Source organism: Spea bombifrons, chromosome 8 (genome assembly GCF_027358695.1).
Source record: "Spea bombifrons isolate aSpeBom1 chromosome 8, aSpeBom1.2.pri, whole genome shotgun sequence".
NCBI classification, from domain to species: domain Eukaryota; kingdom Metazoa; phylum Chordata; class Amphibia; order Anura; family Pelobatidae; genus Spea; species Spea bombifrons.
This window is the reverse complement of record NC_071094.1, coordinates 12,547,331-12,619,419: the sequence shown is the minus strand read 5'-3', so window position 1 is coordinate 12,619,419 and position 72,089 is coordinate 12,547,331. Positions and strand designations below refer to the sequence as shown.

General features: G+C 40.8%; 1 protein-coding gene and 1 long non-coding RNA gene across 3 annotated transcripts; one reads left to right on the top strand and one right to left on the bottom strand.

Annotated features, from left to right (window-relative positions):
- Positions 1-34,746: 34,746 nt before the first annotated feature.
- LOC128502921 (LON peptidase N-terminal domain and RING finger protein 2-like) lies at positions 34,747-42,632 on the bottom strand. 2 transcript variants are annotated; one of them, XR_008355183.1, is made up of 2 exons: positions 38,818-38,972; positions 34,747-34,934 (listed from the first exon to the last, which is right to left on the bottom strand). XR_008355183.1 is itself a non-coding variant. In XM_053472889.1 (2 exons), exons 1-2 carry the CDS (start codon positions 42,618-42,620, stop codon positions 34,891-34,893), a joined length of 351 nt encoding a protein of 116 aa, XP_053328864.1. In that variant the 5' UTR covers positions 42,621-42,632; the 3' UTR covers positions 34,747-34,890. The 2 variants fall into 2 exon arrangements, 1 of the variants encoding a protein (XP_053328864.1); XM_053472889.1 differs by lacking the exon at positions 38,818-38,972 and adding an exon at positions 42,314-42,632.
- A 20,228-nt stretch (positions 42,633-62,860) lies between these two features.
- On the top strand, positions 62,861-63,290 carry LOC128503743 (uncharacterized). Its single transcript, XR_008355293.1, has 2 exons — positions 62,861-62,999; positions 63,235-63,290. It is a non-coding gene; the product is annotated as an uncharacterized LOC128503743 (long non-coding RNA).
- The last annotated feature ends 8,799 nt before the right edge of the window (positions 63,291-72,089 follow it).

Below are 72,089 nucleotides of genomic sequence, written 5' to 3'. Positions count from 1 at the left end.
GTTTGTTTGTAATGGCATGTTTGTTCCAAATGGTGTAAAATTCAATATGAACCAGTCCAGGACTTTGTTTTGTGTGAAACTGTTTGTTTTCAGCCTATTTCTCGTAGGACACACAGATACTGGGTCCATCCTCTGCATTGTAACTGTGGAAAAAACGCCATAAAAAACGCCAAGGCAATAAACCCACATGGCTTTTTCATGGCGTTTTTTCTCTCCCATAGACTTCTATTGGAGAAAAAAAGCCAAGATTTCTTGCAAAAAACGCCAGAGTGTCAACATGCTGCAGTTTTGAAAAACTGCCACAGAGCCCAAAAAAGCAGAAAAACGCCAAAGAGGACTGAAAAAACGCCAAACAGAAAAACGCCAAGTGGAAATGGCATTTTGCGATTTCCTATTGAATTACAGCTAACATCTGGCTGCATGCGTTTTTCACAAAAAAACGCCAGGTGGCGCTATTGGCGTTTTTATAGGCGTTTTTAGCAAAAAAAACCCCAATGGAAACCAAGCCTGAATCAGCTTTCTCATTCATTTTTAGTTTTCTTCTCAGAAAGAGCTAAAAATGCTTTTCATTTTAGGTAATAGGCTAGGTTTCCACTTGGGTTTTTTTAGCTAAAAACGCCTATAAAAACGCCAATAGCGCCACCTGGCGTTTTTTTGTGAAAAACGCATGCAGCCAGATGTTAGCTGTAATTCAATAGAAAATCGCAAAATGCCATTTCCACTTGGCGTTTTTCTGTTTGGCGTTTTTTTAGTCCTCTTTGGCGTTTTTCTGCTTTTTTGGGCTCTGTGGCAGTTTTTCAAAACTGCAGCATGTTGACACTCTGGCGTTTTTTGCAAGAAATCTTGGCTTTTTTTCTCCAATAGAAGTCTATGGGAGAGAAAAAACGCCATGAAAAAGCCATGTGGGTTTATTGCCTTGGCGTTTTTTATGGCGTTTTTTCCACAGTTACAATGCAGAGGATGGACCCAGTATCTGTGTGTCCTACGAGAAATAGGCTGAAAACAAACAGTTTCACACAAAACAAAGTCCTGGACTGGTTCATATTGAATTTTACACCATTTGGAACAAACATGCCATTACAAACAAACATACGCGACCGGATCCTGCGTGCCAAAAGCAACAGCAAACAATTTGCACCATCATTTGGGGCCAATCTTCCCAGAGGAGCAGACATTCGGAATAAAGCATGCCTTACAAACCACAGAAAAGAGACAAAAGGGTCTACCAAGTAAATGACATCAGGAGAGGGCAGATACTTGCCATTTATCCTAATCCCTTTTAGCTGGGTGAAACTTCTAACTTGTAAAGGCTGGAAAAACTGCCTAAGGTCAAAAAAAGCAATTTCCACAGAAAGGCTAAAACGCCAGAAAAAACTCCAGAAAAAACGCCAAAACTCAGGTAAATGCAGTGGCAGTTTTCTTGGCAGTTTTCCTGGCGTTTTTCATCAAGAAAAAAACGCCGGACAAAAACCCAAGTGGAAACCTAGCCATAAGAGAGTTTTGATAAGTATTAATTGAAGGCTTTTGATTAATGTTTGGATACGTGTTTATACAACCTAGCAAAAATATGTATAGAGTTTGAAAAATATGTGAAAATTATTGGAATTGTATGCAAAAAAATTTCTTTTAGGTATTGATTTAAGTTTAGGTAAGGAGCTGCAGCAGACCATCTTCTCCATGGTGTAACATTTTGCTGGTCAATGGCAAGAAAGCACTTCCAATTAAAACTAGTGTTTTCTGCACATGCACATAGAAGGGTCTATACAAAGGAAAGATTTTGCAACTTTACAATTATAAACGTAATATGTTTTTGCCTAGAGCAGTTTTGACATATAAAGCGATTAAATGACTGATCACGGAAGGGGCAGTTAACAAAGAACAAGCCACTATAACAAACATATAGACAGAAACATATTGTGTAACACTTGGAGGACCAGCATTGCAGGAACCCGATAGAGAGAAAGTTTCCAGACAGTTGGATTTCGAACTGTCGTGGTTCCTGATAATAGCGCTCAGTACTATAGACCCTTAGGACCGCAGGATAGACAGATAGAAAGAATCACCTGAAGGGTAAGACCAGAGACCTTACATGAAATTATCACTCATAGCCTGAAGAGACACAGACAGGTGGACAGGTGCAGTTAGAGAAGGGTGCTTGTCTTACTTTGTCTGTAAAGGCTTGAGTTTTTAAATGCAAAAAAGATTCCCTGGTGAGTGCCTGTTAGCGATGGCAGATGTAACAATTGGCAGATCCAGAGACTTATCACGGAGGTGACAGTTACACTAACACACACAGACACTCACACTAACATATACCAAGATACTAACACAAACACCTAGACACAAACACGTATAGTGTAACACTTGCAGGACCAGCATTGCAGCAACCTGATAGAGAGAAAGTTTCAAGACAGGTGGATTTAGACCTGTTTTGGTTCCTGGTAATAGCAATCAGTACTATAGACCCTTAGGACCGCAGGATAGTCAGAGACAAAGAATCACCTGAAGGGTAAGGACAGAGACCTTACATGAAATTATCACTCATAGCCTGAAGAGACACAGACAGGTGGACAGGTGCAGTTAGAACCCTGTAAGGAGGGTGCTTGTCTTACTTTGTCTGTAAAGGCTTGAGTTTTAAATGCAAAAATTCCCTGTTGAGTGCCCGTTAGCGATGGCTGACGTGGCAATAGGCAGATTCAGAGACTGATTGCGGAAAGGGATGTTACACTAACACACAGACACTCACACTAACACAGACCAAGCACAAACACCTAGACAAAAATTCATATAGTGTAACATTTGGAGGACCAGCGTTGAAGAAACCTGATAGCCAGTAAATTTCAAGACAGGTGGATTTGGACCTGTCATGGTTCCTGGTAATAGCAATCAGTACTATAGACCCATAGACCCTTAGGACCGCAGGATAGTCAGACAAAGAAGGCCAGAGACCTTACATGAAATTATCACTCATAGCCTGATGAGACACGAACAGGTGGACAGGTGCAGTTAGAGAAGGGTGCTTGTCTTACTTTGTCTGTAAAGGCTTGAGTTTTTAAATGCAAAAAAGATTCCATGGGTGAGTGCCTGTCGGCGATGGCTGACGTGACAATTGGCAGATCCAGAGACTGATTGCGGAAAGGGATGTCACACTAACACAGACCAAGCCACAAACACTTGGACAAAAATTTCTGAAGTGTAACATTTGGAGGACCAGCGTTGAAGGAACCTGATAGGCAGTAAATTTCAAGACAGGTAGATTTAGACCTGTTTTGGTTCCTGATAATAGCGCTCAATACTATACACCCTTAAGCCCGCAGGATAGTCAGAGACAAAGAATCACCTGAAGGGTAAGGCCAGAGACCTTACATGAAATTATCACTCATAGCCTGAAGAGACACGGGCAAGTAGACAGGTGCAGTTAGAACCCTGTAAAGAGGGTGCTTGTCTTACTTTGTCTGTAAAGGCTTGAGTTTTAAATGCAAAAAAGATTCCCTGGTGAGTGCCCGTTAGCGATGGCTGACATGGCAATTGGCAGATCCAGAGACTGATTGCGCAAAGGGATGTTACACTAACACACACAGACACTAACACAGACCAAGTACAAACACCTAGACAAAAATTTGTATAGTGTAACATTTGGAGGACCAGCGTTGAAGGAACCTGATAGGCAGTAAATTTCAAGACAGGTAGATTTAGACCTGTTTTGGTTCCTGATAATAGCGCTCAATACTATACACCCTTAAGACCGCAGGATAGTCAGAGACAAAGAATCACCTGAAGGGTAAGACCAGAGACCTTACATGAAATTATCACTCATAGCCTGAAGAGACACGGACAGGTGGACAGGCGCAGTTAGAGAAGGGTGCTTGTCTTACTTTGTCTGTAAAGGCTTGAGTTTTTAAATGCAAAAAAGATTCCATGGGCGAGTGCCTGTCGGCGATGGCTGATGTGACAATTGGCAGATCCAGAAACTGACTGCGGAAAGCGATGTCACACTAACACAGACCAAGCCACAAACACTTGGACAAAAATTTGTGTAGTGTAACATTTGGAGGACAAGCATTGAAGGAACCCGATAGCCAGTAAATTTCAAGACAGGTGGATTTAGACCTGATATGGTTCCTGATAATAGTGCTCAATACTATACACCCTTAAGACCGCAGGATAGTCAGAGACAAAGAATCACCTGAAGGGTAAGACCAGAGACCTTACATGAAATTATCACTCATAGCCTGAAGAGACACGGACAGGTGGACAGGTGCAGTTAGAGAAGGGTGCTCGTCTTACTTTGTCTGTAAAGACTTGAGTTTTTAAGTGCAAAAATGATTCCATAGGTGAGTGCCTGTTGGCGATGGCTGACGTGACAATTGGCAGATCCAGAGACTGATTGCGCAAAGGGATGTTACACTAACACAGACCAAGCCACAAACATCTAGACACAAATTTGTATAGTGTAACATTTGGAGGACAAACATTGAAGGAACCTGATAGCCAGTAAATTTCAAGACAGGTGGATTCAGACCTGTTTTGGTTCCTGATAATAGCGATCAATACTATACACCCTTAAGACCAAGGATAGTTAGAGACAACAAGTCACTTGAAGGGTGAGGCCTGAGACCTTACATGAAATTATCACTCATAGCCTGAAGAGACACGGACAGGTGGACAGGTGCAGTTAGAACCCTGTAAGGAGGGTGGTTGTCTTACTTTGTAAAGGCTTGAGTTTTAAATGCAAAAAAAATCCCTGGTGAGTGCCTGTTAGCGATGGCACATGTAACAATTGGCAGATCCAGATTCTTACAGGTGGATTTCGAGCAGCGTGGTTCCTTGCAATAGTGCTCAGTATACCGTAGGACACTCAGAAACACCAAGTCACTTAAATGGTGAGGCAAGAGACCTTAGATGACATCCTCGCTGAGGAGAGATGCAGGTAGATACAGGTAAGAAAGGTGTTCATCTTACGTTGTCTGTAAAGGCTTGAGTTCTTAAATGCTAAAGAGCATGGTAGATCCATGCACTGATCGCAGAAGGGACAGCTACATTAACACAGATATCCAGACACAAGCACATGCTAAAATATCCACACACATGCCAACATACCGTATATACCGGCGTATAAGACGACTTTTTAACCCCAGAAAATCTTCTTAAAACTGGGGGGTCGTCTTATACGCCGGGTACTAACTTAGAAACCCCTAAAAAAATGCATCCACCGGGTACTTACCAAGCCGGAGGTTCCCACAAAGCCACCAATCTCTAGGGGAGGGGCGAGTGAAGAAGCCGCCTCCACTGGGCCGGTCTTCAGGGCCGCGCCGAGGTAGGTGCAAGATCGTGATCTCCCCAACTAGCCCTGATCGGCAGGGCTGGTTGGGGAGATCACGACCTCCCTCTAACTAGCCCGACATTAGGGAGCTCGAGGTCTGGCACTTCAGACCTCGGCTTCCCTGCTCTCTAATCACTACGTGCCGGCTATTGATGCAGAGCGCAGGGATGACGTCATTTCCCGGCGCTCGGCATCAATTGCCGGCGCGTAGTGATGAGGGAGCAGGGAAGCTGAGGTCTGAAGTGCCAGACCTCGCGCTCCCACAACTGGATGGAAGAAAGAAGACAGAAGATAAGGTAAGAGATGGGGAGAAAGGGGTGTGAGTGCAGTGTATGGATGTTGGTGTGATATGGTCAGTGTATTTGTAAGCTGGTGTGTGTATATATATATATATATATATATATACACACACACACGTGTGTGTGTGTGTGTGTGTGTATATATATATATATATATATACCGTATTGGCTCGGATATAGGCCGCCCCCGTATATAGGCCGCACCCTAAAAGTTTGGTGCTTTTTTAAAGAAAAAGTTTTTTTCTTTAAAAAGCACCAAAAAAAAACAAAAACATTCTGCCACTCTGTCTCCCCCCCCCGAGATATGCTACCACTGTCCTCCCCCCCGAGATATGCTGCCACTGTCCTCCTCCCCCCGAGATATGCTGCCACTGTCCCCCTCCCCCCGATATGCTACCACTGTCCTCCCCCTCCTCCCCCCCCCGACATACCGGAGCAGACTCCCGGGTGTCTTGCGGGGCCGGCAGGGGGTATCTACGCAATACGCGTATACAACCGGAAGTTGTATACGCGTATTGCGTAGATGTCCCCCGCCGGCGCCTCGCAAGACACCCGGGAGTCTGCTTCGGTAAGTCTTGGGGGCAGAGGAAAAACGCATCGTGTGGACGGTCACCGGCTGCAGCGATGCGGGTAAACAACCCGGAGGCTGTTTACCCGCATCGCTGCAGCCGGTGACCGTCCAGACGATGCGCTTAGACAACCTCCCGTGCCGGCACCCCCCCGTGGAAAGTGCTGGCAGGGGAGGCTGTCTGAGGACATCCGAGAGTAGGATACAGGTCCCCTGCACCGCTGCGGGGGATCTGTATCCTAACCCCGCTGCCTGCCCGGCGCCCGGGACTGCATGTCCCGGGCGTCGGGCACTAGACCCCGAATATAGGCCGCACCCCCACTTTAAAGTCTTAAAGTGGGGGAAAAAAAGTGCGGCCTATATTCGAGCCAATACAGTATATATATATATATATATATATACATACGTGTGTGTGTATATATATATATACATATCCATGTGTGTGTAAAGGCAGGGGTGTGTGGTGAGGGCAGTGTATAAATGTATGGACAGGCATATGTGTAGATATATACATATATATATACACACATATATATTATATTATATATATATATATATATATATATATATATATATATTATATACATATTATATATGTGTGTGTGTGTGTAAGGGCAGTGCATGTATATATATGTCAGCAAATCAACCAGCAAATCACCGGTAAGGTACATTGCTTGCCGTGATTGGCTGGTCGTTGTATGCTGGGTAGAGGGGTAGTCTTATACGGCGAGTATAGTCCAAACTCTATATTTGAACTGTAAAAGTTGGGGGTCGTCTTATACGCCCAGTCGTCTTATACGCCGGAATATACGGTACCCACAAACACTAACATACCCTGGAACCAGTGGCGACTCTAGAAACAATATATAAGGGGGGCACACAAGATACCACAGTCAAACTGGGGGGGCATTAATAATTTCCACCATTAAATCATACCACTGAAAAAACACACACACACACGCATATATATATATATATATATATATATATATATTGCCAAAAGTAATGTGCTATGGAATGATACTTTTGTTATTGGACAATACAATACTTGATCATTCAACATGGGAAGCCTGAAGCCACCATTTAGTACGACTAATCCTTGAAATCCTTTAAACAACACAATACCTTAACTTTTCCACTAAATGATTTCAGGGCCTAATATTAGTCCCTGCTGCCGATATATATATAAATATATATATAAATATTAGACCCTGCTGCCGATAGCAGGTATAGATTAACACATTAACACACAAACCCAGCTTTGCATGTATAGATCAATTGAAATACACTTGTGATCTCAGCACTGAAGGTATATATCAAATAAACAGAATCAGACATACAAATCCTGTATTTGCAGGTATACAATAATAATATATGAAATGTAGCATTGCAGGTATAGATCAAATCAATACATGGAAACAGCATTGCAGGTATTAATCAACTGAACAAGACATACAAACCCTGTATTTGCAGGTATACATAAATAATGTATGGAAACATAGCATAGCAGATATGGATCTACAGAATAACACAGAAACCCAGCTTTGCAGGTATAGATCAATTGGAATTCACATAAAAACACGGCATTAAAGGTATATTTAAAACCCCCTAAATTACAGGGATAGATCACAGGTTGCACACCCCAACCACACTGCCCACATAGAGCCTGGCCAGCACCCAGATAACACACATACGATTTGCCATCTTTGTCCCATATACACCCTGTCTGTGCCATCTTGGTCCCCAAGGCTCAAACATCCTGCTAGTGCCATCTTTGCCCTTCCACAATTATACATCTATGATACACACAATCACATTAACTCATGCTGTCCCTCATTCAGACAAATCATCCACATATTAACTCATGCTCTCCCTCATTCAGACAATTCATCCATTTTAAGAAACTACACCCCTTGGAGCTTCAAATGAGGGGCTACATGTATTTCTAGGACAAAAGTTGAGTGCACAAATAATGATGGAATATGTTGCTTTGGCTTGAAAATATGTTTTTTCTAACCATAATGTTCATTTGTGTCTTGCGAACTCCAGGTTTGTACTAGAAACACATGCAGCCCCTCATTTGATGCGCCAAGGGGTGTAGTTTTTGCAAATATGTACTTTTTGTGCCATAATTTAACTTCTAACGTGAGCAGTAATGCCATGTCAAGGCTTCAACCCTAATTACTGACCATTCACACGCCTTTCATATCTCCATTCACTCACAGAAGCACACGCCATTCTTTCCATACATTTACTCACAGAAGCACACACCATTCTTTCCCCTTACAATCCCAAAGAAATGATGGTAAAGGGAGAAAAAAAATCACTTTTACAGCAAAAATAAGTTTTGCAGTAAAAATGCAAGGCGCTCCAGGGATGATATGGTTACTCACGTACCGCACAGGCTAAATGGCTGATTTTAATAATAATTGCAGTTCATCAGGATTTCAAAAATTGCCTCCCTCTACCGTTGGCTAAATTTAACCCCATGATCAAAGGGATCATAGGATTAAAAATTAGTATCGGACATTTTTAAAAAGGGAATGTGACTCTTTAAAGCTATATGATCGCTGTGGTAACATTGGCTATCACAGTGATCATTTAGCTAGAATACTTAAACTTTTTTTTTTTTTTTTTGAAAGTTAAACTACTTTATGTTTAAATAATTTATTTTGGGGGACACTAGGCAATTTTGATCTTTTTTTATCTGCCTTTAGAGACCCCCCAAATCATTTTTTTTAAATTTTTATTTTTTTTAACTTAATATTTTTTATTCTTTTTTTACAATCTATATACCGTTGGAAAGGTGAGTCGATTACCTTTCCAACGGTATATGTTGGGGGTATGTAGCTGCTTAGATGCCTGAGATACAGGCATCTAAGCAGCATGCCCCCATACCTCTTTAACTGACAATTGTCAGTTGTTAATAAAGTTGCGCGGTGACGTCATTGCGAGAGACGTCACCGGGCAGATGGGGTGGCCCCGGTGATGCCCTTCAGCGTGAGGGTCAGATCGCCGGGGTAGGTGGTGATGGAGGTCCACAGACCTCCATGAAGGTAAGATAGTGCTAGTGACGGCATGGTGCATATATGTATATATATATATATGTAAATGCCAGATTATTCTTAACGGATTTTTCGTTTTTTGAAAATCAACGCTTTTCAGCCCATCTAGCCTGTACATTATTCCTGATGTAGAGACTCAGAATTTAATACTTAATCATTCGTTGGTCTTCTCTTAGAATCATGACCTTTATGTCTGACCCATGCATGCTTAAATCCCCTCAATGTATTAATATATGCCACTTCTGATGGGAGGCTGTTCCATTTATCTACTGCCCACTCAGTAAACTATCTGATTTGGTCCTTGAAATTCTTTCATATTCAAGCTTATGCCTGTTGCATGCATGTTTAAACACTCCAGCCATCGCATACACATTTATGCGTATGAAAGCTGCGGGGTGCCCTTAACTTGTCATAGTTTCCCCTTTTAAGATGCATGGAGGTTAATTAGCAGAATCACCCCATATGTATCTGCCCTTTCCCTGCCCAGCAGCTATTTTCAGTGCAAGAGGTGTGTTCGGCCAAACGCATCTCCCTATCCAGCTCCAGCTTTCATAAACCCCTCCATGCGCAGAAAGAGCTCCTATTGATTTCAATGGGATTCGTTTCTTGCAACTGATTGGCAGCTTGAAGGAAAACGTCTGTGAGTTCTCTCAAGTAAAACATTATATACAATTATTTTATTTGCTGTAAGTAAAAAGCAGACAGTTGTTTTAGTGACTTCGAGACGTGACTAGGTCCGCTTGCCCTGGGTTAGGGTGAACCATGAGCTTTTAGCACCTCTCCTGAATGATTGACCATCCTTGACCACCAGAGACCCCCAAACAGCCCTCCACCTTTTATGTAGGGGTGATAAAGGAACAGTACCAAATTCTAAGAAGTTTTGATAGGCTTTATTTTGTTGCGCTCTAAATCCACAAGAGGGAATAGTGGATACAGTTCACAAAATTTACATTTTTATTGAATGTATAAAAGGATTTAGTTTGATAGATATCAGAAATATGTAAGATAGAAAGAAAAATACAGTATTTAGGGACTGCACCCTAATAGACAATAGAAATAATGTGATTGTTAAAAAACTCTGCGACTGGAGCAAGAAAGTCAAAGAGAGATCACGTTGTGAGGTCACACTAGTCACCCCTAGTAACTGCTGCAACATTCTGTTTGTGCTCAGTCACATCTGAGTCTCTGACAGATCTTCACACCTACACCCTTGGAGCTGATACTCGTCATCCCAGCACAGAAATCCTTGGATATGGGTGAGATCTTGGAGGTTTACTACTTAAAATCTGACTTTTAGATTTGGGGGTTGTAGTTAGAGAGGTTTTAGTTGTATAGTACTACTACTCCTGTGCCATTTGCTGAAGCCTCGTGTCTCAACAAAGGGTATGAAGATCCATTCTCTTCTTCATAATTTTGGACTTCTGAAGAGCTTTTGATGGATTAGCCAAGCGACTCATGTAACATTTGCTATAGAATGGGAATTGTATCTAGATCTATTCCATTGTTGCTGACCTTGAAAATTGGGGGTTCTAGCTAAGGAGGGTCCACATGATTAGAACCACATCTCGTGTACCATTTGCTGGAGACTGGTGACTCTGCAAAGGGTTCCAAGATCATTTTAATTTCTGCTGACCATGAGCTTTGGGTGTTCTAGCAAAGGAGGTCCTAATTGATTAGAGCAGTAATTAGTGTACCATTTCTTGGAGACTAATGCAACTACAAAATTGATCAAAAACCTTCTCCACCCTAATAGACAATAGAAATAATGTGCTTGTTAACAAATATCTAAATAACTATTTGTTTTTGTAATTATCAGATTAATAATATGTTCAACATGCTATACTTTGCGACTGGAGCAAGAATGTCACAGAAGTCACCACCAGTAACTGCTGCTACAGTCTCTGACAGATCTTCACACCTACACCCTTGGAGCTGATACTCGTCTTCACAGCACAGAAATCATTGGATATGGGTGAGAGCTTGAAGGTTTACTACTTAAAATCTGACCTTTAGATTTGGGGGTTGTAGTTAGAGAGGTTTTAGTTGTATAGTACTACTACTCCGGTGCCATATGCTGGGTATAAACATCCATTCTGTTCTTCATAATTTGGGGTTTCTAAAGAGCTTCTGATGGATTAGCCCAGCGACTCATGTAACATTCCACTACATTGTTGCTATGCTTGAGGTTTGGGGGTCTAGTTAAGGAGGTTCTAATTAATTAGAGCATTAACTTGTGTACTGTTTGTTAGTGATTGGTGCCTCCACAAAGGGTATCATACGTTTTTTCCATTGCTTCCAACATTGAGATTTGATAGCTGTAGCAAATTAGGTTCTAATTGATAAATTAGGACTTGTATGTCGTTTATTAGAGACAAATGCCTCATCAAAAGGTGTCATGATTGATTCCATTACTGCTAACCTTGCGATTTGAAGGTCTTACTTCAGGAGGATAAATCTGATATGAGTAGCAACTCTTGATTGGTTGTTTTTTTGTAAGACTATTGCCTCTCACTAGTCACTAGGCAATTTTGATCTTTTTTTATCTGCCTTTAGAGACCCCCCAAATCATTTTTTTTACATTTTTATTTTTTTTAACTTAATATTTTTTATTCTTTTTTTACAATCTATATACCGTTGGAAAGGTGAGTCGATTACCTTTCCAACGGTATATGTTGGGGGTATGTAGCTGCTTAGATGCCTGAGATACAGCAGCATGCCCCCATACCTCTTTAACTGACAATTGTCAGTTGTTAATAAAGTTGCGCGGTGACGTCATCGCGTCATTGCGAGAGACGTCACCGGGCAGATCGGGTGGCCCCGGTGATGCCCTTCAGTGTGAGGGTCAGATCGCCGGGGTAGGTGGTGATGGAGGTCCACAGACCTCCATGAAGGTAAGATAGTGCTAGTGACGGCATGGTGCATATATGTATATATATATATATGTAAATGCCAGATTATTCTTAACGGATTTTTCGGTTTTTGAAAATCAACGCTTTTCAGCCCATCTAGCCTGTACATTATTCCTGATGTAGAGACTCAGAATTTAATACTTAATCAGTCGTTGGTCTTCTCTTAGAATCATGACCTTTATGTCTGACCCATGCATGCTTAAATCCCCTCAATGTATTAATATATGCCACTTCTGATGGGAGGCTGTTCCATTTATCTACTGCCCACTCAGTAAACTATCTGATTTGGTCCTTGAAATTCTTTCATATTCAAGCTTATGCCTGTTGCATGCATGTTTAAACACTCCAGCCATCGCATACACATTTATGCGTATGAAAGCTGCGGGGTGCCCTTAACTTGTCATAGTTTCCCCTTTTAAGATGCATGGAGGTTAATTAGCAGAATCACCCCATATGTATCTGCCCTTTCCCTGCCCAGCAGCTATTTTCAGTGCAAGAGGTGTGTTCGGCCAAACGCATCTCCCTATCCAGCTCCAGCTTTCATAAACCCCTCCATGCGCAGAAAGAGCTCCTATTGATTTCAATGGGATTCGTTTCTTGCAACTGATTGGCAGCTTGAAGGAAAACGTCTGTGAGTTCTCTCAAGTAAAACATTATATACAATTATTTTATTTGCTGTAAGTAAAAAGCAGACAGTTGTTTTAGTGACTTCGAGACGTGACTAGGTCCGCTTGCCCTGGGTTAGGGTGAACCATGAGCTTTTAGCACCTCTCCTGAATGATTGACCATCCTTGACCACCAGAGACCCCCAAACAGCCCTCCACCTTTTATGTAGGGGTGATAAAGGAACAGTACCAAATTCTAAGAAGTTTTGATAGGCTTTATTTTGTTGCGCTCTAAATCCACAAGAGGGAATAGTGGATACAGTTCACAAAATTTACATTTTTATTGAATGTATAAAAGGATTTAGTTTGATAGATATCAGAAATATGTAAGATAGAAAGAAAAATACAGTATTTAGGGACTGCACCCTAATAGACAATAGAAATAATGTGATTGTTAAAAAATATCTAAATAACTTTTTGTTTTTGTAATTATAAGATCAATAAAATGTTCAACATGTTATACTTTGCGACTGGAGCAAGAAAGTCAAAGAGAGATCACGTTGTGAGGTCACACTAGTCACCCCTAGTAACTGCTGCAACATTCTGTTTGTGCTCAGTCACATCTGAGTCTCTGACAGATCTTCACACCTACACCCTTGGAGCTGATACTCGTCATCCCAGCACAGAAATCCTTGGATATGGGTGAGATCTTGGAGGTTTACTACTTAAAATCTGACTTTTAGATTTGGGGGTTGTAGTTAGAGAGGTTTTAGTTGTATAGTACTACTACTCCTGTGCCATTTGCTGAAGCCTCGTGTCTCAACAAAGGGTATGAAGATCCATTCTCTTCTTCATAATTTTGGACTTCTGAAGAGCTTTTGATGGATTAGCCAAGCGACTCATGTAACATTTGCTATAGAATGGGAATTGTATCTAGATCTATTCCATTGTTGCTGACCTTGAAAATTGGGGGTTCTAGCTAAGGAGGGTCCACATGATTAGAACCACATCTCGTGTACCATTTGCTGGAGACTGGTGACTCCAAGATCATTTTAATTTCTGCTGACCATGAACTTTGGGTGTTCTAGCAAAGGAGGTCCTAATTGATTAGAGCAGCAATTAGTGTACCATTTCTTGGAGACTAATGCAACTACAAAATTGATCAAAAACCTTCTCCACCCTAATAGACAATAGAAATAATGTGCTTGTTAACAAATATCTAAATAACTATTTGTTTTTGTAATTATCAGATTAATAATATGTTCAACATGCTATACTTTGCGACTGGAGCAAGAATGTCACAGAAGTCACCACCAGTAACTGCTGCTACAGTCTCTGACAGATCTTCACACCTACACCCTTGGAGCTGATACTCGTCTTCACAGCACAGAAATCATTGGATATGGGTGAGAGCTTGAAGGTTTACTACTTAAAATCTGACCTTTAGATTTGGGGGTTGTAGTTAGAGAGGTTTTAGTTGTATAGTACTACTACTCCGGTGCCATATGCTGGGTATAAACATCCATTCTGTTCTTCATAATTTGGGGTTTCTAAAGAGCTTCTGATGGATTAACCCAGCGACTCATGTAACATTCCACTACATTGTTGCTATGCTTGAGGTTTGGGGGTCTAGTTAAGGAGGTTCTAATTAATTAGAGCATTAACTTGTGTACTGTTTGTTAGAGATTGGTGCCTCCACAAAGGGTATCATACGTTTTTTCCATTGCTTCCAACATTGAGATTTGATAGCTGTAGCAAATTAGGTTCTAATTGATAAATTAGGACTTGTATGTCGTTTATTAGAGACAAATGCCTCATCAAAAGGTGTCATGATTGATTCCATTACTGCTAACCTTGCGATTTGAAGGTCTTACTTCAGGAGGATAAATCTGATATGAGTAGCAACTCTTGATTGGTTGTTTTTTTGTAAGACTATTGCCTCTCAAAGACCTTGAGATTTATTGGTGTAGCTAAGTAGGGTCTAATTGATTAGAGCATTAACTAACATACCATATGTTTAAGTATGGTGCCTCTGACAAGGGTATCAACATTGTTTGCTAACCTTGAGATTCAGGAGTCTAGCTAACAATGTTCTAATTAATTAGAGGATTGACTCATGTACCATTTTTTGAAGACTGGTGCCTCTGCCAAAGGTATTAATATTGTATCTATTGTTACTGATCTGCAAATTTGGGGATTTTAGCTCAGGAGGTTCAGACTGAGTAGTAAATCAACTCTTGTGTCATTTATTAGAGACTTGTGCCTTACCAAAAGGTATCATGATCTACTCTATTGTTTCTGACCGTGAGAGATAGAAAGTCTAGCTAAATATGTTCTAAATGAGTAGATCAGCAAATTAGGTACCATTTATCCAATCCATTGTTGCTATCCTTTATATTTTGGGGTCTAGCTAAGGTGGGTATAGTTGATTAGATCATTAAGTAATGTACCACTTGTTAACCTTGGCAGAGGCAAAAGTCTTTATCAACATTGTTTCTATTATTACTGATCTTCCAATTTGGGGATTCTAGCTCAGGAGGTTTAGTCTGAGTAAAGCAGCATATCGTGTGCCATTTATTAAAGACGAGTGCCTCTGCAAAGGGTATGCCGATCAACTCAATTGCTGCTGGCCTTGAGATTTAGGCATTCTAGCTAAATAGGTTTTGAATGATTAGAGCAGCAACATCTGAACCAGTTTTTGGAAACTGATGCCTCCATTAAGGGTATCATCAGTCATTCCATTGCTGCTGACATTTAGATTTCAGGGTCCTAGTTTAGGACATTGTATCTGATAGAGCAGCAACCTTTGTAACATTTTTGTGGATACTTTTTCCTCTCAAAGGGTATCAAAATCCACTCCATTGTTGCTATCCTTGAGATTTAGTCAACTAGCTAGTGGGTTTTAATTAAGAAGATCATTAACTTGTGTTCCATTGCTGCTGACATTTAGATTTCAGGGTCCTAGTTTAGGACATTGTATCTGATAGGAGCAGCAACCTTTGTAACATTTTTGTGGATACTTTTTCCTCTCAAAGGGTATCAAAATCCACTCCATTGTTGCTATCCTTGAGATTTAGACAACTAGCTAGTGGGTTTTAATTAGAGAATTAACTTGTGTACCCTCTGTTAAAGACTGATGCCTACACAAAGGGTATCATGAGTCATTCCATTGCTTCAGACATTAAGAAGCAATCTCAAGATGTGTGTCTCATAGGAGCAGCAACTAATGTACCATTTTTGAGAATACTGTTGCCTTTCAAAGGGCATCAAGTTTCATTCAGTTGTTGCTGACGTTAAGATTAAAGGTTTCTAGCTAAAGAGCTGGTAAATGACTAGAACACTTACTTGTGTACCATTTTTTGGAGCATGACATGAGTCCTTCCATTTATGCTTACGTTTTAATTTGAGAGTCCAAGCTCAGAATGTTGTACCTGATAGGAGCAGCAACTGGCATACTATTTTTGGTGGAGAAGGTTGCCTCTCAGAGGCTATCAATATCTACTTCATCGTTGCTATCCTTGAGTTTTGGGGGTCTAGTTAAGGAGGTTCTAATTAGTTAGAGGATGAACTTGTGTACTGTTTGTTAGAGATTGGTGCCTCCACAAAGGGTATCATCAGTCATTCCATTGCTGCTGACATTTAGATTTCAGGGTCCTAGTTTCGGACATTGTATCTGATAGGAGCAGCAACCTTTGTAACATTTTTGTGGATACTTTTTCCTCTCAAAGGGTATCAAAATCCACTCCATTGTTGCTATCCTTGATATTTAGACAACTAGCTATTGGGTTTTAATTAAGTAGAGCATTAACTTGTGTTCCATTGCTGCTGACATTTAGATTTCAGGGTCCTAGTTTAGGACATTGTATCTGATAGGAGCAGCAACCTTTGTAACATTTTTGTGGATAATTTTTCCTCTCAAAGGGTATCAAAATCCACTCCATTGTTGCTATCCTTGAGATTTAGACAACTAATTAGTGGGTTTTAATTAAGTAGAGCATTAACTTGTGTTCCATTGCTGCTGACATTTAGATTTCAGGCTCCTAGTTTAGGACATTGTATCTGATAGGAGCAGCAACCTTTGTAACATTTTTGTGGATACTTTTTCCTCTCAAAGGGTATCAAAATCCACTCCATTGTTGCTATCCTTGAGATTTAGACAACTAGCTAGTGGGTTTTAATTAAGTAGAGCATTAACTTGTGTTCCATTGCTGCTGACATTTAGATTTCAGGTTCCTAGTTTAGGACGTTGTATCTGATAGGAGCAGCAATCTTTGTAACATTTTTGTGGATACTTTTTCCTCTCAAAGGGTATCAAAATCCACTCCATTGTTGCTATCCTTGAGATTTAGACAACTAGATAGTGGGTTTTAATTAATTAGAGCATTTACTTGTCTTCCATTGCTGCTGACATTTAGATTTCAGGGTCCTAGTTTAGGACATTGTATCTGATAGGAGCAGCAACCTTTGTAACATTTTTGTGGATACTTTTTCCTCTCAAAGGGTATCAAAATCCACTCCATTGTTGCTATCCTTGAGATTTAGACAACCAGCTAGTGGGTTTTAATTAGAGCATTAACCTGTGTACCCTATGTTAAAGACTGATGCCTCCACAAAGGGTATCATGAGTCATTCCATTGCTTCTGACATTAAGAAGCAATCTAAAGATGTGTGTCTCATAGGAGCAGCAACTAATGTACCATTTTTGAGAATACTGTTGCCTTTCAAAGGGCATCAAGTTTCATTCACTTGTTGCTGATGTTAAGATTAAGGGTTTCTAGCTAAAGAGCTGGTAAATGACTAAACACTTACTTGTGTACCATTTTTTGGAGCATGACATGAGTCCTTCCATTTATGCTTACGTTTTAATTTGAGAGTCCAAGCTCAGAATGTTGTACCTGATACAAGCAGCAACTGGCATACTATTTTTGGTGGAGAAGGTTGCCTCTCAGAGGCTATCAATATCTACTCCATCGTTGCTATCCTTGAGTTTTGGGGGTCTAGTTAAGGAGGTTCTAATTACTTAGAGTATGAAGTTGTGTACTGTTTGTGAGAGATTGGTGCCTCCACAAAGGGTATCATCAGTCATTCCATTGCTGCTGACATTTAGATTTCAGGGTCCTAGTTTAGGACATTGTATCTGATAGGAGCAGCAACCTTTGTAACATTTTTGTGGATACTTTTTCCTTTCAAAGGGTATCAAAATCCACTCCATTGTTGCTATCCTTGAGATTTAGACAACTAGCTAGTGGGTTTTAATTAAGTAGAGCATTAACTTGTGTTCCATTGCTGCTGACATTTAGATTTCAGGGTCCTAGTTTAGGACATTGTATCTGATAGGAGCAGCAACCTTTGTAACATTTTTGTGGATACTTTTTCCTCTCAGAGGGTATCAAAATCCACTCCATTGTTGCTATCCTTGAGATTTAGACAACTAGCTAGTGGGTTTTAATTAATTAGAGCATTAACTTGTGTTCCATTGCTGCTGACATTTAGATTTCAGGGTCCTAGTTTAGGACATTGTATCTGATAGGAGCAGCAACCTTTGTAACATTTTTGTGGATACTTTTTCCTCTCAAAGGGTATCAAAATCCACTCCATTGTTGCTATCCTTGAGATTTAGTCAACTAGCTAGTGGGTTTTAATTAATTAGAGCATTAACTTGTGTACCCTATGTTAAAGACTGATGCCTCCACAAAGGGTATCATGAGTCATTCCATTGCTTCAGACATTAAGAAGCAATCTCAAGATGTGTGTCTCATAGGAGCAGCAACTACTGTACCATTTTTGAGAATACTGTTGCCTTTCAAAGGGCATCAAGTTTCATTCACTTTTTGCTGATGTTAAGATTAAGGGTTTCTAGCTAAAGAGCTGGTAAATGACTAGAACACTTACTTGTGTACCATTTTCTGGAGCATGACATGAGTCCTTCCATTTATGCTTACGTTTTAATTTGAGAGTCCAAGCTCAGAATGTTGTACCTGATAGGAGCAGCAACTGGCATACTATTTTTGGTGGAGAAGGTTGCCTCTCAGAGACTATCAATATCTACTTCATCGTTGCTATCCTTGAGTTTTGGGGGTCTAGTTAAGGAGGTTCTAATTAGTTAGAGGATGAACTTGTGTACTGTTTGTTAGAGATTGGTGCCTCCACAAAGGGTATCATCAGTCATTCCATTGCTGCTGACATTTAGATTTCAGGGTCCTAGTTTAGGACATTGTATCTGATAAAGCAGCAACCTTTGTAACATTTTTGTGGATACTTTTTCCTCTCAAAGGGTATCAAAATCCACTCCATTGTTGCTATCCTTGAGATTTAGACAACTAGCTAGTGGGTTTGAATTAGATAATTAACTTGTGTACCCTCTGTTAAAGACTGATGCCTACACAAAGGGTATCATGAGTCATTCCATTGCTTCAGACATTAAGAAGCAATCTCAAGATGTGTGTCTCATAGGAGCAGCAACTAATGTACCATTTTTGAGAATACTGTTGCCTTTCAAAGGGCATCAAGTTTCATTCAGTTGTTGCTGACGTTAAGATTAAGGGTTTCTAGCTAAAGAGCTGGTAAATGACTAGAACACTTACTTGTGTACGATTTTTTGGAGCATGACATGAGTCCTTCCATTTATGCTTACGTTTTAATTTGAGAGTCCAAGCTCAGAATGTTGTACCTGATAGGAGCAGCAACTGGCATACTATTTTTGGTGGAGAAGGTTGCCTCTCAGAGGCTATCAATATCTACTTCATCGTTGCTATCCTTGAGTTTTGGGGGTCTAGTTAAGGAGGTTCTAATTAGTTAGAGGATGAATTTGTGTACTGTTTGTTAGAGATTGGTGCCTCCACAAAGGGTATCATCAGTCATTCCATTGCTGCTGACATTTAGATTTCAGGGTCCTAGTTTAGGACCATTGTATCTGATAGAGCAGCAACCTTTGTAACATTTTTGTGGATACTTTTTCCTCTCAAAGGGTATCAAAATCCACTCCATTGTTGCTATCCTTGAGATTTAGACAACTAGCTAGTGGGTTTTAATTAGAGAATTAACTTGTGTACCCTCTGTTAAAGACTGATGCCTCCACAAAGGGTATCATGAGTCATTCCATTGCTTCAGACATTAAGAAGCAATCTCAAGATGTGTGTGTCTCATAGGAGCAGCAACTAATGTACCATTTTTGAGAATACTGTTGCCTTTCAAAGGGCATCAAGTTTCATTCACTTGTTGCTGATGTTAAGATTAAGGGTTTCTAGCTAAAGAGCTGGTAAATGACTAGAACACTTACTTGTGTACCATTTTTTGGAGCATGACATGAGTCCTTCCATTTATGCTTACGTTTTAATTTGAGAGTCCAAGCTCAGAATGTTGTACCTGATAGGAGCAGCAACTGGCATACTATTTTTGGTGGAGAAGGTTGCCTCTCAGAGGCTATCAATTTCTACTCCATCGTTGCTATCCTTGAGTTTTGGGGGTCTAGTTAAGGAGGTTCTAATTACTTAGAGCATGAACTTGTGTACTGTTTGTTAGAGATTGGTGCCTCCACAAAGGGTATCATCAGTCATTCCATTGCTGCTGACATTTAGATTTCAGGGTCCTAGTTTAGGACATTGTATCTGATAGGAGCAGCAACCTTTGTAACATTTTTGTGGATACTTTTTCCTCTCAAAGGGTATCAAAATCCACTCCATTGTTGCTATCCTTGAGATTTAGACAACTAGTTAGTGGGTTTTAATTAAGTAGAGCATTAACTTGTGTACCATTGCTGCTGACATTTAGATTTCAGGGTCCTAGTTTAGGACATTGTATCTGATAGGAGCAGCAACCTTTGTAACATTTTTGTGGATACTTTTTCCTCTCAAAGGGTATCAAAATCCACTCCATTGTTGCTATCCTTGAGATTTAGACAACTAGCCAGTGGGTTTTAATTAATTAGAGCATTAACTTGTGTACCCTATGTTAAAGACTGATGCCTCCACAAAGGGTATCATGAGTCATTCCATTGCTTCTGACATTAAGAAGCAATCTCAAGATGTGTGTCTCATAGGAGCAGCAACTACTGTACCATTTTTGAGAATACTGTTGCCTTTCAAAGGGCATCAAGTTTCATTCAGTTGTTGCTGATGTTAAGATTAAGGGTTTCTAGCTAAAGAGCTGGTAAATGACTAGAACACTTACTTGTGTACCATTTTTTGGAGCATGACATGAGTCCTTCCATTTATGCTTACGTTTTAATTTGAGAGTCCAAGCTCAGAATGTTGTACTTGATAGGAGCAGCAACTGGCATACTATTTTTGGTGGAGAAGGTTGCCTCTCAGAGGCTATCAATATCTACTTCATCGTTGCTATCCTTGAGTTTTGGGGGTCTGATTAAGGAGGTTCTAATTAGTTAGAGGATGAACTTGTGTACTGTTTGTTAGAGATTGGTGCCTCCACAAAGGGTATCATCAGTCATTCCATTGCTGCTGACATTTAGATTTCAGGGTCCTAGTTTAGGACATTGTATCTGATAGGAGCAGCAACCTTTGTAACATTTTTGTGGATACTTTTTCCTCTCAAAGGGTATCAAAATCCACTCCATTGTTGCTATCCTTGAGATTTAGACAACTAGCTAGTGGGTTTTAATTAAGTAGAGCATTAACTCTTGTTCCATTGCTGCTGACATTTAGATTTCAGGCTCCTAGTTTAGGACATTGTATCTGATAGGAGCAGCAACCTTTGTAACATTTTTGTGGATACTTTTTCCTCTCAAAGGGTATCAAAATCCACTCCATTGTTGCTATCCTTGAGATTTAGACAACTAGCTATTGGGTTTTAATTAGAGAATTAACTTGTGTACCCTGTATTAAAGACTGATGCCTACACAAAGGGTATCATGAGTCATTCCATTGCTTCAGACATTAAGTAGCAATCTCAAGATGTGTGTCTCATAGGAGCAGCAACTAATGTACCATTTTTGAGAATACTGTTGCCTTTCAAAGGGCATCAAGTTTCATTCAGTTGTTGCTGACGTTAAGATTAAGGGTTTCTAGCTAAAGAGCTGGTAAATGACTAGAACACTTACTTGTGTACCATTTTTTGGAGCATGACATGAGTCCTTCCATTTATGCTTACGTTTTAATTTGACAGTCCAAGCTCAGAATGTTATACCTGATAGGAGCAGCAACTGGCATACTATTTTTGGTGGAGAAGGTTGCCTCTCAGAGGCTATCAACATCTACTTCATCGTTGCTATCCTTGAGTTTTGAGGGTCTAGTTAAGGAGGTTCTAATTAGTTAGAGGATGAACTTGTGTACTGTTTGTTAGAGATTGGTGCCTCCACAAAGGGTATCATCAGTCATTCCATTGCTGCTGACATTTAGATTTCAGGGTCCTAGTTTAGGACATTGTATCTGATAGGAGCAGCAACCTTTGTAACATTTTTGTGGATACTTTTTCCTCTCAAAGGGTATCAAAATCCACTCCATTGTTCCTATCCTTGAGATTTAGACAACTAGCTAGTGGGTTTTAATTAAGTAGAGCATTAACTTGTGTTCCATTGCTGCTGACATTTAGATTTCAGGGTCCTAGTTTAGGACATTGTATCTGATAGGAGCAGCAACCTTTGTAACATTTTTGTGGATACTTTTTCCTCTCAAAGGGTATCAAAATCCACTCCATTGTTGCTATCCTTGAGATTTAGACCAATAGCTAGTGGGTTTTAATTAGAGAATTAACTTGTGTACCCTCTGTTAAAGACTGATGCCTCCTCAAAGGGTATCATGAGTCATTCCATTGCTTCAGACATTAAGAAGCAATCTCAAGATGTGTGTGTCTCATGGGAGCAGAAACTAATGTACCATTTTTGAGAATACTGTTGCCTTTCAAAGGGCATCAAGTTTCATTCAGTTGTTGCTGACGTTAAGATTAAGGGTTTCTAGCTAAAGAGCTGGTAAATGACTAGAACACTTGCTTGTGTACCATTTTTTGGAGCATTACATGAGTCCTTCCATTCATGCTTACGTTTTAATTTGAGAGTCCAAGCTCAGAATGTTGTACCTGATAGGAGCAGCAACTGGCATACTATTTTTGGTGGAGAAGGTTGCCTCTCAGAGGCTATCAATATCTACTTCATCGTTGCTATCCTTGAGTTTTGGGGGTCTAGTTAAGGAGGTTCTAATTAGTTAGAGGATGAACTTGTGTACTGTTTGTTAGAGATTGGTGCCTCCACAAAGGGTATCATCAGTCATTCCATTGCTGCTGACATTTAGATTTCAGGGTCCTAGTTTAGGACATTGTATCTGATAGGAGCAGCAACCTTTGTAACATTTTTGTGGATACTTTTTCCTCTCAAAGGGTATCAAAATCCACTCCATTGTTGCTATCCTTGAGATTTAGACAACTAGCCAGTGGGTTTTAATTAATTAGAGCATTAACTTGTGTTCCATTGCTGCTGACATTTAGATTTCAGGGTCCTAGTTTAGGACATTGTATCTGATAGGAGCAGCAACCTTTGTAACATTTTTGTGGATACTTTTTCCTCTCAAAGGGTATCAAAATCCACTCCATTGTTGCTATCCTTGAGATTTAGACAACTAGCCAGTGGGTTTTAATTAATTAGAGCATTAACTTGTGTTCCATTGCTGCTGACATTTAGATTTCAGGTTCCTAGTTTAGGACATTGTATCTGATAGGAGCAGCAACCTTTGTAACATTTTTGTGGATACTTTTTCCTCTCAAAGGGTATCAAAATCCACTCCATTGTTGCTATCCTTGAGATTTAGACAACTAGCTAGTGGGTTTTAATTAGAGCATTAACTTGTGTACCCTATGTTAAAGACTGATGCCTCCACAAAGGGTATCATGAGTCATTCCATTGCTTCTGACATTAAGAAGCAATCTCAAGATGTGTGTCTCATAGGAGCAGGAACTAATGTACCATTTTTGAGAATACTGTTGCCTTTCAAAGGGCATCAAGTTTCATTCAGTTGTTGCTGACGTTAAGATTAAGGGTTTCTAGCTAAAGAGCTGGCAAATGACTAGAACACTTACTTGTGTACCATTTTTTGGAGCATAACATGAGTCCTTCCATTTATGCTTACGTTTTAATTTGAGAGTCCAAGCTCAGAATGTTGTACCTGATAGGAGCAGCAAATGGCATACTATTTTTGGTGGAGAAGGTTGCCTCTCAGAGGCTATCAATATCTACTCCATCGTTGCTATCCTTGAGTTTTGGGGGTCTAGTTAAGGAGTTTCTAATTACTTAGAGTATGAAGTTGTGTACTGTTTGTTAGAGATTGGTGCCTCCACAAAGGGTATCATCAGTCATTCCATTGCTGCTGACATTTAGATTTCAGGGTCCTAGTTTAGGACATTGTATCTGATAGGAGCAGCAACCTTTGTAACATTTTTGTGGATACTTTTTCCTCTCAAGGGTATCAAAATCCACTCCATTGTTGCTACCCTTGAGATTTAGACAACTAGCTAGTGGGTTTTAATTAAGTAGAGTATTAACTTGTGTTCCATTGCTGCTGACATTTAGATTTCAGGCTCCTAGTTTAGGACATTGTATCTGATAGGAGCAGCAACCTTTGTAACATTTTTGTGGATACTTTTTCCTCTCAAAGGGTATCAAAATCCACTCCATTGTTGCTATCCTTGAGATTTAGACAACTAGATAGTGGGTTTTAATTAATTAGAGCATTAACTTGTGTTCCATTGCTGCTGACATTTAGATTTCAGGGTCCTAGTTTAGGACATTGTATCTGATAGGAGCAGCAACCTTTGTAACATTTTTGTGGATACTTTTTCCTCTCAAAGGGTATCAAAATCCACTCCATTGTTGCTATCCTTGAGATTTAGACAACTAGCTAGTGGGTTTTAATTAAGTAGAGCATTAACTTGTGTTCCATTGCTGCTGACATTAAGATTTCAGGCTCCTAGTTTAGGTCATTGTATCTGATAGGAGCAGCAACCTTTGTAACATTTTTGTGGATTCTTTTTCCTCTCAAAGGGTATCAAAATCCACTCCTTTGTTGCTATCCTTGAGATTTAGACAACTAGCTAGTGGGTTTTAATTAAGTAGAGCATTAACTTGTTTTCCATTGCTGCTGACATTTAGATTTCAGGTTCCTAGTTTAGGACGTTGTATCTGAAAGGAGCAGCAACCTCTGTAACATTTTTGTGGATACTTTTTCCTCTCAAAGGGTATCAAAATCCACTCCATTGTTGCTATCCTTGAGATTTAGACAACTAGCTAGTGGGTTTTAATTAGAGAATTAACTTGTGTACCCTCTGTTAAAGACTGATGCCTACACAAAGGGTATCATGAGTCATTCCATTGCTTCAGACATTAAGAAGCAATCTCAAGATGTGTGTCTCATAGGAGCAGCAACTAATGTACCATTTTTGAGAATACTGTTGCCTTTCAAAGGGCATCAAGTTTCATTCAGTTGTTGCTGACGTTAAGATTAAGGGTTTCTAGCTAAAGAGCTGGTAAATGACTAGAACACTTACTTGTGTACCATTTTTTGGAGCATGACATGAGTCCTTCCATTTATGCTTACGTTTTAATTTGAGAGTCCAAGCTCAGAATGTTGTACCTGATAGGAGCAGCAACTGGCATACTATTTTTGGTGGAGAAGGTTGCCTCTCAGAGGCTATCAATATCTACTTCATCGTTGCTATCCTTGAGTTTTGGGGGTCTAGTTAAGGAGGTTCTAATAAGTTAGAGGATGAATTTGTGTACTGTTTGTTAGAGATTGGTGCCTCCACAAAGGGTATCATCAGTCATTCCATTGCTGCTGACATTTAGATTTCAGGGTCCTAGTTTAGGACATTGTATCTGATAAAGCAGCAACCTTTGTAACATTTTTGTGGATACTTTTTCCTCTCAAAGGGTATCAAAATCCACTCCATTGTTGCTATCCTTGAGATTTAGACAAATAGCCAGTGGGTTTTATTAATTAGAGCATCCCTATGTTTCAGACTGATGCCTCCACAAAGGGTATCATGAGTCATTCCATTGCTTCTGACATTAAGAAGCAATCTCAAGATGTGTGTCTCATAGGAGCAGCAACTACTGTACCATTTTTGAGAATACTGTTGCCTTTCAAAGGGCATCAAGTTTCATTCAGTTGTTGCTGATGTTAAGATTAAGGGTTTCTAGCTAAAGAGCTGGTAAATGACTAGAACACTTACTTGTGTACCATTTTTTGGAGCATGACATGAGTCCTTCCATTTATGCTTACGTTTTAATTTGAGAGTCCAAGCTCAGAATGTTGTACCTGATAGGAGCAGCAACTGGCATACTATTTTTGGTGGAGAAGGTTGCCTCTCAGAGGCTATCAATATCTACTTCATCGTTGCTATCTTTGAGTTTTGGGGGTCTAGTTAAGCAGGTTCTAATTAGTTAGAGCATTAACTTGTGTACTGTTTGTTAGAGATTGGTGCCTCCACAAAGGGTATCATCAATCATTCCATTGCTGCTGACATTTAGATTTCAGGGTCCTAGTTTAGGACATTGTATCTGATAGGAGCAGCAACCTTTGTAACATTTTTGTGGATACTTTTTCCTCTCAAAGGGTATCAAAATCCACTCCATTGTTGCTATCCTTGAGATTTAGACAACTAGCTAGTGGGTTTTAATTAAGTAGAGCATTAACTTGTGTTCCATTGCTGCTGACATTTAGATTTCAGGGTCCTAGTTTAGGACATTGTATCTGATAGGAGCAGCAACCTTTGTAACATTTTTGTGGATACTTTTTCCTCTCAAAGGGTATCAAAATCCACTCCATTGTTGCTATCCTTGAGATTTAGACAACTAGATCGTGGGTTTTAATTAATTAGAGCATTAACTTGTGTTCCATTGCTGCTGACATTTAGATTTCAGGGTACTAGTTTAGGACATTGTATCTGATAGGAGCAGCAACCTTTGTAACATTTTTGTGGATACTTTTTCCTCTCAAAGGGTATCAAAATCCACTCCATTGTTGCTATCCTTGAGTTTTGGGGGTCTAGTTAAGCAGGTTCTAATTAGTTAGAGCATTAACTTGTGTACTGTTTGTTAGAGATTGGTGCCTCCACAAAGGGTATCATCAATCATTCCATTGCTGCTGACATTTAGATTTCAGGGTCCTAGTTTAGGACATTGTATCTGATAGGAGCAGCAACCTTTGTAACATTTTTGTGGATACTTTTTCCTCTCAAAGGGTATCAAAATCCACTCCATTGTTGCTATCCTTGAGATTTAGACAACTAGCTAGTGGGTTTTAATTAAGTAGAGCATTAACTTGTGTTCCATTGCTGCTGACATTTAGATTTCAGGGTCCTAGTTTAGGACATTGTATCTGATAGGAGCAGCAACCTTTGTAACATTTTTGTGGATACTTTTTCCTCTCAAAGGGTATCAAAATCCACTCCATTGTTGCTATCCTTGAGATTTAGACAACTAGCTCGTGGGTTTTAATTAATGAGAGCATTAACTTGTGTTCCATTGCTGCTGACATTTAGATTTCAGGGTACTAGTTTAGGACATTGTATCTGATAGGAGCAGGAACCTTTGTAACATTTTTGTGGATACTTTTTCCTCTCAAAGGGTATCAAAATCCACTCCATTGTTGCTATCCTTGAGATTTAGACAATTAGCTAGTGGGTTTTAATTAGAGCATTAACTTGTGTACCCTATGTTCAAGACTGATGCCTCCACAAAGGGTATAATGAGTCATTCCATTGTTTCAGACATTAAGAAGCAATCTCAAGATGTGTGTCTCATAGGAGCAGCAACTAATGTACCATTTTTGAGAATACTGTTGCCTTTCAAAGGGCATCAAGTTTCATTCACTTGTTGCTGATGTTAAGAGTAAGGGTTTCTAGCTAAAGAGCTGGTAAATGACTAGAACACTTACTTGTGTACCATTTTTTGGAGCATGACATGAGTCCTTCCATTTACGCTTACGTTTTAATTTGAGAGTCCAAGCTCAGAATGTTGTACCTGATAGGAGCAGCAACTGGCATACTATTTTTGGTGGAGAAGGTTGCCTCTCAAAGGGTATCAAAATCCACTCCATTGTTGCTATCCTTGAGTTTTGGGGGTCTAGTTAAGCAGGTTCTAATTAGTTAGAGCATTAACTTGTGTACTGTTTGTTAGAGATTGGTGCCTCCACAAAGGGTATCATCAATCATTCCATTGCTGCTGACATTTAGATTTCAGGGTCCTAGTTTAGGACATTGTATCTGATAGGAGCAGCAACCTTTGTAACATTTTTGTGGATACTTTTTCCTCTCAAAGGGTATCAAAATCCACTCCATTGTTGCTATCCTTGAGATTTAGACAACTAGCTAGTGGGTTTTAATTAAGTAGAGCATTAACTTGTGTTCCATTGCTGCTGACATTTAGATTTCAGGGTCCTAGTTTAGGACATTGTATCTGATAGGAGCAGCAACCTTTGTAACATTTTTGTGGATACTTTTTCCTCTCAAAGGGTATCAAAATCCACTCCATTGTTGCTATCCTTGAGATTTAGACAACTAGCTCGTGGGTTTTAATTAATTAGAGCATTAACTTGTGTTCCATTGCTGCTGACATTTAGATTTCAGGGTACTAGTTTAGGACATTGTATCTGATAGGAGCAGCAACCTTTGTAACATTTTTGTGGATACTTTTTCCTCTCAAAGGGTATCAAAATCCACTCCATTGTTGCTATCCTTGAGATTTAGACAATTAGCTAGTGGGTTTTAATTAGAGCATTAACTTGTGTACCCTATGTTCAAGACTGATGCCTCCACAAAGGGTATAATGAGTCATTCCATTGTTTCAGACATTAAGAAGCAATCTCAAGATGTGTGTCTCATAGGAGCAGCAACTAATGTACCATTTTTGAGAATACTGTTGCCTTTCAAAGGGCATCAAGTTTCATTCACTTGTTGCTGATGTTAAGAGTAAGGGTTTCTAGCTAAAGAGCTGGTAAATGACTAGAACACTTACTTGTGTACCATTTTTTGGAGCATGACATGAGTCCTTCCATTTACGCTTACGTTTTAATTTGAGAGTCCAAGCTCAGAATGTTGTACCTGATAGGAGCAGCAACTGGCATACTATTTTTGGTGGAGAAGGTTGCCTCTCAGAGGCTATCAATATCTACTCCATCGTTGCTATCCTTGAGTTTTGGGGGTCTAGTTAAGGAGGTTCTAATTAGTTAGAGGATGAACTTGTGTACTGTTTGTTAGAGATTGGTGGCTCCACAAAGGGTATCATAAGTTATTCCATTGCTTCCAACATTGAGATTTGATATCTGTAGCAAATTAGGTTCTAATTGATAAATTAGAACTTGTATGTGGTTTATTAGAGACAAATGCCTCATCAAAAGGTGTCATGATTGATTCCATCGCTGCTAACCTTGCGATTTGAAGGTCTTACTTCAGGAGGATAAATCTGATATGAGTAACAACTCTTGATTGTTTTTGTAAGACTATTGCCGCTTTAAGACCTTGAGATTTATTGGTGTAGCTAAGTAGGGTCTATTTAATTAGAGCATTAACTAAAGTACCATATGTTTAAGTATGGTGCCTCTGACAAGGGTATCAACATTGTTTGCTAACCTTGAGATTCAGGAGTCTAGCTAACAATGTTCTAATTAATTAGAGGATTGACTCATGTACCATTTTTTAAAGACTAGTGCCTCTGCCAAACATCCTTTCTATTTATGCTTACCTTGCAATTTGAGGGTTCTAGCTCAAGGAGGTTGTAGCTGATTAGATTGACATGTACCATTTGTGCCTCTGCAAAAGATCCATTCCATGGTTGCTGACCTTGTGAGTTGGTGGTTATGTCACAAGGTTGTAAATGATTATAACAGTGTAGACAAATCTTTTGCAAAGGGTCTCAACATTTCTTCCATTATTGTTTCTTTTGGTGGGGGTGCAGATGGTAAGTAAGGGAACATAAACTTGTCAAATAATTCCATTCTGTTAAAACATAGATTGTAAGTTCGTGCGGGAACAGGCCCCTTTATTTCTCTTGTAGCTGTATGTCAATTGCTGTATTGTACTTGTGATTATCTGTAAAATTTTCAGCGCTGCCGAATCTAAAGTATAATAATAATAATAATTTGAAAGAAACACACTGTTAAAGGTAATTTTAATTGAAGAACAATTAAGGGCATTTTACATTTTCCTACTTAAGCCCAGAGGGAAGGGCAGTCCTTTTTGCCATGGTTCCCCAGAGGTTTCCTCCATAATGGGGGTTTTTCCTCTCCTGAGTGCTGAAGGATGACTCTTTGTGAGTCCAGATGTAGCCCTTATTTTGGCCATATTTCTCACTGTCATGTTGTCTCTTAACTTCCTAATGTTCTTATCCGGAAACTGCAAAATGTTTCTTATTCTGTTTAATTTTTCTAAATAAATGTGAAGTTTCTAAATCTATATTGTCTAATGTAGGTTTTATTCGTCTCATTTACTCAGTTTGTTTACATTAAAAAGGGAGGTTATTTTGTGTATTGAGATTTTGGAATCAGGTGATTTTGATCATTATGGGATTTAATTTATAGGATACAAAAATAATCAAGATAGTGTTTGAGAAAAACACAAATAAAACAGTTTTTGAGAAGACAAAGAGTAGAAGAGGTATGAGCAAAGTTTAGAAAAGGACATTGCCCTGCTGTATGCTTACCTGAGAAAGACAGCAGTCCTCTGGCTGTTGTAGAACTACAAAGCTCATAATCTCAGATGACCATATGCATGCTTCTCTTCCTTTAAGATACTGACTGAACTCAAGGAAATCATTGTCCCATGACAGCTGGAGAGCCACTATTTTTCTATCTATTTGCCATGTGCCACTTCTCACATTGTTTATTTCAGTTAACAGTGAGTTATTAATCATAGTTATTAAACAGTGAAAACATCAATCATGTTCTATGTTATCGCACAAAAAGTGTGCCCAAAAACCTATATTGATGGTATAGAACCCACTGCAGGAGACTGTCTCGTTACCAAGGCAGTCTGTAGGAACCAATTAGCAACCACCTATGTCATTCAATCACTGTGATTGGCCGATAAATGTATACTGCATGGCACACTGTTTGTCTCTCTGCCTCCATATTCTGTCTTTTCTGAACACTATTTAGTGATACATTGAGTTCCACTGAGAATAAAGGGAACCTGATTACTGATAATTCTGTACAATGTTTTTTCATTGCACCCTGACTGATTTTATTCTAAGCACCATTGCTGCCACTCACAAGATGGCACTGCCAACTGAACAGCTAATGACTTCACAAGGGTCTGTCCATGTACTGAATTCAACCACACAGTCAATGGAGCCCAGCTCACTAATCACAAGTGATCCGTAAAATCATAATAATAATAATAAAATAGTTTAAAAAATGTGTAACATGTAAAAATAATTTGCCACGGATGTCAGCATCAGGAGAACCATCCAGTTTCACAAATCTTTTTTTTTTTTTAAAGTCCAAATATACATGCAGATATGAGCAAGTCCTAAAATTAGCACTATATCTTCACAAACATTATCACATGGAAAGAGTTTTAAAAAATGGTGTTGTAAATGTCCCCAAATAGTTTATATATCCAAACATGCAGATTAGCCAAGCATCTAAGAAGACTACGGATTATTAAATAACTCTCTTCAAGGCAAATGTGGTTCTTATACCAGACAAAGGCAGGAACTTAATAAATGAATGATTTATTATGAAATAAAAAATATTTACAGTACATACAAACAATTATATTAACAATTTAGTCACACCAAGCAGATAAAAATAAAAGGGAGAACAGTTAATAGAAATCCTACTTACAGAAGTACTTTATTCTATTCCCGGAGGAGCTTTTGGCAAGAATAATGGCGATTTATTGCAAAATTAGATCTTGGCCACCAAAATAAGGACACCTTAATATCGAAGTACAGGATACTTTATACCTGTTGACTGCAGGTCAGATGTCAGGGCTGCAGTCCGCAGAAGAGTAGGAGGGGCTACGAGATTGGGCCACTTATTCGACACCTAGCAAAGGGTTTTTCTATCCAGTTACAGCATATAAAGGTTATATTTTTTCAGATCCAGACTTGTCAGAAATCCCTCTTTCCATAATGACCTTCCTTGGTCAGTCTGTGATCTAACACTGCAGACTTCAGTTTATCTATTAAATGATTGGAGGTAACCCAACCTTGTCTGATGTCATTCTGCTAGGAAAAATGTGGGCACCTCAAATATAAATATGAGGACCCCAGATCCCTAGATCTAGATTTAATCTTTTAAATATAACCTTTAGTAGAAAAGGGGCTGAGTTTGTAACGCCTTTGTTTGTTGGAGGGTCAAAACGGTGCCTTTCTGGCTAGGAGAGGTGTCACATTTCCCAACTTGGAATGGTTTAGGCAAAAGGACTCCCATAATAACACAAAGATACTAATGAATTGGAGTAAACCTCATTTACGGTTGATTGGGTTCACTCCACATCTTATTTAAACTCTGTTAACTCTCGCCACTCCACCCTCGTACCATTTCTTCCTGAAAGGGTAACCGCTCCATGTATCTACTACACACATATTGGCTAAACACTAGATTCACAATAAACTAAGTCTAATGGGCCTGGCAGCACAGACTGATGTTGAAATTCAAAAAAAAATGCAAACCTTGTCAAGATGGCCTTTTACCTCCCAGACAACCCAACAAACCCCTATTCATGGGGGTATCACTGTACTCAGTGTTACTGAACACAAATTGGGCTGTTTTTTGACAGTAACATATACCAGGAGCTGTAAATTCATACCTAAATGTGTGTGGGGGGGACACAAAAACTACTGCAAATGTTGAGAAAGGCTGGTGATAAAATGTGTGCATGGAAAGAAGGAAAATATCAGTATTTGAAATACCCTGGGGTGTTTAGTTTTCAAAAATATATAATATATGATATGTAATGTTTGTGGTATAATGTGTATACAATGTGTGTGGATGCACAAAATGACAAAGAAGGAAATTATAAACAGTAACACAGCAAAAACGTTAAAACAGCCTTTGCCCAAAAGTGTACAGTCAGCAATACAAAGGAAGGCTGATATTCAAACAACATAAAAGTTCCAAGAGGGCAAGGTAACGGGTCAAGCTGTACAAGCTTTGTTAAAGAGACGGGCATTCGTTTTCTTTTTGGATTTATGGGGTGGGGTGACTTGCACTTAAATTAGCCAGACAATGCCGGCTCTGTGGGGATAAGTGGTAAAAATTGCCTGGAACCTCATCTCAAACTGTCTTAATTATGGGTATCATATGTACATTGACAACTATTACTGAAGTGTCCCTTTACTCGGAAATATTTGTTTGGAACCGTGGCCTGTGGGACTGAACAAAAACAACTGCCTCCAAAGGTAAGCCACAGAGAAGTTGTAGGGTCTGCTGGAAAATAAAATAACATGTGGAAGGACAGTAGCTTTTACTGCCCCTCTCGCCCATCGTATCGGAAGTTGCTTTCAAAACTACAACCCACAGTGCTATTTATTTGGTGATCACAAGGACCAACAATGACTCCCTAACAAGCCCGGGTTATCCAGTTGCAATTTGTTAGCTGCAATAAATTACCTGTACCTGAGCTTTACGTCTTTAATGTCAACAAAGTCCCTGGAATAAACATCTGCTGCCGATCTAAGAGATAGAATTACCCCAAAAACTTTGCCTGAAAAGTCCTCGGATATGCAATAAAGTCTCTATATTCCTCCTGGAACAAAATTTGGCAGTTTTCAAAATAATATAAAAAATATTTCAATAATTTCCATTATAATAATAATTTTCCAATAATATTCCATTTTCCAATAATTTAATTGTTGTGGTATCTTTACTCAACAATTGTACATCAGGTTTGTTATGTTTCCTTCTGCATGATGATTATACCTAAAAATATGCAGATTTAAAATATAAAAGGTTTCCTGGACCTGAGAGCAAGTTGGCAACCCCAAGAAATAATCTATACACAAAGGTGGGGAACTGCTTCAATGAATGGTAATATAAACAATGGGCGGGGATAGCAAATTACCCATACCGCCATATCCCACTATTGTGTGACTGCCCGATGGATACGGGCGACCGTACACTCCAAAACTGTAATAACGTTACTCGCAGCCACACATATCCTGCTAATCTCTGCACAAATGTTATTTGGTGGCCTTCAAGTGCCAGAGCCAGTTGGTCATCCTCAGTCAAGACCTGTTTAGAGTCAGGTCCTTTAGTTTTTTAATCCCGCTCCCGCTGATTTTGTGACCATTACCGCCCGCTTCCACAATGTGCGCGTTCCACTCCCGCCCGCTCCCGCAACATATGTGTCCAATCCCACCCGCTCCCGCAACATATGTGTCCGATTCCGCCCGCTCCCGCAACATATGTGGTCAATCACACCCACCCCCTTACCTGTACTGCAGATTTTCTGTGCAGTCCCGCAAGGCTGCCTTCATGTTGCTCCCTTACAGCATCTCTTCTCTTGTTCCACCCAGGAGCTGAGCAGAGTCATGTGACATGGCGTAAAATCACGTGACTCCGCTGGCTTCCTTTTGCGGAACAAGAGAATAGATGTTGTGAGGGAGCAACGCGAAGGCAGCCTTGCGGGAGTGCGCAGGATTACTGAGACCCGCAGGTACAGTGTCTGACCGCCCGCAGCGCCCGAAAGACCACCCGAGTTTTTTGGTGGGTCCCGCAGAACCCGCATCCCAATGCAGTCCTCCACTTTAGTCTGCTGTTTGTAGTTATTCACCAACAGAAGGCTTGTCAGGAGAGTTGTGGTTTCAGCTCCTTGATTTCACGAACTTCCCTCTGATACATTGTGAAACGCCTTTATTTATGTAAATGTTTCTTTAATACCCCCCCCCTCTGTTTTCTATATTGAGCCCCCGTGTTATTTCCTGATAGATCCCTCAGTCTGCTCAATATTCAGCCCTAGGCTGTAGACGATTGTATAGAGTCTATATACAGGTACTCGGTATATTTCATAAGATATTGGAATACTTCAACAAGTTTGTTTAAGGTTTTATTCTGAAAACCCATGACCTTTAAGTAAAGATCAGTATATACATTGCAGACCATTTACAAACACACATGCAGAAGCGCATTAATAAGTATAATGGAGGTTTGTTAAATGCATGTTCCAGCAACATTGTATCACTTTTGTTCTTCTAATGCTTGTCTTTTTTCTTCTTTCCTCCCTGTAAGATATTTAGAAAGAAAAAGAAATACTTAACATCAGAAATTCATATAAATATAAATCACACAAAATAAGTGACAAGTGAGGTCTTGAAAGCTTTTGTTACTTTATATGTATTTCTATTTTAGCGTAATAAAGTGTATCAACTGACTAAAGGCTTCATTTTCTTTTGGAATAATACAGCTATATCATTTTTTTTCTTACTGCATGACTTTACTTCTATGTTGACCCAAATATTATGTCACGTTGCCGCTCCGTCATAGGAGTCCCGGCACATTGCGCAGACGTCCACCAGCTGACAGAGACAAGGATCCAGGTCCCCTGTAGCGCTGCAGGGATCTGGATCTTACTCTTATTTGAGGTTGGATTATAAAACAAGGGGTATTTTTCAGAGCATTTCCCTTTAATCGCTTTAATCTTATTTCCCATTAAGACATACTTGCCAGGGGCTGGTAATTGACTCTAAAAAATGAAAAATATACAATATACAAAAATCTTTATGTATTAGTTATTGGCAGGGCTGGATTAAGATCATCATGGGCCTGGTGCTGAGGATTTTGGTGGGCCTTTTTTATAGAAATAAAATCAATAGACAGAAGCTTAACTCCTCAGCATCCATGTGTACTGGATAAGATGACATCAGTGCTAGGCAGATAATATAGGATATAATCTAATGTGATGGGATTGGGAGTACATCAGTACACTAAAAAAGTCATCATACACAGGGTGCCTGAAGTCACTAATCAATTTTAATAAAATATGCAGATTGAAATAGAGTAAATAACACAATAACTTTACTTCTCCTCTCACTGATTGTTGGGCCTGGAAAGGTTTGTCCTTTGAAGTGATCTACAAAGGAGGGTGCTTTATCTCTGAAATGGTAAAAATTAAATAGTTAAATTTATTTCTACAGTGCCAGGAAACGGATGACCAAACACACACACAAGGACAGGCTCTGCCACATCAACAACCAAACATCAGGATGGGCTCTGCCACATTGACACCCAAAAACACACACACCAGGACATGTTCTGCCACACCGACAAACACACCAGGACAGGCTCTGCCACACCAACACCCAGACATATACACCAGGACAGGCTCTGGCACATCGACACCCAAACACACACACCAGGACAGGCTGTGCCACACTGACACACACACACACACCAGGACAGGCTCTGCCACACCAACACCCAAACACACACACCAGGACATTGACACCCAAACACACACACACCAGGACAGGCTCTGCCGCACTGACACACACACCAGGACAGCCTCTTCCACATCGACACCCAAACACAGGAAAGGCTCTGCCAAACTAACACCCAAACACACACACACCTGGACAGGCTCTGTCACACATCTGGATGGGCTAAGCTACAACAATAAAAACAATGTTTTTTTCCCACAATTCTTTGTCGTTGACCCCCCTTTTGTGTTTTTGCCCCCAGCCAGCCCCTCCTTTTAGTATTGATTTAAGTAATGGCCCCAGCTGCCCCCTTGTGTATTGATGCCGCCAGCACAGATAAAATGATGCCCCATACAGCAGGTTTGGTCAGCAATATGTAAAAATTATATGTGTCCTGGAAAACAAGGCAAATTTGGTCACCCTAATGACCCCACACCCTTGCTGAATTTTCTAAAATGAGAAAATGTGTAAAAAAGTTACTTGGTGCCATTTAATGGAGTACAGGAGGAATGAGATTATTTAAAAGTTCAATTATTGAAGGTAACATAAAGTTTTATTAGGCTGGTCAGTAAGAGCAAAATTTAAAGAAAACACTGTGATACTCCGCAGAAGTGGCCAGAATAGTAAAAAACAAGAAGCATTTAGTAAATACAAAGAAAAGCAAAGTTAGGAAGACAAACAGATCTATAAGATTAGGCAGAAAGAAGAAAAGCATGTTATAAGAGCTGCCAGAGCACATGCAGAAGAGAGAATTGCTCTGTTAATAAAAAGTGCCACGGCTTCTTTGGTGGAGCACTGGAAGGTCATGTGATGCCTGCGCTCTGTCATAGAAGCCACTGGCTGCCAGAGAGAAGGATTCAAGTCCCCTGCAGCGCTGCGGGGAATATGGATCTTAGTCTTGTAGTCAGATCTCTATTTGAGGTTTGAATATAACGAATATAAGACGAGGGATATTTTTCAGACCATTTACTCTGAAAAAACTAGAGAAAATACGGTATTTACCTAATTTCTTCAATTTCTCCTTTCTTGTCATATTTACATGTTAATATAAAACAATTTATAAACACAAAATGCAGCTTTTAAATCATTATTTTATTTATTGAAGGTAAAGAGTTCATCAAAACCTTTTTTACTCATGTGAAAAAATAATGCCATTACTGGTTGCCATCCTTTGCGCAAAAAGTGCAATCAAACATTTGCAATAAATAGCAATATTATTATTAATATTGGTGACTCTTCTTGGCTTAATTCAGCCACATTGGAAGGTTTTCGAGCATTACCTACGGATTTAAGTCAGGACTTTGACTTGGTAGCACCGAACCTTCATTTTGTTTATTTTGAGCCATTAAGAGGTGGACTTGCTTATGTGCTTCGGATCATGGTCCTGCTGCATAACCAACTGCGCTTGTGCTTTAGGTCACAAACTGATGACTGGACATTCTCCTTCAGGCGTCATCAATTATGGGAAGTCGCCCAGGTCCTGAAACAGCAAAGCAGTCCCAGGCCACCACACTACCACCACCACTGTGTTAGACTGTTGGTATGATGTTATGGAATGCTGTGTTAAGATTTACTTCAGATTTACCAGGAAGCATGTCTTTCAAAAAAATTCCACTTTAGACTCATCAGTCCACAGAATATTATCCCAAAAGTCTTGAGGATCATCAAGATGTGTTTTGGCAAATGTCAGACAAGAGTTTGTGTTCTTTTTGTTCGTTTTCTCCATTTGTAGATAATGTCTCTCACAGTGCTTTGCTGGAGTCCCAGAGCCTTAGAAATTGCTTTGGATGATTTCCAGACTGATAGATGTCAATGACTTTGTTTCTTCTTTGCTCTTAAGTTTCTTCAGATCGTGGCATCATGTGCTGCTTTCTGAGATCTTTAAGCCTACATCACTTTGCAAAAAACTTTCTATTTAATTGATATTTAGATTCAGCAGGGCTGGGAGTAATCATGTCTGGGGGTGTCTAGTGAAATTAAACCCAATTATCATTTAAATTTGGTTAATTAATTGATTCAATAATTAAGGGGGCAATTACTTTTTCAGATAGTGCCAGGTTGAGTAGGATAGCTTATTTTCCTCCCATACATAAAATCTTCATTTGAAAACTGCATTTTGTGTTTTACTGGAGTTGACTTTATTTAATATTAAAATTAGTTTGATGATCTGAAACATTTCAATGTGACAAATGTGCAAAAGCCAGAAAAAATGGGAAAGAGTGGAAATACTTTTTCACAGTACAATGTATATGTACGCATATTTATTTTTTACTACGTGTTTGTGGATCTATGTTACGCTTTACAGTATAATAAAAGGGGAGGTACAATAAGTGGAGTCATATAATATGTGACGTTGTCTAAAGACAAGGGTACGGTGAGTATTAGTCCCTGTCCCATCATTAGCTGTCCCACTGTGCCAGTCCCTCCACTAGCTCTGCATACCCTCTGAAACTAAATTTAAAATATGGCCCTTTACCTATAGCTTGCTCTGACTCTTTCTCCTGGCTCACATTGTATTGATGACATCAGATGTATCTCAACATTTCAACATTTCAATCTTATGCCCCCTGAGCCAGAGGTAAGTTATGAATTTGGTTCCTACTGTTTGTGATTTTCGTATGTCTCCTGGTAAGGTAAACCTGCAGTATTTCAATGGCTATATCCCAATCATACCAAAACTTAACGTTACCTTCACATTCGCTATTGTGCCACATGAATCAATGGATGCAGCTTTTAGAGGAGCTATGAGGGTAGCGGCGTCTGGACTGGACGACTTCAAGTAATGAGAGACCTCGTCTAACAGCTCTTCAGGAGATGAAGGCCCCCGGAAAACCGAGATCTTCAAGCAGCTAAATGGAGGAAAATTTAGCCAGTGTTTAATATGTTGCGCCTACAACATAATTACATTGAATGTTACATGTGTCGATATTCAACGTACTCTACTCAAAATACTTTTGTAACTAAATATACATACAGTTTTGAAATAATTCTTGAATGATAATAAATTATTATTAATTGTTGCTATGGCAATAGAATTGTTTAATTCCCAATGTATGTAGTCCATTATGGCTACGGTTCTCAATGCCAATGTAGAGTTCTTCTGTGTATGACCAGGCATGAAGGGGTTTTTTTGTGGCCCCTAGTGGGTGGGGGTCCGACCTACTTATACATTGCGGGTATTTTCTTACATTACATTGGGACCTACTTTCATTGGAGGACACCATATTTTCTGGAGTGACAGCTGGCATTCTCCTGGTCCAGGCAGGGCTGTAGCAAGGGTGAGGCGAGTGAGCCACTCGCCTTGGGCGCACCTGCGAGGGGGCGCACAGCTGCCCGATCAGAAGCTGCAGGTCTGCTTGGGGAGATCACGGACAGTAGCATTTCTATTTGGGAGAGGGCGACCGGAAAGGCCCCCTCCCCTGTGCCGGTCTTCAGGGGACTGCACGATTGTGCTCTCCCCATCCAGCCCTGCTCATCAGGCGCCCCCGTGGGCAGTGCGCACCCAGGCACCATCAGCACTGGTCTGGGGTGGAGGTGTCCGATGAGCACGGCTGGGTGGGGATATCACAATCCCCCTCAAACCGGCCCAACATTTGACAGACCTCACGCTCCCTATTCAGACCTCGTCTTCCGTTCTCCCTAACCACTATGCGACGGCAAATGATGCAGAGCTCCGGGATATGATGTCAAGCAGAGGCCTGGAGTGACAGACCTCGAGCTCCCACCACAGGATGGAAGATAGAAGATGATGGAAGATGAGAAAAGTAATAGATGGGAGAAAGGGCTGTGTATAGATGTGTGTTTGTAAGCTGGTGTGTGTGTGTGTGAGGGCTGTGTATATGTGTGTGTTTGTAAGCTGGTGTGTGTGTAAGTGCTGTGTATGTGTGTGTGTTTGTAACCTGGTGTGTGTGTATGGGCAGTGTGTGTGTATGTGTATGGGCAATATGTGTGTGTGTGTATGAGCAGTGTGTGTGTGTATGAGCAGTGTGTGTGTGGGCTGTGTGTGTGTGTGTATGGGCAGCATGTGTGTGTATGGGCAGCATGTGTGTGTCTGTGTGAATAGGCAGTGTGTGTGTGTGTGTGTGTGTATGGGCAGCGTGTGTGTGTGTATGGGCAGTGTAGGTATTTCTGTGTTTGTAAGCTGGTGTGTGTGTATATGTGTGTGTGTATATATGTGTGTGTGTAAATGTAGGGGAGTGTGAGGGCAGTGTATGTGTATACACGTGTTAAAGGGCAGGTGTGTGTTTGTAAGCTGGTGTGTGTGCGTGTGTAAGGGCAGTGTAGGTATTTGTATGTTTGTAAGCTGGTGTATGTGTATATACATATTAATGGGCAGGTGTGTGTGTGTGAGGGCAGTCGCGTGTAAGGGCAGTGTATGTGTGTGTTTATGGGCAGTCGTGTGTAAGGGCAGTGTATGCATATATGTGTGTTTATGGGCAGTTGTGTATAAGGGCAGTGTATGCATATATGCGTGATAATGAACAGGTGTGTGTAAAGGCAACGTGTATGTGTGTTTGTGTGTTTATGGACAGGTGTGTGTAAGGGCAGTGTAAATTAAACAACCTCTGTAAAAAAAATAAATAGCTGGGGGGTGCAATTTTTCATTGTTGCCTCGGGTGCAAAAGGGCCTGGCTCCGGCTCTTGGTCCAGGTGCCACAGAAGGGCACCATCTGTCACCCAGAAATGTGGAAGTAGGTCTGATCGCCCATACTACATGTAGCACTATATGTGTCTCATAGACAGAACCCAGTGACTCCCTCTTGGATGTTTGGGAAAGTGTCACCAGACTGCTTTGAAGTATTCAGTAGCTACCAACAGCACTCAGGTTAAAGATCTCGCTAATTACTTATCGTTAAATGCTGCTTATTACTCAAACCGTGTCATAAGCATTCAAACAAAGAAAAGGAATCCCAGCACTCCAAACAGCTTCCAGTCTCTAGGACACTTTATTAAGCGAAAACAAACAAAAGCAACGTTTCGGCCAAACAGGGCCTTTGTCAAGCTGTCATAAGCAGACACACAGCGTTCACAGGTGCTCCTCGATCCACCCAGAACTGGTTTACGTTCCTCCTACTCCACAGGTAGCTATGATTTTAGATAATCTGCTATTGGACAGAACATAAAAAAAACCTAACATGGCAAACATTCGTAAATCTAATTATGTCAGCGTCCGCAGAGCAGGGTGAGAGACAAGGAACGTTCCCTCTCTCACCCAAACGTCCAATTTTGCGCCAAAGAATGAATGAGCCCCATAATTCTTGTAAGAGCCTAGCTGGGAACTCTTAAGGTTTGACCCGGAGTCCGTGGTTTGTTGCCCAAATATCAGCGTCTCCGGATGAAGGAGTAAAATCTCCAGATCACACGGTCTGGAACTGACTCTGTCCTATTCTACACTGCTGTGATCAAACATAAGACCCCTACTTGGTGCTTTTGATACCAGTATGTTATGGATGATATCCCTGCTTGAATGCAGGTGACTCAGTTAAGCGCATCTTTAAAAAAAATGACAAGTCTTACAATTTGGCAAATCACTCCAAAGAATCTTCTTGACGTGCTATTAAAGGGTTAATACCTAAATAGTTGCAGTCAGCTGACTAAAGAAGATCTCCAAGGTATGCCTAACTGGCACTGATGTCACGTCTGATGGTTCAACTGACCTGAGGCTATCAGAGATGAGTCCAGTCTTGGACATGCGCCTCTACTTCCGTCATTCCCCCTCTCCATCTAAGAAGGTTCTGCACTTTAATGCATTGCTGGGCTCTGGGCAGACATTTCAACACCTGAAAGACCCTCTAAGCCCAGTCTAATGGTAGGAGGGCACAGATCAACCACCAGTACAAATATTTTAAGTAACAAAAAAGGTTTTTACGTTCCATTCTCAGGATGGCATCCTACATAGACACGTAACAGTGCGACGGCGGCAGGCACCTAACACGCTGCCACAACACAACAATAAATAATAATAATAATCATACAACAGGCCATTAAAATACAGAAACGCATTGATAATGATCACTGTCCACAATTTTACAGAAACTCAATATGCGCTGGCTATGGATGAGTTAATCCCGGTATATAATAGCAATGATCATATATAATGTGATATATGATCTACTCTTATATCATCATGAGGATCACATATAGACATTTAAATGCCCCCCATGGGACCTCCTACAGAAACTCACCCATCGCAACTCCTCTGGAGGCCACTTTTGCTGCCTCTTCGTGGTCCTGGAGTGAGAGCAAATCGCGCAGGTCGCTTCTCACCCTGTTCAGTCTGGTTTCGCCCTGCAGGCACTTCTCCAGCAAGTTGCATAAAAGGGTGTTACATTTCAGCTCCTGGGCACCCCTGGGCTTCAGCTTCTGCTTGCAAATGTGGCACCTGTCCACTGCTGGCCCCCGCAAGCACCTTTTGCAGAAAGAGTGGCCGCATCTTACAGTTACAGGGTCCCAGAGGGCCTGCTGGCAGGAGGGGCAGTTAAAGACATCCATGGGTCACAGGAGGGTAACACTCCACCCCGCTTGGCACGCAGCGGATCCGGACTCCGGCGGAGACAAAGTGGGAAGAAGAAGAAGCACAAAGAGCCCCTGACATAACATGTGCGGCAACATTACATAAAGTGTGTGCTCACGTGACTGGCAGGGGTGGCCTCCCATTGGCTGTCTCTGGGCTGCCCTCCCTTGTTGTGAAACAGCCCATGTTGTTGGTTTCATAAGGGCTGCGATGAGGAGGGGGGCAGGCGCAGGTGCAGGCTGTTAACATGTGTGTAGGGAACAGTGGCGACTCTAGAAACAATATTTAAGGGGGGCACACAAGATACCACAGTCAAACTGGGGGGGCATTAATAATTTCCACCATTAAATCATACCACTGAAAAAACACACACTGCTGATCTCAGCACTGAAGGTATATATCAAATTAACAGAATCAGACATACAAATCCTGTATTTGCAGGTATACAATAATAATATATGAACCGTAGCATCGCAGGTATAGATCAACTGAATAAGACATATTAACCCTGTATTTCCAAGTACACAAAAATAATGTATGGAAACATAGCATAGCAGATATGGATCTACAGAATAACACAAAAACCCATCTTTGCAGGTAAAGATCAATTGGAATTCACATAAAAACAGGGCATTAAAGGTATATTTAAAACCCCCTAAATTACAGGCATAGATCACAGGTTGCACACCCCAAAGCCAGCCCTGGCGTCCACACTGCCCACATAGAACCCGACTAGCACCCAGATAACACACATAAGATTTGCAATCTTTGTCCCCAAACAGCCCAGCACAAGTCAACTTTGTCCCCAAACAGTCCGGCCAGTGCCATCTTTGTCCCATATACACCCTGCCTGTGCCATCTTGGTCCCCAAGGCTCAAACCTCCTGCTAGTGCCATCTTTGCCCTTCCACAATTATACATCTATGATACACAAACACTTTTACAGTCACTCACTAATTCACACTTTAATTCAGACAACTCATCCACACATTAACTCATGCTCTCCCTCATTCACTCAATGCATCCACACATTAACTCATGCTCTCCCTCATTCAGGCAACTCATCCACACATTAACTCATGCTCTCCCTCATTCAGGCAACTCATCCACACATTAACTCATGCTCTCCCTCATTCAGGCAACTCATCCACACATTAACTCATGCTCTCCCTCATTCAGGCAACTCATCCACACATTAACTCATGCTCTCCCTCATTCAGACAATACATTCACATATTAACTCATGCTCTCTCTATTTCACTCAATGCATCCACACATTAATGCACACTCTTTACTTATATCTACCCCCCCTTCCTCATCACTTTTTAACTCCCTCCCTCATCACTTTTTAACTCCCTCCCTCCCTCATCACTTTTTAACTCCCTCCCTCCCTTCCTCATCACTTTTTAACTCCCTCCCTCCCTTCCTCATCACTTTTTAACTCCCTCCCTTCCTCATCACTTTTTAACTCCCTCCCTCATCACTTTTTAACTCCCTCCCTCATCACTTTTTAACTCCCTCCCTCCCTTCCTCATCACTTTTTAACTCCCTCCCTCCCTCCCTTCCTCATCACTTTTTAACTCCCTCCCTCCCTTCCTCATCACTTTTTAACTCCCTCCCTCCATTCCTCATCACTTTTTAACTCCCTCCCTCATCACTTTTTAACTCCCTCCCTCCCTTCCTCATCACTTTTTAACTCCCTCCCTCCCTCCCTTCCTCATCACTTTTTAACTCCCTCCCTCCCTCCCTTCCTCATCACTTTTTAACTCCCTCCCTCCCTCCCTTCCTCATCACTTTTTAACTCCCTCCCTCCCTTCCTCATCACTTTTTAACTCCCTCCCTCCCTTCCTCATCACTTTTTAACTCCCTCCCTCCCTCCCTTCCTCATCACTTTTTAACTCCCTCCCTCCCTCCCTTCCTCATCACTTTTTAACTCCCTCCCTTCCTCCCTTCCTCATCACTTTTTAACTCCCTCCCTTCCTCCCTTCCTCATCACTTTTTAACTCCCTCCCTCCCTTATCACTTTTTAACTCCCTCCCTTCCTCATCACTTTTTAACTCCCTCCCTCCCTCCCTCCCTTTCTCATCACTTTTTAACTCCCTCCCTCCCTCCCTTTCTCATCACTTTTTAACTCCCTCCCTCATCACTTTTTAACTCCCTCCCTTCCTCATTACTTTTTAACTCCCTCCCTCCATTCCTCCATTCCTCATCACTTTTTAACTCCCTCTCTCCCCCCTCTCACCTTGAAGTCCAGCGACGGAAGGACGATACTTCTGTCTTCCTGAACCGCTCGCTGGTGCCCGCTGCTTCACTGCTGAGCGCCGTAATATGACGTCATATTTCGGCACCCAGCAGTCAAGCAGCGGGCACCAGCGAGCGGCTATTAAACGCTGTCTTCTTTTTTTTGATGCGGGGGAGAACGAGGGGCGCCGAGCGGTTGCTAGGCGCCCCTCTCTCTCCTCCGCATCAGTGTTTAAAAGCCGCTCGCTGGTGCCGGCATTTCATGAAATGCCGGCACCGGGACGGGGGTAGAGGGCTCATGGAGGAGAATGAGGGGCGCCGAGCGATTGCTCGGCGCCCCTCTCTCTCCTCCGCATCAAAAAAAAAAAAAAAAAAATGCCGGTGAGCGGCATTTAAAAGCCGCTCACCGGTGCCCCCCTTGAGGTAGCGCCCATGGCACGTGCCATGGCTGCCATACCCTATATACGCCTCTGCCTGGAACAATGCTGAACCCTTCTGATCTAGAAAGCCCCAGAGGCCAAAACGAACTGCATGACCGGGGCAAGCTAAAGTGAACAGCCTATCCTTAGAAACCATGTAGTGTAGTGGAGGCAGGGAATGGGCAACAGAAAGGTGCGGTACATATATATATATATATATATATATATATATATATAAATATATAAACTGGACGCCGTCCCCTTGTTCCTGGCGCGTCCCTCCCTCCGTGTTGTTTCGGTCATCTTGATGTATTTTGATAGGCGGTTTTTGTTTGTGTGGTTCCTGTTAATTAATGTTTTGGAGACGGTTCGTCAATAGTGAGGTGGAGGTACGCCTCAGTAAGTTGTATTGTTTTCCCTAGGGCAGGGTCCCTTTGATAACGTAATGTGATTTATGCCAGTCTGTCTGCCAATGTAGGCTTACGGCAGGCGGGAGTAATGTCGGCATTGGTTACAGTGGCTTGTTGCCATATGTTTTATGAATATTTTAAGGCGGTCTTATGACTAAACGTTTACTGTTTTTACAAGGTGTATTGCTTGACAGAGATAGCACCAAGCAGCGTTTGACGCGTATTAACATTTGAATACTGTTTTCTTAAACAAACTAATAAAGCGCTGTGGCCATACACTTTCCCACTAAATTTCGGTCTCCTGTGTGTTTTATTATTATTTTGTGAACTCAAAAAGAGGTATGCGGATCAAGGATCCTGACAACGCTAGCAGCAGAGGGGGTTCCACATCCGAGGCTCGTCGAAGAGGGGATGCGCCTGGATCGCAGAAAATAACTGTGAGGGTGAAATCATATATTTTTCTTAAAGTTCTTTCTGTACTGTTGGTGCCTCAGCTGAACAATGACACAATTTATATTCACCAGCATTTTCTGATTATGGTCCCCACATACATAGTTCTTCTTTGTTTAAGAGAGCCGCATCCATGCTTTACATATTACCCTATATTACATAGTTTAGGGCTTGGGGCTAGTGATTTTGTATACTATATACTATAATACGTATAGTGTTAGGACTAAGGTTCTTTTTAAAAATGTTGGTTTTTATTTATTTATTTCAGGCAATCCTTGTACGACGGTGTACCAGGTCTCACAGTGAGCGCTGTTAAACACGATTGGGCTGCAGGGCGCCAACAAAGCTGGCTTCTAACGACTGCGTGATCTCCCAAGATCAGCAAGTCAGGACGTACTGATATGTCCTAATGGGCTTCTTTAAGAAGAAAATGAAGAAAAAAAAGAATACTTTCCAAAATGTATGTTTAATGTAATAAATTAAAAAAATGCATGGAGCCCCTTTATCGGTTAGATTAAGGGTTAGTGGCCTTGCACTAGGACATTACATATTGATAAAGCCTGCACCCATAGGGCAGGGTGCCATGAGGTTGTGGGGGCAAATAAAGGTCAGTTTATCAATAGAAATAACGCAGAATAATGAAAATGTATCCAGCTTCTGTGTATATATAAGAATATGTTACTATACGTGAAAAAATGTTTACCTCTTCTGGGTATTTCCCTGTTTGCTGAAATAAGAAATAAAGCATGAGTTCATTACTTACTTCTCTACTCCCTCCTTTCCTGCGTTCTCTCCCACGTGTTTCACATTCCCGATATCTCGCCCTCTCTACACATATTCCATCCCTGGTTACTTCTCTCCTGTTCTTAAACTATAATCTCCCTCTCCCATTAATTGCTTTACCTTTACTTATTGTTGCTCTTCCTCTCTATCAGACGTGTAAAAATAAAGAGAGGCTTTTTCGAGAAGCTATATCCATAGAGAGAATTAATAACTGGCCTCTGTGTTTATATACAGACCATGTGGACTGAGATCTTCCCTCTAAATACTCACCACACAGTCACTGCAGGCTCTTCTTCAACTAAAAATACAAAGCAATAAGTAACATGAATATGATATTTTTGGGTTCTTTTTTCATTCATCAACCACCTTGCTATTAGACGCCATCATATATTCATTCTGCCCAAGGAAACAAACAAACGCTGAGAACTCCTAACGTTTTTAATGAAAACCGATGACTTTACTGTGATCTGCAGACCATCCATAATAACTCAATATGTTCCCTGTCTGGGGTTTGAATAACAGGGCTGCAACTAATGATTATTTTCATAACTGATTCGTTGGCCAATTATTTTTTTGGATTAATCAATTAAAAAAATAAATGTACATTTTTCATTTATGTAAAAAAATGGATGTTAAAAACAAACGGCAGAATAAAAAAAAACATTGATAAAAATGCATTTCTTGTTTTTATTTCCCAACCTGCCCCCCCCCCCAGTTATGCACATCTGAGCCCAGGCTTGCCACACTACCTCCCAGATGTCACATACCTCTAGATATGCCACATATCCCCAGATATGCCACACTGCCTCCCACATATGCCTTATATACCCTATATGACTTATATCCCCAGATATGCCACTGTGCCCCCTGATATGCCTTATACCCCAGTATGAATTATACCCCCAGATATGCCATAGTGCCCTCATAGATTCACAGACCCATTCACATCACACTGACACAATACTTTTATAAATAAGTACTGGGTTAATCTTCACTGCCCCCAGGATTTAGTTTCCCCTTAGTTTGCCGCCCTTTACATCTAACTGCAAATTGAGTTAACCTTATTAAATTAATTAAATTAACCCTCCATCATAAGCATTAAATTAATCCAAAAGAACCCATCAACCATAACTGCCCCTAAATTAACCCTAACGACCCCATCAACCATAGATGCCCCTAAGTTTACCTTGAAGATCCCATTAACCATAACTGCCCCTAAATTAACCCTCAACACCCCATCAACCATAACTGACCCTAAATTAACAATCAACACCCCATTAACCATAACTGCCCCTAAATGAATCCTAAACACCCCATTAACCATTACTGCCCCAAATTAACCCTAAGCACCCCATCAGCCATAACTGCCCCTAAATTAACCCTCAACACCCCATCAACCATAACTGCCCCTAAATTAACCCTAAACACCCCATTAACCATAACGTCCCTAAATTAACCCTCAACACCCCATCAACCAAAACTGCCCCTAAATTAACCCTCAACACCCCATTAACCATAACTGCCCCTAAATTAACCCCTTAACACCCCATCAACCATAATAATAACCACATATTAATGTTATACTCACAGTTAGATGAATGTCTGAGCCATGTGGACGCTATAGGAAATGGGCGCGACCAATCGACAGTGTTATTGCAGGGAGGGACTGGGAGGGGAAGGGGCGGGGCCAATTGTCAGAGTGACTGCAGGGAGGGACTGGTAAGTAGTAACTGCTCTGAGTCATTGAATGAAAAGGATTATAACGGATTATTTGCTCTGAAAAAACCCTCATTTTATAATCGATAAAAATCGATTCAATCGATAATGAATTTCGTTGGCAACGATTTTCATTAACGATCATTATCGACTTTATCGATTAGTTGTTGCAGCCCTAAATAACAGAAGCTACAATATGATGGGGTCTTGTGTATTACAGTAAAAAGTTACTTCAGAATGTACTTACATGACATCTGACTTCCCATCACCTGAAAAATGAAACAGACATAATATGTTAAATAATATTGTAAAAAAGCTTCCATGTCCACATTTATTCAGTTGTATATCATATCTATATATCCACAATATGTCTCGTTGAGCCGGGATTGCTGGCGGACTCTGGGCAACCAGGACAGGAAATTCCTCCATGGTGGGAGAGGGAGGTCAAGCCCCTTATAATCCCTATTCTGATAATTAAACCCAATAAACATTGGTTACTGGGTCTTATAAATACCAGTTAACCAACATTTTACTGGCAGGGAGCTTACAACCTATTGCGAGTTTATCACCTGATCACCTATAGAAATACTTACTCACTATCTTCTCAACATGTTAAGAAGATGGAATAGCTAGTACTTTGTACATCTACATCTGAACTCCAGTGACAGCAGACTTAGTATGAATTAGCTTTAGGGCCACTATACCATTATGAAGGGTAACTTACATTTCTGAGCCTTAATACATCAACCCAAGGATCTTTACCAAATTAGTTTTAAAAAAAACAACATTTAATCATTTCTGGATGCTGTGGCAAAGCCTTTCAGCTTGTCCAGGATAATTTCTGACGACCCTAATTATAATACGACCCCCCAAAATCTGAATATTAATTTAGGAAAAAAGAAATAGCCTGAATATAAGATGACCCTATAGGAAAAAAGTTTTACTAGTAAATGTTAATTGTTTTTATTTCCTTTTATTTTCCAACCTGCCCCCCAGTTATGCAGATCTGCCCCCAGGCTTGCTACTCTGCCCCATATATATGCCACTGTGCCACATGATATGCATTTTAATCCTCTAAATGCCACTATGCCCCATGATATGCCTTTTGGCCCCCTATGTGCCACTGTGCCCCATGATAGGCCTTTTGACCCCCTATGTGCCACTCTGCCTCCAGAAATGCCTTATACCCCTATATGCCACTCTGGCATTTAGGGGGCATTTAGGGGGTTAAAAGGCATATTATGGGGCAGAGTGGCATATAGGGAGGTATAAGGCATTTCAGGAGGCAGAGTGGTGTATAGAGGGTTAAAAGGCATTTCTGGTGGCAGAGTGGCATAAAGGGGGTTAAAAAGCATATCAGAGCACTCTGCCTACAGTAATGCCTTATGTCCCCCCCATTTAGCCCCCCCTCTAAACTTACTGGTACTCCTGACTCCCCGGTGTGTAGCTGGGGCAGTGTGTAGATGTCTACACGATTCGCGTAGGCAACTTCCGCTGCAGCCGGAAGGAGGTGCGGTTAGCAGCGGGGGTTGTCTGCGTCCATCGCACAGACCTTCCCCGGCTGTCAGAAAGAATTCCCCGGTGAGGGGAACTCTGATCTCCGAGAGCCGGGGAAGGTCTGGACGCAGACAACCCCTGCTGCTAACCGCACCTCCTTCCGGCTGCAGCAGAATTGCCTATGCGAATCGTGTAGACTGACCAGGGATTCAGAAGCACCGGTAAGTTTGGGGGGGTGTTTTACCAGACAAGAGCATCCAGGTCCCCTGTAGCGCTGTGGGGGATCTGAAGCTTAGTCTTATAGTCAGGCCTATTTGAGGTCTGATTATAAGACAACCCCGATTATAAGACAAGGGGTATTTTGACGAGCATTGCTCTGAAGAAAACCTCGTCTTATAATCGAGCAAATACGGTACTTGGTTGATACAGAATTCCCGGCTCATCAAACGCAGAGAGGATTAACTGCCGACGAACCCCAAAGACCCCACATGGCTAAAGAGAACCCCTGAGATTTAACAGGTTAACTATTTGGTAAGTTTGAGCCCCGGTCTCAGGTGGCCTTGGAGGATCCAAGGATTACAGTGAAGGAAAAAATTATTTGATCCCCTGCTAATTGTGTACATTTGCCCACTGACAATGACATGATCAGTCTATAATTTTATTTGAGCAGTGAGAGACTGAATAACAACAGTTTTGTTTGTTTAAGTAGTAACTGCTCTGAGTCATTGAATGAAAAGGATTATAACGGATTATTTGCTCTGAAAAAACCCTCATTTTATAATCGATAAAAATCGATTCAATCGATAATGAATTTCGTTGGCAACGATTTTCATTAACGATCATTATCGACTTTATCGATTAGTTGTTGCAGCCCTAAATAACAGAAGCTACAATATGATGGGGTCTTGTGTATTACAGTAAAAAGTTACTTCAGAATGTACTTACATGACATCTGACTTCCCATCACCTGAAAAATGAAACAGACATAATATGTTAAATAATATTGTAAAAAAGCTTCCATGTCCACATTTATTCAGTTGTATATCATATCTATATATCCACAATATGTCTCGTTGAGCCGGGATTGCTGGCGGACTCTGGGCAACCAGGACAGGAAATTCCTCCATGGTGGGAGAGGGAGGTCAAGCCCCTTATAATCCCTATTCTGATAATTAAACCCAATAAACATTGGTTACTGGGTCTTATAAATACCAGTTAACCAACATTTTACTGGCAGGGAGCTTACAACCTATTGCGAGTTTATCACCTGATCACCTATAGAAATACTTACTCACTATCTTCTCAACATGTTAAGAAGATGGAATAGCTAGTACTTTGTACATCTACATCTGAACTCCAGTGACAGCAGACTTAGTATGAATTAGCTTTAGGGCCACTATACCATTATGAAGGGTAACTTACATTTCTGAGCCTTAATACATCAACCCAAGGATCTTTACCAAATTAGTTTTAAAAAAAACAACATTTAATCATTTCTGGATGCTGTGGCAAAGCCTTTCAGCTTGTCCAGGATAATTTCTGACGACCCTAATTATAATACGACCCCCCAAAATCTGAATATTAATTTAGGAAAAAAGAAATAGCCTGAATATAAGATGACCCTATAGGAAAAAAGTTTTACTAGTAAATGTTAATTGTTTTTATTTCCTTTTATTTTCCAACCTGCCCCCCAGTTATGCAGATCTGCCCCCAGGCTTGCTACTCTGCCCCATATATATGCCACTGTGCCACATGATATGCATTTTAATCCTCTAAATGCCACTATGCCCCATGATATGCCTTTTGGCCCCCTATGTGCCACTGTGCCCCATGATAGGCCTTTTGACCCCCTATGTGCCACTCTGCCTCCAGAAATGCCTTATACCCCTATATGCCACTCTGGCATTTAGGGGGCATTTAGGGGGTTAAAAGGCATATTATGGGGCAGAGTGGCATATAGGGAGGTATAAGGCATTTCAGGAGGCAGAGTGGTGTATAGAGGGTTAAAAGGCATTTCTGGTGGCAGAGTGGCATAAAGGGGGTTAAAAAGCATATCAGAGCACTCTGCCTACAGTAATGCCTTATGTCCCCCCCATTTAGCCCCCCCTCTAAACTTACTGGTACTCCTGACTCCCCGGTGTGTAGCTGGGGCAGTGTGTAGATGTCTACACGATTCGCGTAGGCAACTTCCGCTGCAGCCGGAAGGAGGTGCGGTTAGCAGCGGGGGTTGTCTGCGTCCATCGCACAGACCTTCCCCGGCTGTCAGAAAGAATTCCCCGGTGAGGGGAACTCTGATCTCCGAGAGCCGGGGAAGGTCTGGACGCAGACAACCCCTGCTGCTAACCGCACCTCCTTCCGGCTGCAGCAGAATTGCCTATGCGAATCGTGTAGACTGACCAGGGATTCAGAAGCACCGGTAAGTTTGGGGGGGTGTTTTACCAGACAAGAGCATCCAGGTCCCCTGTAGCGCTGTGGGGGATCTGAAGCTTAGTCTTATAGTCAGGCCTATTTGAGGTCTGATTATAAGACAACCCCGATTATAAGACAAGGGGTATTTTGACGAGCATTGCTCTGAAGAAAACCTCGTCTTATAATCGAGCAAATACGGTACTTGGTTGATACAGAATTCCCGGCTCATCAAACGCAGAGAGGATTAACTGCCGACGAACCCCAAAGACCCCACATGGCTAAAGAGAACCCCTGAGATTTAACAGGTTAACTATTTGGTAAGTTTGAGCCCCGGTCTCAGGTGGCCTTGGAGGATCCAAGGATTACAGTGAAGGAAAAAATTATTTGATCCCCTGCTAATTGTGTACATTTGCCCACTGACAATGACATGATCAGTCTATAATTTTATTTGAGCAGTGAGAGACTGAATAACAACAGTTTTGTTTGACAAATCAAACCTTCAGCTCCCTCCACAGATTTTCTATGGGACCTTAATGTGCTTCTTCTTGAGCCACTCCTTTGTTGCCTCGGCCATCTGTTTTGGGTCATTGTCATGCTGGAATACCCACCCACAAGCCATTTTCAATGCCTTGGCTGAGGGAAGGAGGTTCTCACCAAAGATTTGACGGTACATGGCCCTATCCATCGCCCCTTTGATGAGGTGAAGTTTTCCTGTCCCCTTAACAGAGAAACACCTCCAAAGTATAATGTTTCCTCCTCCATGGTTGACGATGGGGATGGTGTTCTTGGCGTCTAAGGCAGCATTCCTCCTCCAAACACGGCAAGTTGAGTTGATGCCAAATAGCTCACCAGAACACTTTCAGCTAGTTCTCTTCTGAATCATTCAGATGTTCATTGGAAAACTTCAGACGGGCCTGTACATGTGTTTTCTTGAGCAAGGGGACCTTGCGGGCACTGCAGGATTTCAGTCCTTCACGGCGTAGCGTGTTACCAATTGTTTTCTCAGTGACTATGGTCCCAGCTGCCTTGAGATCATTGACAAGATACTCTCGTGTAGATTCCTCACCAGTCTCATGATTATTGAAAGTCCACGAGGTAAGATCTTGCATGGAGCCCCAGACCGAGGGAGACAAAGTTATTTTGTGTTTCTTCCATTTGTGAATAATCGCAAAAACTGTTGTCACCTTCTCATCAAGCTGCTTGGTTATGGTCTTGTAGCCCATTCCAGCCTTGTGTAGGTCTACAGTCTTGTCCCTGACATCCTTGGACAGCTCTTTGGATCCTGCCCATTGTGGAGAGGTTGGAATCTGAATAATTGCTTATGTGGACATGTGACAAGATGAGCGCTCATAATCTCAGCTCATTACTTGTATAAAAGACACATGGGAGCCAGACATATTGCTGATTGATAGGGGATCAAATAGTTATTTAACTGATCAGAATACAAATCAATTTATAACTTATTTGAAGTGCGTTAGTCAGGATTTTTTGTTGTTATTCTGTCTCTCAATGTTCAAATAAACGTACCATTAAAATGTTACACTGATCATGTCTGTCAGTGGACAAAGGTACAAAATCAGCAGGGGATCAAATAATGTTTTCCTTCACTGTAGTGATGGGCTGAGTGGAAGCTTTAGTGATTACCATGCTTGTCCTATGTTTATACTGTATGTGTATTACCCACCTGATGATGTCAGTCATATGCTCCTCCGATTCCAACTTTAAGCACTGCTGGGTCTACCTGCAGGATACAGACAGTATGAGAGCATAACTAGGGGCGTAACTAGAAGCCTCAGGGCCCCGGTGCGAGAATCTGTTACGGGAAAACCCTCCACCCCCAACCATCTCCCTACACCCAAACCTCTCCGTACCCTCCATTCTCACCATCTACCCTCTCCCTACTCCCCCTTCTCACCATCTACCCTCCCCTACCCCCAAATTTTTACTTGTCTTAAAGCATATACAAATATTTGGTCAATACCAATTAGGTACTGTTTAAGGAGACTCATGCTATCTTTCTTTATTAAAAAATACCTTTAGAACTTTTTTTTAATGTTTAAAACTGACATCAGTGATACAAATGGTATCATCTGTTTCTTTGATACCCCTACACCCAGGGGAGGGCTGGCAGCCTAAGGCCTGGGGGGCAAGTCTAGTCAAGTGGCCCATTGCGCCACCAAAGTGGCTGCGAGCGACCAAAAACGAAAAAAAAAAAAAACTTTTAAAATACTTTATTAACCCCTTAGCGACCTTTGCCGGTTCAGGACCGTCATGACAAGAAGGTCACTAAATGACCTTTGACGGTCCTGAACCGTCATAAAATTAAATAAGCTTAGAAAGTGATCAACGATCACTTTCTTCGCTTAAACGGCTTAAAATGCGTCAACAGCCGCCATACATTGTATGGCGGCGGACGCCCGTGTTAAAAGTGTTTAGGAGGCGATCAACGATGATTGTGTGAATTAATTATGTGAATGAAAGTGTGAATTGGTGAGTGACTGTAAAAGTGATAGATGTATAATTGATTTGTAGAACGGCAAAGATGGCACAAGCAGAATGTTTGAGCCTTGGGGACCAAGATGACACAGGCCGGGCTGTTTGGGGACAAAGTTGAGTCAGGCTGGGCTGTTCGGGGACAAAGATGGAAAGTCCTATGTGTGTAATCTGGGTGCTGGTCAGGTTCTATGTGGGAAGTGTGGATGCCAGGGCTGGCTTTGGGTTGTGCAACCTGTCATCTATGCCTGTAGTTTTATCTCTTGCTATGTTTCCATACATTATTATTGTATACCTGCAAATACGGGATTTGTATGTCTGATTCTATGCCTCCAGTGCTGAGCTCACATGTGAACAATAATAATAACAATATTAATATATATATGATTGCTAACAGCAATCACACTCCTATCATGCCCAGGCAACCAGTACATGCTAGAACCTGGATATGATAGGAGTGTGATTGCTGTTAGCAATCATATATATATTAATATTGATATTATTATTGCCAAGTCAGCTAGTACATGCTGGAATCTGGGTATGCCCGGGCATGTACATGTACACTTCTCTAGCACTCTGAACCGGGTGCCGTGAGGTGCCAGGAAGTGGTTTGTAGTTGCCATGACGATCTGGCACCCAGGGTTTGTCGAGTCCTATGTTAAGAAGTGCTTTGAACATCAGAAGCATTGTCCTAAAAAATCAATATGACATCACAGGGAGCTTTGAAAATCATCTTGTCTTACAAATAAATAAAGATCTACTGTCACTGATATGATACCAAACAGTTATTCACAAGTGACAATACCAAGTTTCTATAGCAACTAAAACAAATGTCAACTGTTGTGCAAGAAAGAATAATAAATCAATCAGGGCTATTGGTCTGTGCTGAATAGAACCGTATTTCTTGACATGTAACCCCTTCACGACAAAGTGGGTTTTGCACTTGGCCTTATGACTGGAGTGTGTTTGACATTTTTGCTAGGTAAGATTGGCGTCATGACGTAGGAACGTACCTGCGGGCTCCCTCCCTTCCTTCTCCTCCTCCTTCTTTTCTCCTCTCCTTCCCTTCCCTCCGGAATCCGCTGAGGACTGAGGGTGATCGGGTACGGCATGGCGGTATAACGCCGCGACACGCCGGCTGAGAACGCCGGCTGAGCACGCTACTCTTTTGGGGATACGATTCGATATAGCGGCTCAGCACAATACGGTTCGGTGACTTGGTGCGATTTGCCGGCTTAATACGGTGCGGCGGTTCAGTATGGTGGTTTAGTTCTACACAGCATTATACCGCATAGCACAGTATAACGATTCAGCGATTCAGAGATTCAGCGTTTCAGCGATTCAGTGTTTCAGCGTTTCAGTGATTCAACGATTCAGCGTTTCAGCGATTCAGCGATTTAGCGATTCAGTGATTCAGCGATTCAGCGATTCAGTGATTCAGCGATTCAGCGATTCAGCGACTCAGCGATTCAGCGATTCAGCGATTCACCGACTCAGCGACTCAGTGACCCAGTGACTCAGTGTTTTAGCGTTTTAGTGATTCTCTACAGCACGGCAGCAAGGCGTCTCAGCACGGTGGCTAAGCACGGCGGTTCAGCACAGTACAGAACGGTGCAGTCCGGTGGCTCTACACGCCAAAGTGGTTTAACACGGTACGCTGGCTCAATACAACACGGTGGATCAACACGGAACGGTGGCTCAGCACAGCACAGTAGCACAGCATAGTGGCTCAGCATAGTACGGCAGCTCAGCACAGCACGGTGGCCTATGAAATTACAATAGCAGGCTCAGTGTTACGGAATGATAACATCAGCAGGTATCAAGGCAGCCTGATTTAAGAGACTCTTGCACAAAGGTAATATATACCTAATATTATATGCCGCATCCGTATATGGTTATATTGATAAGTGCTGGCGCTGAGCATTTTTATTAATAGTGACTGGAGCTTTAATGGCGGAATGAGTGTTGCCAATATTAAAAATCCTATCGCTAAACACTAGGGACAAGGTAAATACTAGGTATAAGGTTTGAAGAAGTCCTATCATAAAATACTAAGCTATATATTTATTAGGATTGGAGAAGTCTATATATTTGAAAGTAAGCGTTCAAAATAAAAAAATAAAAATGTCTCCTAAAAACCCAAACCGGAAGTCCGCTGGTATTAGTTCCCCCTAGCGGCAGCTAAAATCGATAAATTTTTTAGAGCTTCTCCTGTTATAACGAAAAGCCGGTCTGCCAAAAATGTGTCCCCAGTGGAAGGCAGAGAAGATATGGAGCGGTTAGGATCTATAACTCCGCAAGAAATGGGGGACTCCGGGGAGGAGTATGGACGCTCAATTGAACCTGGCCTTCTTGGTACCATTCTTAAAGAAGTGCAAAATTCTAATCAAGCTCTAGCACAGTTAAATTCGAAAGTGGAAAGTTTGTCTATTGAAGTCTCCCTTATTAGAGATGATTTAAACAAGATACGGGAAAGGTTGCTTAATCTTGAAACAATAGTTCCTTCCTTGGATAAAGGAATGGTTGAGATAAAGAACAGTACAACCTCCTTAAGTACGGATATGGACAAATTGAAAGATAAAATGAGAGATATGGAAGATAGATCTAGAAGGAATAATATTCGTATTTTGGGGTTACCAGAGGGAGCGGAGGGATTAGATCCCAGGATGTTTTGCCAAAAATGGATTGGTGAGACTTTTGGAGCACAAACACTTTCTTCTTTATTTTGTGTGGAAAGGGCACATAGGGTCCCGGCAAAAACCCCTCCACCGGGGGCCCCACCAAGGACTATGATAATCAGACTTTTAAATTCTTCTGATCGTGATGCAATTCTTAGACGTGCTAGAGAAATTGGCTCGATATTATACAACTCGGCAAAGATTGCCATGTACCCAGATTTTTCCAGGGGAACTCAAATGCAACGTGCGGCTTTCGCTGAAATTAAAAAACGGCTTAGAATAGCTAATATTCGTTACTCTTTGTTGTTTCCCACAAAGCTCCGAGTGCAATATAAGTCAGGCATTTTATTTTTTTCAAGCCCTCAGGAGGTGTCTATGTGGTTTGAAGGAGAAGGGTTGTAATGTCTAAATGGCTAATTATACTTAATTTCTTTGAGGAGTCAGGAGGGGGGGGTTATTATGACGGTGTAAAGAGATACGTGTGGAAAATGGTCCAGCACGCATCACGAGAGGGGGGGTGGTATGTGATAGGGGGGAGGGTTATTGGTCTGCTGGGTTTTTTTTTTTTTTTTTTTTTTTTCTCTTCCTCTTTCTGAATGCAAATTAAAATCTTATTTTGGAATGTGAGAGGAACTGGAGATTGTAGAAAGAGGGTAGCCATATTTGATCGTGTACAGAAACATCTCCCGGCTATTATTTGTTTAGATGAAACACATACGATAGGAGAGACACAAAGGAGGCTATCGAGAAGATGGGCTCAAACGGAATTTCATTCCTCCTTTTCTAATTACTCGGCTGGAGTCTCTCTACTTTTCCATCGAAAGATTCCGTTAGTGATTAAGAACAAGATAATTGATGAGAGAGGTAGATTTATATTTGTACATCTAATTATCTATAACCAGGAGATGATTATGGCTTTCTTTTATGTTCCTCCCCCTTTCTCTCCACAGCCAATAAATAAATTAGTTCAATTCATTGGAGGTAAGGAACAGCTTCCACTATATTTGTTCGGGGACTTTAATTATACGCTAGACCCTGAGAAAGATGTAGTGCGAGTGGTCAATAAACAGCATACTAATTTGAATACTCAGACCCCATTAGCAAGAATGATTGAAGAATTGGGCTGGAATGATCCATGGCGGTTAATGAATCCTGTTACACAAAGATACTCATGTTATTCTGCCACGTATCAAACCGCATCTAGGATTCATTTGGTTCTGTGCAATGATTTGGGGATTAGGTTTATTCACAAAATTGTGTATGAATCGAGATCAATTTCAGACCACACACCACTAATAGTGGATTTGACATTGGGGGATGAGAAAAAGAATGAAGGGAAACTTTTTAGGTTTAACCCCCATTGGCTGACGCTACTTGAAACTAAAGAAAATAATATGCAGTTGTTAAAAGAGTTTTGGGAGAATAATAAAGCATCTGCTTCTTTATGCGTGGTTTGGGATGCATTAAAAGCATTCCTGCGGGGGTTGCTCCTCAGAGATGTGATTACAAAAAAAAGAAGCTTTTTCCAAAAAGAGAAGGATATAAGAGAGAAAGTAATTAGCAGTGAAATTAAATTTGCTAAAGATCCTTCAACGAATAATTATGATCAAATGAAAGATATACAAGACCAACTTGCAGCTCTGATGTTAGATAAGGCACAACATAAATTATTTTTTAGAGGTCAAAAGAACTTTCTTGAAGGGGGTCGGCCGGGGAAACTACTTGCAAATTTGGTAAGAGCTCAGAAAGATAAAAGTGATATCCTGGCAATTGAAGATAAAGATGGTAGGGTAGTAAATGACCCAAGTAAAGTGCAGGCCGTAATGGTTGATTTTTTCTCTAAGTTATATCAAGCAGACCCAGCGGCAAACGATCTAGATATAGCTACTTACTTAAGAAAGTGTGATTTACCCATGATCTCGCCCCAACAGAAGGTTCTATTAGAGAGGGATATTACGGTGGAGGAGATGAGGGAGGCCCTTCTTTCTTGTGCAGCTTCATCTGCCCCAGGAGGGGATGGACTCCCGTTCGGGGTCTACCAGGAATATGCGGGAATCCTTTTACCTATTTTATGTTTAATTTTTTCAGAAGGTTTGAAAGGAAAGCAGCTACCAAGGTCTATGATGGAAGCAATAATTATACTTATTCCTAAAAAAGATAAAAATCCAGTAAAAGTAGAATCATACCGGCCGATATCCCTCATTAACACGGATGCGAAAATCCTAGCTAAAGTGTTGGCCAGAAGATTAGCAATTTGTGTGCCTGCTTTGATTGGAGAAGATCAGACGGGCTTTGTACCAGGAAGGTTATTACATTCTAACCTGGAAAGAGTTTTTGCCAATCTTCAGCTAGGTGCGAACCTTCCCAACTCCATTCTGTCTTTAGATGCCATGAAGGCATTTGACAGGGTGGAGTGGCGTTTTTTATGGCATACGTTAACAGCTTTTGGATTTGGGGAAACCTTTTTAAGTTGGGTACAACTTTTGTATAGTTCTCCAGTAGCTAGGATTAATTTAAGTGGTAAGCTCTCAGATATCTTTTTGTTAAGTCGAGGAACCCGTCAGGGGTGTCCACGTTCGCCCCTTTTATTTATTTTATACATTGAACCATTAGCTGCAAGTATTAGGAAAAACCATGAAATAAGAGGTTTTGGTTTAAAAGGTAGTGAAGAAAAGCTCTTATTATATGCGGATGATTTACTATTTTTTTTAGAAGATACTGAAAAAGTGCTCCCAATAGTGATAGATACGGTTGAATCTTTTGGCAGATTGTCAGGACTTAAAATTAATTGGGACAAATCAACACTTCTCCCGTTAAACTCAGTAGGTACCCCCAAGGTAGGAGGTGTTAAGATCTTGAAGCAGGGGGACTCTTTGGAGTATTTGGGGATTAAAATCTCGAATAAAGTCGACTTCTTTATTAAGCAGAACCTTACCCCATTAGGTATTAAGATACAAAAAAAGGTGGGGATCTGGACAAAACTCCCGTTGTCACTGGCAGATAGGGTGAGTCTGGTGAAGATGATTGTTCTCCCGCAGGTTTTGTTTGTCTTGTCTGCCTCACCAGTGTGGATCCCGGATAAATGGTTTAAAGGTCTAGAAGCTGTACTCAGTAAATTATTGTGGGGAAGAGGGTGAGGGGGGTTGGGCATTACCCCACTTCAAATTATATTTCCTGGCAAAGAAAATCCAGAATTTGAAATTCAATGGATATGGGGGATTAATCCAGTTTTTCTTAGAAATAACTGGAAATTCTAACCCCATGGAAATGTTAGAAGCAGGTTTACAGTTGGAAAAGAAATTGGATAATACCTCTTTGGTGAAGTTATATAGAAAAGTGTGGCAGGAAACCAAATGTATCTGTAAAATCAAGGGTAGTTTACCCCAAACACAAATATGGTATAACTCAAAATTTATGGAGTTTCACAAAGGGTTAGGGAGTGATTTTTGGATTAGTAAAGGGATTAGTTTTGCTGGACAGTTGTTCTCTGCTGGGTATATTAAGGATTTTGAGGAGCTCAAATTTGAATATGAGTTGCAAAATGGACACAAATTTTGGTATAATCAATTAGCTCACGCATATAATTGCACGGAAAATAAGAAGATTTTTGAGGTTGAGACACATGAGCTTTTTGAGTTTTTGCAGATAAGATCTATTGGGAAGAAGACACTTAACACTATTTATAAAATACTTTTAAGAGAAATGGATATAGGCTTCAGAGGCAAGATTAAAAAGAAATGGGAGGAAGAGATTGGTGCCATTGATGAGGCCTCTTGGAACCGTATCCTTAAGAACACAGGGTGTTGCACCGTTAATAAACAATATCAATTTACACAACTTAAAATTATTTATCGTTTATATTATTCTCCGCACCAGTTATGGAAGATTAAATGTAGGGATAAGTCAGATTGCCCTAGATGTGGGGTCCTTAATGCAGGTTTAATTCACTTATGGTGGGAATGTAATAAGATTCATTAATTTTGGGATGATATATTTTTGTTTGTGAAAAGTAAATTTAGTTGTAATCTTGAAATGGATCCAAAGGTTTTGATCTTAGGTGATGTGGAAGAATTTGGTAGGCTAAACAATTTGTTTAAGAAAATCTTCTTCTTAGGGAGATTATTGATTCTTAGGAAATGGTTCGACAAAGGAGTACCCGTATTGACCCAGTGGTTAAATATGATTGAACAAATTAAAAAATATGAACATTATAGAAGTGCTGAATCAAAAAAGAAAAAAAAGAAGTTCCAACTCACATGGGGTTTATGGTAATACATTTTTATTCTTATTTTTATTATACTTTTTAATATTTATTTATTTATTTATTTATTTATTTTTTTATTTTATTTTTTTTTCCTTTCCTAGCAGACTTCGGGGGGGGGGGGGTAGTAAGAAAGAGAATAGCATTCTACAGGCATAAGTGTCACAATATTGTGAACGAAATTAATAAAAAAAAAAAAAAAAAAGTATATAACTGAGCTAAATTGAGAATGTGTGGCAGACATTTGTGAAGATATAAAGACCAGCAAGGCTGTTTTTTATTTTAATTATTTTATTTAAAATTCTAGAAAGCAAAAAAATGCATTCTCGGTCTTAATTTAGCAGTCTATGAAAAAGTCTATAATTTCTCATTTACACAGAGATTGTTAAAGTATAAATAAAGATATAAGATGTTTAAAAAAAAAAAACAGACATGTTTAAAAAAAAGACATTTTTGCTAGGTGGTGGTTCAACTACACTTTTCCTGTTTTTCATTTTGTGTACCCACACATTATTTATTGTTTTTTTAATAGTTTTTTACATTGTCCTCTGCAGTCCACAGACCAAAGAAGCCAATTTGTACCTTGTTTGTAGCTGTTATCAGCTAGTATACAAATGGCCCAAAACGTAAGCACACTCAGGGATTGATGGTTTATTCACAAAAATCAATGTTTCAGTCACTCACAGGAGACAGTGTATGTGTCATTAATTTAGCATTAACAAAATATTAAGTCTCAACAAGAAAAATATAAACGAAGAAAAAAAGACACATTTTCAATTTTACTTGCAACTACAGTAAGAGTCCAAAGTATATAACTTGTACTGATTTAAAGAATGCTTCATTTATTTTGGATTGTAATTTGTTTAATTATTGATGAATGCTGATCTGTTTTGCAGGCTGAAGAAAAGGCAGATGCCTTGAACAAGGAGTTACTGATGACTAAACAGAAACTGATTGATGCAGAAGAGGAGAAGAGACGATTGGAAGAAGAATCTGCTCAGGTTGGTTGTAGTAACACAGTAGAGTGTATGATTGAAGAGATGTGTTGAATCCAAGCAGTGTATAATGTATACTGTGCTATTCAAGTGCACTAACGTCACACAGTACAGTATTTATCTTAATCATAGAATTAATTAATTTGCACTTTGTATTAATGCACTTATACCCCAGCATATAAGTGTCATTTCTGACACCCAGCTTTATTGCTTGACAGTGAATATTTGCATTTTTCTGCAGCTGAAGGAAATGTGTCGCAGGGAGCTTGATAAAGCAGAGTCAGAAATAAAGAAAAACAGCTCTATCATTGGAGACTACAAACAGGTACAAAAACTACAGAAAGCTTGCGTCTGTCCTCACTAACAATATTACATTGGATGTATTTAACAACTTTATATGTACCTCTGTGTGTGTGTGTGTGTGTTACATCCATGCACTTATTTACTTAGATCTTATTTTATGGAAGTGCTTAAACCTGTGCTGTCACTAATTCTTGTATTTCTGTCTAGTGTGAGTTAAAACATGTTTCAATATTTGTACACGACTACCCTTTTCTTTGTAATAGCTTTGCATTAAGTAATATAGGGGGGCGTGCATCCCACAGGCAGAATAATTGGCCAGAGGTCAATCATTACATCCGGCTAAATGCCGTATATGTTTGCACTCTTAATGTGAAACTGCTTATAAGATACTTACATATTTTAATTTGCATTATAAACTATAAATTTCTGCAGCTCATATGTCTTCTTTATAAAAAATACTACCTATTTTAAATACAAAGCTGTATGCTAATTTTATAATTACCGTATTTGCTCGATTATAAGACAAGGTTCTTTTCAGAGCAGATGCTCTGAAAAATACCCCTAGTCTTATATTCAAGGTCATCCTATAATTCGACCTTAAATAGAGGTCTTAATATAAGACTAAGATCCAGATCCCCCGCAGCGCTGCAGGGGACCTGGATCCTCCTCTCTGGTAACCTCCGCTGCTGCCGGCACTTCCTCTGGGCCTTCTATGACAGAGCACTGGCGGGACATGACCTTCCAGTGCTTCATCATAGAAGTGCCGGCAGCAGCAAAGGTTCTCTGCGCACATTGCGCAGACGTTCACCGGCTGCCAGAGAGGAGGATCCTCCGCAGAGCTGCAGGGGACCTGGATCCTCCTCCCTGGCAGCCGGTAAAAGTCTGAACAATGCCCTGCCGGGGCTTCTATGACTGAGCACCGGCATGACCTTCCGGTGCTCAGTCACAGAAGCCCCTGCAGAACTAACTGGCAGCAGAGGTTGTCTACACGCATCACGCAGACGTCCACCGGCTGCCCCCACTAAACACCAGGGAGTCTGAAGCACGGGGGACAAGCCTAGGGATGCATTGGTAAGACAGGGGGAGGGGGCTGGGTGGAATATGGGTGGGGTATAAGGCATTTCTGGGGGGCAGAGTGGCATATAGGGGGTATAAGGTATAACAGGGGGCCTGAGATTGGCAAATAAAAGGAAATAAAAACAAAAAAAATAAAATTTTTCTCAATCATAGTTTTTATTAAATATGAAAAAAATATTTACATTAGTTAAAACTTTTTACTTATAGGGTAGTCTTATATTCAGAATTTTCTATTTTTCCTAAATTAATATTCATATTTTGTAGGGCTGCAACAACTAATCGATAAAATCGATAATAATCGATAATGAAATTCGTTGCCAACGAATTTCATTATCGATTAGTTGAATCGATTATTATCGATTATAAAATGAGGGTTTTTTCAGAGCAAACACTCTGAAACTACCCCTCATTATATAATCCGTTTAGTCTGACTCACAGCAGCAGCTCCTACTTACCAGTCCCTCCCTGTAATCACTGTGACAACTGGCCCCGCCTCCTTCCTTCTCCCAGAAGGCCTGAACCACATGGCTGTGACACTCATCTAACTGTAAGTATAAAATTAATATTTGGGCTGCTGAAAGTTAGGGGAGGTGGGGGTTAATTTAGGGGCAGCTATGGTTAATGGGGTGTTTAGGGTTAATTTAGGGGCAGTTATGGTTAATGGGGTGTTTAGGGGCAGCTATGGTTAATGGAGTGTTTAGGGTTAATTTAGGAGCAGCTCTGGTTAATGGGGTGTTTAGGGTTAATTTAGGGGCTGTTGTGGTTGACAGGGTCTTTAGGGTTAATTTAGGGGATGCTGTGGTTAATGGGGTGTTTAGGGTTAATTTAGGGGCAGTTACGGTTAATGGGGTGTTTTGTTTTGATGGGGTATTTAGAGTTAATTTAGGGGTAGTTATGGTTAATGGGGTGTTTAGGGTTAATTTAATGATGAGGACTAAGGGTTAATTTGATTAATTTAATAAAGTTAACTTAAGGTGCAGTTAGAGATAAAGGGGGGGCAAACTAAGGGGAATCTAAATCCTGTGGGCCGTAAAGATTAACCCAGTACATATTTAAAAAAGTATGGTGTCAGTGTGATGCGAACGGGTCTGTGACTCTATGAGGGGACTATGAGATATGTGGGAGGCAGCGTGGAGTGGTATATGTGGGAGGCAGCGTGGAGTGGCATGTGTAGGAAGCAGCGTGGTATATGTGGGAGGCAGCGTGGAGTGGCATATGTGGGAGGCAGCGTGGAGTGGCATATGTGGGAGGCAGCGTGGAGTGGCATGTGTGGGAGGCAGCGTGGTATATGTGGGAGGCAGCGTGGAGTGGTATATGTGGGAGGCAGCGTGGCATGTGTGGGAGGCAGCGTGGAATGGTATATGTGGGAGGCAGCGTGGAGTGGCATATGTGGGAGGCAGCGTGGAATGGTATATGTGGGAGGCAGCGTGGAGTGGTATATGTGGGAGGCAGCGTGGAGTGGCATATGTGGAAGGCAGCGTGGAATGGCATATGTGGGAGGCAGCGTGGAGTGGTATATGTGGGAGGCAGCGTGGAGTGGTATATGTGGGAGGCAGCGTGGAGTGGTATATGTGGGAGGCAGCGTGGAGTGGCATGTGTGGGAGGCAGCGTGGAGTGGTATATGTGGGAGGCAGCGTGGAGTGGTATATGTGGGAGGCAGCGTGGAGTGGTATATGTGGGAGGCAGCGTGGAGTTGCATATGTGGGAGGCAGCGTGGCAAATGTGGGAGGCAGCGTGGCATATGTGGGAGGCAGCGTGGCATGTCGGGGAGGCAGCATGGCAAGCCTGGGCTCAAATGTGCATAAATTGGGGGGGGGCTGGTTGGGAAATACAGACAAGAAATGCATTTTATCAAAGTTTTTTTTATTCTGCTGTTTGTATTTAACATCATTTGTTTATTAAATTATTTTAAATAAATGAAAAATTTACATTCATTTTTTTTAATCGATTAATCGACAAAATAATTGGCCAACTAATCGATTATGAAAATAATCGTTAGTTGCAGCCCTAATATTTTGGGGCAGTCATCTTATAATCATGGTCGTCTTAAAATCGAGCAAATGCGGTAAGTCCTCGCAAGACAGAAATGTGGTTTTCTAAAGATGACAAGTATGTTTTACAATGCCAAGTAGTATATATATAAGAAATTAAAGTGGAGTTTGTTATATGTACATCAGTGACATTCTTTTAAAATCAGGATTTGTTGAACAATGCACTCTACAGTACATGCTCCTCTATTTTTGTAGAAATATGTCATAATGTATAATAAACTCAAAGCTAAAACTCCAAGGCAGACTCCTATTTTAGTAAACAAACCCCGATTTCTGATAATTTAAATTCCATATTTGCAGAGGCGTATATAGGGTATGGCAGCCATGGCACGTGCCATGGGCGCCATCTCAAGGGGGGCGCCGGTGAGCGGCTTTTAAATGCCGCTCACCGGCATTTTTTTTATTTTTTTTGATGCGGAGGAATGAGAGGGGCGCCTAGCAACCACTCGGCGCCCCTCATTCTCCTCCACGAGCCCTCTACCCCCGTCCCGGTGCCGGCATTTCATGCAGAGCGCCGCAATATGCCAGCATTTTGCGGCGCTCTGCATGAAATGCCGGCACCAGCGAGCGGCTTTTAAACACTGATGCGGAGGAGAGAGAGGGGCGCCTAGCAACCGCTCGGCACCCCTCGTTCTCCCCCGCATCAAAAAAAAGAAGACATCGTTTAATAGCCGCTCGCTGGTGCCCGCTGCTTCACTGCTGGGCGCCGAAATATGACGTCAGAAGTATCGTCCTCCCGTCGCTGGACTTCAAGGTGAGAGGGGGGAGAGAGGGAGTTAAAAAGTGATGAGGAAGGGAGGGAGGGAGTTAAAAAGTGATGAGAGAGGGAGGGAGTTAAAAAGTGATGTGATGAGGGAGGGGGTTAAAAAGTGATGAGGGAGGGAGAGGGGGTAGATATAAGTAAAGAGTGTGCATTAATGTGTGGATGCATTGAGTGAATGAGAGAGAGCATGAGTTAATGTGTGGATGCATTGAGTGAATGAGGGAGAGCATGAGTTAATGTGTGGATGAGTTGTCTGAATTAAAGTGTGAATTAGTGAGTGACTGTAAAAGTGTTTGTGTATCATAGATGTATAATTGTGGAAGGGCAAAGATGGCACTAGCAGGAGGTTTGAGCCTTGGGGACCAAGATGGCACAGGCAGGGTGTATATGGGACAAAGATGGCACTGGCCGGACTGTTTGGGGACAAAGTTGACTTGTGCTGGGCTATTTGGGGACAAAGATTGCAAATCTTATGTGTGTTATCTGGGTGCTAGTCGGGTTCTATGTGGGCAGTGTGGACGCCAGGGCTGGCTTTGGGGTGTGCAACCTGTGATCTATGCCTGTAATTTAGGGGGTTTTAAATATACCTTTAATGCCCTGTTTTTATGTGAATTCCAATTGATCTTTACCTGCAAAGATGGGTTTTTGTGTTATTCTGTAGATCCATATCTGCTATGCTATGTTTCCATACATTATTTTTGTGTACTTGCAAATACAGGGTTAATATGTCTTATTCAGTTGATCTATACCTGCGATGCTACGTTTCATATATTATTATTGTATACCTGCAAATACAGGACTTGTATGTCTGATTCTGTTTATTTGATATATACCTTCAGTGCTGAGATCACAAGTGAATTTCAATTGATCTGGGTTTGTGTGTTGATCTATACCCGCTATCGGCAGCAGGGACTAATATATATATATGGGCAGCAGGGGCTAGTAAATGGGTTTTAGATATTTGGACAGGGGTGCAATTTCAGTGCTTGCCATAGGCGCTATTTTCAGTAGATACGCCTCTGCTCACACATCATTTAACAAACAGCAGCGAACACACGCATATCAGCAAAATACATACATGCAAACCAGCAACATACACACACACACACATATATATATATATATATATATATATATATATATATATATATATACACACACAGATATACACACATACACTCCAAACAAAGTATACACGATTGTTTAATTTTATGGAGCCATCTCGATTGGATGCATTTCTTGACTGTTTGGTGAAAGTCTGGTAGGAAGTCTCACCTTTGTGGAGATAATCTTTCTATTCTCTATAGTTTATTGTTAACTGTATTGCAATGTAATGCTTTTTCTGCCTCCCCTTTTTCCCCTTGCTTTGTATTTTTATGTTTCAATTTTATTTATATATCATTGACTTTTTAACACATTTATTGTGAAAAATGCTGAAGGATCTGTTTCATGCAACAATTTATTTTTTATTTTTTATTATATGGAGAATGATTGAAGGGAAAAGCTTTGTGTTTCACTAAAAGTCCTGGCCAAGTTGGTGACTTGCGTTGCGGAAACTCAGGAGATAATTTATATTTGATTGCAATATATGTGATTTTAGTGCTAAGCTACATTTAAATTATAGAGATAGTGGGTCTCCAAAATACATAAAAACCTGAATAATGTACAGAAAAGGCTTAATATGTCCATAAATACATTTAACAATGTATACAAAATATAGCCCTTTTTCTACATTAGCTTCCCCTCCCTGCTAGAGTTGTGATGCTAGGCAGTGAAGTCATAATGCAGACTCTCAACATCAGTGAGCTAACAGTAATCTTTCTCTCACACATCACCGGAAAATAACAAACAGTTACACACCCAAATCAGCAGCAGACATACACACACATCAGCATGGAAACTTACAATACTATTATCTATCTATCTATCTATCTATCTATCTATCTATCTATATATATATATATATATGACACATACGCTCAATGGAAAGTATACATGATTGATTCATTTTATGGAGCCGTCTTGACTGGATGCATTTCTTGACTGGTGAATGTCTGGTAGGAAGTCTCACATATTTGGATATATCTTTCTATTCTCTATTGTTTATTTCAAACTGTATTTACATTCTGCTTTCCCTACTTACTGTTTTAATTGCTTTTTTTCACCCTTTCTATTTTCATGTTTCTGTTATATGTATGTATATATCATTGACTTTTTTAACACATTTAATGTGGAAAATGATAAATAATTTTTAATTTGTCAGAATTTGTGCCAAATTAAGACAATTTGCTCATAATTTTCCATTTCTTTATTTTTGGTATTGACAATATGACCAAATTCAAAACTTTAGATAAAATTTGCCGAAAGTTTCTTATTTAAGTTCTAGTCTTCCATTAGGGCGCAAAAATATCTTATATTTAAAATGTCTGATTTTGCTTAACTCTTTCATGACCAATGGAATTTGTTTATATAATATTAGATATATTTGAAAGTAAGTGGAAAGATTGTGTTATCCTGGTAGTTGGTGGCCTGCATTGGGAAGCCCACGGGGACAAGTTATATTTGAATGAAATTTATTATATTTTAGTGTTACGCTACATTTAAATGATTGAACTGAGCAAATTTTATTTTTTATTTTGCTGTGTAGGATGCCAAATTCCATAAAAAGCTGGTTAAGGCTAGGTTTCCACTTGGGTTTTTGTCCGGCGTTTTTTTCTTGATGAAAAACGCCAGGAAAACTGCCAAGAAAACTGCCACTGCATTTACCTGCGTTTTGGCGTTTTTTCTGGAGTTTTTTCTGGCGTTTTAGCCTTTCTGTGGAAATTGCTTTTTTTGACCTTAGGCAGTTTTTCCATCCTTTACAAGTTAGAAGTTTCACCCAGCTAAAAGGGATTAGGATAAATGGCAAGTATCTGCCCTCTCCTGATGTCATTTACTTGGTAGACCCTTTTGTCTCTTTTCTGTGGTTTGTAAGGCATGCTTTATTTCGAATGTCTGCTCCTCTGGGAAGATTGGCCCCAAATGATGGTGCAAATTGTTTGCTGTTGCTTTTGGCGCGCAGGATCCAGTTGATGCGTCGGGTATGTTTGTAATGGCATGTTTGTTCCAAATGGTGTAAAATTCAATATGAACCAGTCCAGGACTTTGTTTTGTGTGAAACTGTTTGTTTTCAGCCTATTTCTCGTAGGACACACAGATACTGGGTCCATCCTCTGCATTGTAACTGTGGAAAAAACGCCATAAAAAACGCCAAGACAATAAACCCACATGGCTTTTTCAGGCTAGGTTTCCACTTGGGTTTTTTTAGCTAAAAACGCCTATAAAAACGCCAATAGCGCCACCTGGCGTTTTTTTGTGAAAAACGCATGCAGCCAGATGTTAGCTGTAATTCAATGGGAAATCGCAAAATGCCATTTCCACTTGGCGTTTTTCTGTTTGGCGTTTTTTCAGTCCTCTTTGGCGTTTTTCTGCTTTTTTGGGCTCTGTGGCAGTTTTTCAAAACTGCAGCATGTTGACACTCTGGCGTTTTTTGCAAGAAATCTTGGCTTTTTTTCTCCAATAGAAGTCTATGGGAGAGAAAAAACGCCATGAAAAAGCCATGTGGGTTTATTGCCTTGGCGTTTTTTATGGCGTTTTTTCCACAGTTACAATGCAGAGGATGGACCCAGTATCTGTGTGTCCTACGAGAAATAGGCTGAAAACAAACAGTTTCACACAAAACAAAGTCCTGGACTGGTTCATATTGAATTTTACACCATTTGGAACAAACATGCCATTACAAACAAACATACGCGACCGGATCCTGCGTGCCAAAAGCAACAGCAAACAATTTGCACCATCATTTGGGGCCAATCTTCCCAGAGGAGCAGACATTCGGAATAAAGCATGCCTTACAAACCACAGAAAAGAGACAAAAGGGTCTACCAAGTAAATGACAGCAGGAGAGGGCAGATACTTGCCATTTATCCTAATACCTTTTAGCTGGGTGAAACTTCTAACTTGTAAAGGATGGAAAAACTGCCTAAGGTCAAAAAAAGCAATTTCCACAGAAAGGCTAAAACGCCAGAAAAAACTGCAGAAAAAACGCCAAAACGCAGGTAAATGCAGCGGCAGTTTTCTTGGCAGTTTTCCTGGCGTTTTTCATCAAGAAAAAAACGCCGGACAAAAACCCAAGTGGAAACCTAGCCTCATGGCGTTTTTTCTCTCCCATAGACTTCTATTGGAGAAAAACGCCATGATTTCGTTGCAAAAAACGCCAGAGTGTGAACATGCTGCGATTTTGAAAAACTGCCACAGAGCCCAAAAAAGCAGAAAAACGCCAAAGAGGACTGAAAAAACGCCAAACAGAAAAACGCCAAGTGGAAATGCCATTTTGCGATTTCCTATTGAAGAACAGCTAACATCTGGCTGCAGCCGTTTTTCACTAAAAAAACGCCAGGTGGCGCTATTGGCGTTTTTATGGGCGTTTTTAGCAAAAAAAAAACAAGTGGAAATCTAGCCTAATGTGGACAAAAATCCACTTATTGTCTCTGATTTTTACTTAAAACATCGTAAAAAACATGTGGCCTTTTTATCCACATTAATCAGCTTTCTCATTCATTTTTAGTTTTCTTCTCAGAAAGAGCTAAAAATGCTTTTCATTTTAGGTAATAAGAGAGTTTTGATAAGTATTAATTGAAGGCTTTTGATTAATGTTTGGATACGTGTTTATACAACCTAGCAAAAATATGTATAGAGTTTGAAAAATATGTGAAAATTATTGGAATTGTATGCAAAAAAATTTCTTTTAGGTATTGATTTAAGTTTAGGTAAGGAGCTGCAGCAGACCATCTTCTCCATGGTGTAACATTTTGCCGGTCAATGGCAAGAAAGCACTTCCAATTAAAACTAGTGTTTTCTGCA

Excerpts from the sequence above, each read along its gene's own strand:
- LOC128502921 (XM_053472889.1), bottom strand. The coding sequence starts at position 42,620 with ATGGATGTCTTTAACTGCCCCTCCTGCCAGCAGGCCCTCTGGGACCCT. Across the intron at positions 34,935-42,313 it reads CTCCAGAGGAGTTGCGATGG|GGAGGAAAGAAGAAAAAAGA; the intron begins GTGAGTTTCTGT and ends AATATCTTACAG.